The 70,361-nt window shown below is 36.7% G+C and overlaps 7 protein-coding genes across 15 annotated transcripts in view; 1 reads left to right on the forward strand and 6 right to left on the reverse strand.

The window, feature by feature from the left end:
- Positions 1-437: 437 nt before the first annotated feature.
- On the reverse strand, positions 438-6,423 carry GATA8 (GATA transcription factor 26). 2 transcript variants are annotated; one of them, XM_017332622.3, is made up of 8 exons: positions 4,754-6,423; positions 4,066-4,437; positions 3,264-3,696; positions 2,807-2,879; positions 2,343-2,446; positions 1,789-1,975; positions 1,595-1,703; positions 438-1,036 (listed from the first exon to the last, which is right to left on the reverse strand). In XM_017332622.3, exons 2-8 carry the CDS (start codon positions 4,214-4,216, stop codon positions 726-728), a joined length of 1,368 nt encoding a protein of 455 aa, XP_017188111.1. In that variant the 5' UTR covers positions 4,217-4,437; positions 4,754-6,423; the 3' UTR covers positions 438-725.
- Positions 6,424-24,051: 17,628 nt separating this feature from the next.
- On the reverse strand, positions 24,052-27,606 carry LOC103420183 (WEB family protein At1g12150-like). Of its 4 annotated transcripts, none has more exons than XM_029104513.2 (4): positions 26,603-27,276; positions 26,309-26,511; positions 24,659-24,769; positions 24,052-24,473 (listed from the first exon to the last, which is right to left on the reverse strand). In XM_029104513.2, exons 2-4 carry the CDS (start codon positions 26,423-26,425, stop codon positions 24,243-24,245), a joined length of 459 nt encoding a protein of 152 aa, XP_028960346.1. In that variant the 5' UTR covers positions 26,426-26,511; positions 26,603-27,276; the 3' UTR covers positions 24,052-24,242. The 4 variants fall into 4 exon arrangements, with proteins under 4 accessions (XP_028960346.1, XP_028960348.1, XP_070680080.1 ...); XM_029104515.2 differs by having other exon boundaries at positions 26,309-26,485; positions 26,603-26,741; XM_070823979.1 differs by having other exon boundaries at positions 26,309-26,485; positions 26,594-26,715.
- Positions 27,607-28,537: 931 nt separating this feature from the next.
- Positions 28,538-31,091, reverse strand: LOC103420182 (bax inhibitor 1-like). Its single transcript, XM_008358248.4, has 6 exons — positions 30,806-31,091; positions 29,864-30,007; positions 29,665-29,756; positions 29,211-29,397; positions 28,940-29,095; positions 28,538-28,767 (listed from the first exon to the last, which is right to left on the reverse strand). The coding sequence occupies exons 1-6, from the start codon at positions 30,920-30,922 to the stop codon at positions 28,717-28,719; spliced, it is 747 nt and encodes a 248-aa protein (XP_008356470.1). The 5' UTR covers positions 30,923-31,091; the 3' UTR covers positions 28,538-28,716.
- Positions 31,092-32,937: 1,846 nt separating this feature from the next.
- Positions 32,938-39,095, reverse strand: LOC103420206 (uncharacterized). Of its 4 annotated transcripts, none has more exons than XM_070823419.1 (15): positions 38,624-39,095; positions 38,493-38,542; positions 37,186-37,954; positions 37,016-37,082; positions 36,861-36,923; positions 36,217-36,280; positions 36,034-36,127; positions 35,876-35,959; positions 35,702-35,791; positions 35,547-35,574; positions 34,704-35,231; positions 34,554-34,615; positions 33,743-33,852; positions 33,555-33,642; positions 32,938-33,469 (listed from the first exon to the last, which is right to left on the reverse strand). In XM_070823419.1, exons 2-15 carry the CDS (start codon positions 38,537-38,539, stop codon positions 33,233-33,235), a joined length of 2,331 nt encoding a protein of 776 aa, XP_070679520.1. In that variant the 5' UTR covers positions 38,540-38,542; positions 38,624-39,095; the 3' UTR covers positions 32,938-33,232. The 4 variants fall into 4 exon arrangements, with proteins under 4 accessions (XP_070679520.1, XP_008356492.4, XP_028960351.2 ...); XM_008358270.4 differs by having other exon boundaries at positions 37,186-38,070; positions 38,624-39,085; XM_029104518.2 differs by having other exon boundaries at positions 35,526-35,574; positions 37,186-38,070; positions 38,624-39,085.
- Positions 39,096-40,378: 1,283 nt separating this feature from the next.
- LOC103420181 (vesicle-associated protein 2-1-like) lies at positions 40,379-44,282 on the reverse strand. 2 transcript variants are annotated; one of them, XM_008358247.4, is made up of 8 exons: positions 44,043-44,282; positions 43,703-43,841; positions 42,723-42,793; positions 42,537-42,618; positions 42,132-42,247; positions 41,913-42,041; positions 41,265-41,333; positions 40,379-40,687 (listed from the first exon to the last, which is right to left on the reverse strand). In XM_008358247.4, the coding sequence occupies exons 2-8, from the start codon at positions 43,761-43,763 to the stop codon at positions 40,553-40,555; spliced, it is 663 nt and encodes a 220-aa protein (XP_008356469.1). In that variant the 5' UTR covers positions 43,764-43,841; positions 44,043-44,282; the 3' UTR covers positions 40,379-40,552. The 2 variants fall into 2 exon arrangements, with proteins under 2 accessions (XP_008356469.1, XP_008356468.1); XM_008358246.4 differs by having other exon boundaries at positions 41,265-41,339.
- A 14,518-nt stretch (positions 44,283-58,800) lies between these two features.
- Positions 58,801-61,105, reverse strand: LOC103409479 (large ribosomal subunit protein bL19cy-like). Its single transcript, XM_008348298.4, has 5 exons — positions 60,901-61,105; positions 60,445-60,819; positions 59,965-60,051; positions 59,745-59,878; positions 58,801-59,038 (listed from the first exon to the last, which is right to left on the reverse strand). Exons 1-5 carry the CDS (start codon positions 60,922-60,924, stop codon positions 58,930-58,932), a joined length of 729 nt encoding a protein of 242 aa, XP_008346520.1. The 5' UTR covers positions 60,925-61,105; the 3' UTR covers positions 58,801-58,929.
- Positions 61,106-64,284: 3,179 nt separating this feature from the next.
- The window catches only part of LOC103406230 (putative glycerol-3-phosphate transporter 4), a 12,386-nt gene continuing 6,309 nt past the window's right edge, over positions 64,285-70,361 (forward strand). Inside the window, exon 1 of the mRNA XM_029104521.2 lies at positions 64,285-65,766. Coding sequence (XP_028960354.2) covers positions 64,740-65,766 — 1,027 coding nt within the window. The 5' untranslated portion in view covers positions 64,285-64,739. The remainder of the gene's footprint in view (positions 65,767-70,361) is intronic.

A 70,361-nucleotide genomic window follows, 5' to 3' on the forward strand; every position in this document is an offset into this window, starting at 1 on the left:
TCTTTTGGAAAGAATTGACATATGTTTTGGAATATGCACTATTTGTTTGATATTGCTAAGTTTGGTCACACATCGAAATTTCTAAGTTTGGAATATTCTTGGCTATTCCCGATTGTATATTTTCAATGTCAATCTCATGACGTGAACATTTCTTCCCTTAAACCTTTAAGAAAAGTAGCAAACTAACAAACCTTAGTGGAGTGAATTGTTGGATAACGAAAAAAGCCTTATCGTAAACATGTAAGTCAACAAAATTGTACAATTCGAAAAAGGCATAAAAGCAGGCTAAATGTCCACTCCTTTCACATGCACCACGCAAAGTTATTTGTTTTCTCTCACCCTTTTTCTTTTTTTGTTCAATCAGTAACGCTAATAAGCAACAACAACCAAAGCCACCAAAATAGCATCTGACTTATTACTAAAAAACAAAAAAAAAATAAAAAAACAACCTAGAGAATTCATACAAAAACTAAGGAACTTAGCAGTTGTGCAATATAAGTTATATTACAACCTGTTTGTCAACCTATACAAAAAAACCCACCCAAATTTCATCCCTTAAGAGTTTCAGGTTCAAAGAGTTGAAGGGGGAAAAGAGAGCAACCATCGAACCTCATTCACGTCTTTACCATTCAAAATACATGAACCCTGTCATGGCTTTTGCCCGAAGGTGTATGGTACCTACATAGTTGTATTCATCGACATAGCATATGACATTTCCAAACTTGTCAGGGATGGAGTACATGTGGGTATATCGAGCTACTACTAGTGCTTGCCTGTGGGGCACCAAAACTCATGGCTGGGTGAAGGAGCTCTGCTTGGGCAAAAGAGCCATTGGACGGAACATCAAGGAGGAGATCCTGGTCAGAACTCTCATCAACAAAATTCATAGAATCCATTAGGAAAGAACCCCCATCAGTAGGCAACGCAAATAGGCTTTTTGGACTAAAGCAAGAACCTCCATCATAGTCCATGGGATCCTTGTTTTCATAGCTACCCTTCATAATTATCCTTTTGGGGCTTTTCATAATCTTTACATCTGAAATATGCAAGATAGTTAAGAATAGTTCTAATTTTTCATTATATTGAAGAATTGTTTCGCTAAATGATGAAAATTCCATGTACAGATAGTGGTGAAGTTGCTCTTCAAGCACATGGCTGTGTGAGTATGAGAGGTTTCGTACCATTTTAGTTCATTCAATGTATAGGAGTGAGCATAAGTGCGTTATTGAACCCTAATACACTACGATTGTTGTCTTATAAAACATGCCTTTGTTGGAATTAGTTCCAAGAGTTCAACAGCACTATATGGACCTATGATACTTCGTGCACATGAAAAATACAAAACCCATGATAACCATAGAAGTTTAATAAAAGTGAAACTCAGGATTGCGTATTCCAGCAGTCCTCCCAAGAAGTGAGTGCATAGAAACAAGGGAAATTTAAAAAAATGGTAGACAATCTTTTGCAAATGTTATGTTACTAGATGTTCACTTTTGTTTGATCTTATGTAATGTTTATGCATCGAAAAGAGATATACAGGCAAGAATTCCACCATTCAACTAAATATAAGAAAAGAGGAGAACTTTCAGCTAACCTGGGAAACTATGAGTCTCGTTGTCCCACAGTCTCTTGACATGTCGAAGATTACTAGATGCCATGTTAAGCCCAGAAACAACAGACTTTCCAGAGCTAGTTTTACATTTCTGTGGAAAACAATAGATAGCAACTATTGTAAATTCACTTTGAAATTCCTTTGTAATGATATTCAAATTTTAGAAAAGCTCAAACCTTGAGAAGATGATAGCGTTCAACCCATTTAGATTTTGGAGAATTGGACAATGCAAGCCTTTTTAAAGTCTTACAGTCTTCGGTTTTTACGCCCGGGAAGGAGATATCAAAGACGCCTTCTGCTAGCAATTGCTGAAAGGAAGTCAAGTTCTCTCTGAATTGAGGGCTATCAAACATGCTTTTGAGGCTGCACATACAAAAAACAAACAAACCACCATGAATGTCGTTTATTATGTCAATATGTCTAACTTCGTAAATTCTCAAATGTAAATTTCAACTCAGTAGCTAATCTGTCCCTAAAACATACCATAATGACATTCCACAAGAAATTAAATTAAATTTAAGCATGTGGTGATGATTTAATCATGTAACATGGGATGGTTCATATTTTTGGGATCTGAAAGCCCATATGAAGCTTGCAATGTCGCACGCATTGATAAATTTCTTTTGGAATTATATATGGTTCACTGCTATACTTGTAAACTATTCGTAGATTTCGATCTTCAGTGGTTAACACAAAATATGCTACTAAATCATACAACAAGGTTTCTAACCTATAAGGAAATTTAACAACATCAACTGCAGGTAGATGCTTCAGTAATTGCTGTTGTTCCTCATTTGTCAATTGCCTCGTAAACTCTTCAAAATTTAAAATATCCTGCACCAAACAAGGACTGAAACTATGTAAGCGCTCAAAATTGAACAAAGGACAAACTATTCAAACAGATGAATTATGAGCTTGAAAATATAATAGAAACTCCAGTCGCTGTTGCCAAGAGGAAAATAGTTGTAAGTTTTACAACCTAAACATGTTTGATAAATCACAATATTGGTTAGGGTGAAAATTTACACATACATGGAACAAGTCACATCACTAAGCTTTCATTAACTTGTTGAAATATGATATAGGGTACATAAATTTAACGGAGAAGATTGTCATGAGGCTCATTACTCTTTAGTAACAAAAAACAAGGAATTTGAGGGAACTGCTTTCTTTTGAACATACAATTCAACTTACGTTTAAATCTACATGACGCAGTGGTGAATTATGGTTTCCCAGGATTTGGAAGTTGTCAAGTTGAGACTTATCCCTGCAAATCCAAACGATAACAGTATTGGTTACGGTGTGAGAAATCAATTTTACATCACCTTTCTTTTTCCAAAGTATCTGCTACTTTTAACTGCATGCAGATACTTCATATACAAATTTGTCACAGAAAAGCCGTATTTCCATCCTGCTACCACTAGATGCTTAAAAATGATCCATGACTCGCAGAAAGATCGGTTACTTTGTGTTTCTAAGGTAGTTGCTTAACCAAAAGTCCTAAATTTCTTTCTGAGCTTGATAATTACAAACACCTATCAATATGTACAAAGCATCGTAGTTGAGCAATATCACTCATGTTTGTCCTTTTTGACATATAATTGACAAGAGCACATATCAAAGTCTGTTAAATAGTACAGGAGAGTATTACCTTTTCAGTGGCTCATGTTGCATTCCTTCTCCTACAACGTTGTTCATCCTTCCAGATACAGTACTGGCCATATTGACACCCTTGTTATTATTATGTACAAAAAGGGTTGCAGAACGGGAATAAACCTCATTTGCAAGGCACTGTTTATTATCAACCGAGATCGAGCTAGCTTCAGATTCCTCTTCTCGTGCTATTGAGTTGGGATGCCTAATCAGAACACTTCCATGGCCTATCTCAACAGAAACCATTGGCGTTTCACTCTCAAAAAGCAGATCCTCTTCAGAAGACCCGGAGAAGCAGGAAGACTGTTGTTCATGTAAAATAGTATACAGATCCTTTGTGAGCCTTTCCACAGGAGATGGCTTAAGACGGCCTATACAGGTCCTTTTCCTAGAAGGTACCATTGAGTCCCATACCATCGACTGAGCAGGACCTGGAAAAGATCACTCAAACGATTAAGAACAGTAAGAATTATTAGGTTACGTTATGAGAGATAATTTCACGAAGGATTGGAGGCCAATCCTAGAAATAATTAGATGTGCACAAAGTATTGGCGGCCAACTGCCTGAATAAGAGATTCTGAAATCACTTGACCAGTGAATATTTTCTTTTAGTGGGCATGTGAGTGCTCTACCACTAAAACTAACTACATTGGGCATGAGTTTCATCCTTCTGTCACAGTTCTCGGTAATTGTCACCTTAAATCTATTAAGATCGAAGTAGACTAATTTTTCATAGATAGAAAAATCAGAGGAAAGTTCAAACATCTTTAATTGAATATTAACTGTCACAAGTATCCAACCTGTCAAATCACTAGCATCTCCACTGCCAAATTGTGCGCAGCTCTCAGAGTTAGACACGGCAGACCCAGAACTGGATCTATTACTTTTATCCTCTTCAATTATCTTTCGGAAACCATGGGAATAATCAGAATTAACTCCTCCAATCACCATACTCTCAGGATTCTGCTTTCTTTTAACCAGTTTTATTTCTTTGCTTTTGTTTACAGATATGCTCTTCACCCTAGAAACTCTGTGATCTTCAAAATCATCAGGTTCTGCTCGAGCGTGTAGAGGAGTGTAATTTACTAGTGTTCCCTTAGTCCTCCATCGAGATCCACATGCATTGCAAAGTACTGGCTTGTCGGGTGGTCCATTGCGCCAAAGAGGAGTGCCTGTTTCAATGCCCAGTTGTCAGCATTCAACACGCAGAAAATTACTAAATACAGATGAAAACAGGATGTAAAGCAGCTAAATATATTTGAATGAGCCTAATTATTTCTCTTAAAATGGAAAAACTACTCGTTGCCACTTGCCATTACTCTCGAAGCATATCTATTCCAAGTTAATTGTCGTATCTATGTAACGGAAAATATAAAAAAACAAGTACACACAAATTGCTTTAAATAATTCACAAACGACAGATAGGGACTACGGACAAATGAAGGCTACCCTGTTTTAGTTATATTGGCAGAATTTCAAAAGGCTAACCAAGGCACAACAAGTGTGTAACGTTCAACAATCAACACCACCCTTTTCCTGAGCTCAGTACGAGTAGTAGCCCTGAAATTCACTTCTACAAAAAATGATAAAGCTACTGCCCTTGTTTACACTACTGATTATACATGACAAGACTGAACACGAACCTTACAAGTTAAACCATAGAAGACACTAAACAAAGATTTTAGTCATAGAGAAAAGATAATGGCATTTCAGGAAAAAAAAAAAAACATGGATGAGGATTCATTTTATTAGGCGGAATAGAGTTGTTATTGAATTTTGAGGAGATAAGAATCTTGGAAGTCACAGCGACTACACTTGCAACAAATGCACTACAAACTGAGTTCAGAAACTGTTACAAAAACTTTCGGGAATGACAAGGAATGGTGTAACTTCAACTAGAAACTAGCTCTATTACAATACATATAATTTCAAGTGCAACTTATCAGTTTCAAGGTTTAAACATCAGAACAAGTAGCATTCAAATAGATTGACTCCACAAAACAGTGCATAGTTGAACATTTTCGAACAATTACACAGGAAACTTGACCGAAAGCTAGAGAAACAATCCAATTACTACATAGTTGGAAACATGGTTAACAAGGAGTGTGGGAAACAACACTGTCACTAACTTATGGAATGGATAAACAAACTGAAACATGGGCATTGCTAAACGTACATTCGTTGACATCTGAATCATTTTACAGACACAAATATTTGCTCTGACTGAGTATTTTTGGGATCATAAGGACCTCAAGAGCAATGAGCAAGTATACAAAATCAGACATTACTCTATAGTTCCTCATTACACAACAGATTACAAACCCAATATGCATTGCAGGACATGTCGAAATTCGAGTGAGAGTCAAAACCCAATCAAAATAAGTAAGGGGTTGAAAAATGTCATTGAACACAATCAAACTCAACCCAGTACAGCAAATTCAAATAAACAAGGATGCTGGAAGTAGTGAATTCATAGGCAAACAGGACAGGTTTTCACTTTTCGTCACGCTTTCGCAAAGTTAATCTCTTCTATTCTGCGATTCCAATTAATTTCTGTGCATAACAACCAGTTACAAAATATATATACTCCGAACAACAATTGAAATGAAACCCAATTTTTTTTTCAGTGCTCAAAATTAAAAGAGCAAAAAGAAAAAATGGAGAAACAAGAACTCACTTGTGACTCCACAGTGATAGCAAGGTCCTTGCTTGCCCATGTCTCTCTCTTTTCCTCAACTCAAAAAAAACTAAATTCAACCAAAATTTACAGAAAGAAAAAAAAAAAAAAGAGAAAATTTATTGGGCTAAAAAGTGAAAAATAATCAAAATTTGTACATAAATAAGATGATTATTCTCTCCAACTTTTTTTTGGTGGCATACAATACCAGTGAGCTTTTCTGCAGCAAACCCAGAGAGAGATTGCAGAAGAAAGCAAAAGCCAAAAGACCCAGAAGAGTTTTATGTCTTTTAGTCCCAAAAATTCACAGAAAATATGGAAAACAAGGAAAATTCAGGGATTTTTTAGATGGGGTTTTAGCTGGGAATCTGTACAATCCAATGGAAGAGAAAAGATCATTACAGGAATCTCATAAATGGGTGTGAAAAGGGAAGATGAAATGTGAGAGAGAGAGAGAGGAGAGAGAGAGGTTGAGTTGTGTGTCTGTGTTTTGTATTGTATATGAAGTAAATGTTGAGCTTTCTTTTCTTTGCTTTAAAATTTTTTTTTGTTTTTGACATTGAGAGATTTCTTCAACCTTTTTATTACTAATGTTAATGTTAAAAAAGGTAGGAGGAATTAAATCTTTTTGTTTTAATTATTTTTAACCAGTAATTGTTGTGATACGAGGGGTAAAAGTAAAGACATATTATTATTGCATATTTCATGTTGACTACAGCCATAAAAATCTTTGCTTCCACACAAAATTTGAGAAAACAATTTGACTAGAGAAATAAAATTAATACGAAAAAATAAGAAAAAAGATAGGCCGTAGCCAATAAGAAAAGAAAACGAAAAAACCAAAGAAACAAGGAGGGTCCATTTGACATTTTATTTTCTTCCTCATTCCGTTTTATTTTGTTTTTCGTTTGAGAAATGAATTACGTGAAGAGAGAACAGAAAACAAAATTATAAAACAAAAGGTAAATATTGTAAATGCAAAAACCATTCCGCTTCGGTTTTTATTTTGTACTCACTTTTTTGGTATTTTATGTGCATGTGAATTGTGATGATAATATTAGTATGTTTCTTTATTACACAAGACAGTAAATTCCAAAATAACCTGTCACACTACCATTGGTAATCACAACAGTAACCTCTCACCTTAAATTTAGGGGAAAATGTTAAGTGAGGGCCCCGTCAGATGTTAGCCACGTGGCTTGACTTTTGTAATCCGACGGTGATCCAGAGGGCTGTCAACTGTTACTGTTTCTGGTGGTCACGTAATGTGATCTACAGAACCCAAAATGCAAAGCAATACTGCATGAAATGGAAATTTCCGGTTTATTTCAGAAAAGTTCCCCTGTTTTTATTTTTATTTTCTTGTTTAATACTTTTATTTAATTTTTCTCAAAAATACTTTTATTTAATTAATTTCAATTTTTTGTGAAAAATAAAGAGGATAGTTCCATGATGCATAGTGGGTATCTCATGAATTTGACTCATTTGGTGGAACGGAGCTTGGCTGAAGAAAAATCAGCGGCAGCTCCTGCTGCTAGCGAATCAAGGATGGACACGTGTCCAAGTAATTAATTTTTTAATCATAACATGAACACGTGTCCATCCTTGATTCGCTAGTAGTAGGAGTGCTGCTGATTTTTTCAGCAGCCAAGCTTTCTCCCATTTGGTGTCATGTGGCCTCTTTTATTTAATTAATTTTTTGTTAACTATGGGCCCCATTAGATCTAATTTGTACAATATGAACGGGTACACCACCACGATGGCGTTTCAATACAATCATTCGATTGAGTTATCTTACCCAATGACATCTTGTTATACAAATGTAATGTCATCGTGACGATGAACCCGATCTATTTAACTCTTTCTAGAAAAGTACGGGAAACTTTGCCGTCTCTTTTGGGTCAATAGTTGGGAGCAACATTGGCCATCTGATTGCCTGGTCCGTCCTTCAAAAGATTTTGACCTGTACCCAACTTATACACACAACCCACGCCCTGTTGAAATCATGTTCTAATTCGACGGCTTAGGACCATATCTTCTAATATGCACATAAGATTAGAGAAATTCAACTTTCCAAATCTTAATGACCAATTCCATTAAGTTTTTTCTTAAATGAATAAAATATCCCCCTTCATTTGTATTGATAACTTATTGACAAAGAAAGAAATCATTTTCATATATTAAGTAGTAAGAAAAGGAAGGTTACAGTGAAGTAGTTTATCAATGAGTGAATATAATTCAAGAAAAACGATAATATTTGCCTGTATGGACATGTTAAACATGAATTACTGGTCAACATTGAGTCCGGAATGTGAAAGCTAACACAACTCAATGGCTTGATATGCATCAAGTGCTCACAAACTAGCACAACTCTTAAACCAATGGTTCGCGAACGATTGTATCCAGGAAAATCTTATTGGAAAAAGTTATTGTTAGTTTAGATGTGTACTTTTTATTATTTATAAAATAATAGTGAAAGAGTGTTCATAATCACTCTTATAAGCTTGCTTGGAAGCATATGTGTGCTTTCAGTTTGGTATACATCGAACCTTTTAATCAGATTGAATCCATGCATCAAGGCCCTTCATTTTATCAATCGGACTCAATCAGAAAAACTCTCCATCCAATAATCCTCACCCTCTGATTCTCAAACTTCCCTAACACAATACATCTTACCTACTCCATGTTTTATACAATCCTTTCTCAGTGTGCAATAAACAATGTAGATTTGGTCATGCTACATTGTCACTTTAAAGAGAATTTCTACCATTAAACACCCAAGTTGAGAATGACTTATGTGACATGAGTACATAGTCATTGTAGTGTTTCATGTCAATAATAAAACGCAATGTATAAGTTTTTCTTCACATAAAGTTATATCATTGGCACGAGACACTACAATGGCAATATATTGATGGAATGTAAGTTGCTCTCTCCCATAACACATGATTGTGTTGTGTGGCACTACTCACAGAAACAACAAAACCCCTTGTATTTTGTTTCACCCACCATAAGTTGGACTTATCCAAGTCAGTTTGATGCCATATGAAAGTATATGAACATAAAAACTCCTTCATATTGATGAGAGATTTTTTCATGTCACAGTTTATAACATGTCATTGTCTATTAGACAAATAATGCACTTTATTTTAACACATGGCACATAATTGTTCAACAATGACACTTAAGTGACTAAGGGGGTGTAGTTTATTAAGATTTATATCGACTTTTGTTGAGTTTTATAAATTCACATATTTAAGTAGACTTTTACTGACTATTATAAACGTTTTAAAACTTCTTAGACTTTAATGATTTACTTTTGTGGAAAAGAATGAGTTAAATGATGGACTTTACCAGAATTTTAGAGAGTTTAGTGCTAGAACTTTTTAGAATTCTAATTGTCATAGACTTTTAATGACCAATTTATTGATAAGCTTTATTTTTTTCTAAGTTTTTATTATTGAAATAGTGATGATGACCATGACAAAGTAGTCTGATGAGGTAGTCGTAGTAAAGTTGGTGTCTTTAGTGGCGTCAATCATAATACGGGTGTTGATTGTGGTGGCGGGGTGGTGTTGGCGGTGGTCATAGTAGGATTGGCGATGATGCTCATAGTAGTGACGGTGGTGGTTGTAGGGGTGGAGGAGTGGTCATGGTAAGGTGGTGTTGGCGAGATGGTTGTGGAAGTGGTAATAATAATAGTTATTGCATAATGGTGGGCAGTGACGTTTATCGTTGGAGAATTGAGAAATAATGAAATCGATCAAAATCATAGGAGTAGAGGTTGAATTTGTTATGATGGCAAAACATTTAACATAAAAGCACTAAAAGTCCATCAAAATCCTTGAAATTTTAAAATCCTTTAAAATCAATAAAATATTGATCACACCTAGATTTTTATAGACACACAAAAAGTCATAATTAATTGGGTAAACTGTCGGTTTACCCCCTGAACTTTCACCTCACTTTCGATTTCCCCCCTGAACTTTTCTATTGGAAAATTAAGGACTCAAACTAATTTTTTTTAGCCAATTTGCCCCCTACCGTTAGTTTTTCATATATTCCATCCATATTTCCGTTAAGTGAGACCATGTGCATAACATGTGAGGATAGTTAAGTCATTTCAATTTAAAAATGATTAAAAACTGAAAATAAATAATAATAATAATTTTCCCTCTATTTTTTCCCGCTAATTCCTATCCTCAATTTTAATTTTCCCTCTCATTCCTATGCATGAGAAATAACATATGGTGTTATTGTCTTCATAAGTAGCTAAGTTAATTTTTTTTTTGAAGCATGTACTACCATTTTTATTATCTCTAACAAATTAATAATTTGACAAATGCTGATGGTGTTATTGTCTCCAAAGCAGTGTATTAATATAAGAAACATGTCCATAAAAAAGACTAGGGTTTCTTATATTAATGCACTGCTTTGGAGACAATAGCACCATTAGCATTTGTCAAATTATTAATTTGTTAGAGAAAATAAAAATGGTAGACAATAACACCATATGTCATTTCTCATGCATAGGAATGAGAGGGAAAAATAAAATCGAGGATAGGAATTAGCGGGAAAAAATAGAGGGAAAGTTTTGCTTTTTTTATTATTTTCAGTTTTTTAATCATTTTTAAGAGTGAAATAACTTAACTACCCTCACATGTTGTGCACATGGTCTCACTTAACGGAAATATGGATGGAATATATGAAAAACTAACGGTAGGGGGCAAATTGGCTAAAAAAATTAGTTTGAGTCCTTAATTTTCCAATGGAAAAGTTCAGGGGGGAAATCGGAAGTGAGGTGAAAGTTTAGGGGGTAAACCGACAGTTTACTCTAATTAATTACCACAAGAATTTTATAGACTTTTTAAAAGTCATAAAAAGTCTTTATTCAATACATGGTGACTTTTATTGGCTCATCAAAACTCTATTTTGAATACACCTGGATTTCAGAGTCAAGCAAATTCCCTCAAACTCCAAATACATTACACCCCGTAAAAATTGATTGGATGAGAAAATGTGCTATATTACACTAATGAGGATTTTGCACAAGTACCACCTGAACTTGCAAGCATGTGCACCAATACCACCTAAACTTTCAATTTTTAATTTTTACCACCTAGATTATCTCTTAACTGTTGGAATCTACCACTTACATTAAAACATGTCAGGTGCCCCTCACATGGAGATGTATATTTGTCAATTTACTTCCTAGAGATTGCTAGAATCAATTTGTACAAGGGCAAAAGACATTTTTTTGTAACAGCGTTAGAGTCAGGTCATGAACAGAAAGAGAGAAGTTGGATTCGAGTTTGATTTTGTCAAGAGTTGTTGAAGGATTGAAGCGAAAATTGATTGCTAGCATCTACATTGGCATTAAGTGAAGAGGGTGGAGGATAATGAGTTCAGATTTGGGTAGAAAATTGTGTATTTTATGTTGTTTTTAAGCTTTATGGAATGACAAGTATCATACGTAGAAATTATGCAAAAATCTAGTCTTTCATTTACAGTGAGTTTACCTAATATTTTTTGCAGGTTAGCAAGTGAGTGTGTGGTTCATATTAATTGTTTAAATATTAATTTTTCAAATGCTTGTGGAGGGAATTACCAAATTGGGGTTGTACTAACCCCCAATTTTGGCGTCACATTGACTCAGGCAGTTTATCTTAGAGCCAATTTGATTCTAGACAGTCCCATGAAGTTAATTGATAAAAATATCCCTACAGGTTACATATGTTTTAATAGAAAAATGTAACCAAATCATTTGGTTGCGGTTCAATTTTAAACGGTTTTGGTTTTGGTTTCAAACCATTTACAAACAAAATGCTTTATGCTATTAATACAACCCAATTGAAAAAAAATGCATGATCACTATACTAAAATTCAACTTGAAATAAAGTTCAACATCAAAATGCCTTATGACATTATTTTAGTACAATCAAATTGAAAAAGTTAAGTTTACCATACTAAAACTAAAGTTCACAGATTTAAGTAGATTGTTAATGACTATTACAAACGTTTAGAACTTCATAGACTTCTACTTTTGAAAAAGAATGAGTTGAATGATAAACTTTACCATAATTTTAGAGAGTTTAATGCTATAACTTTTTAGAATTCAATGGATTGTCATAGACTTTTTAATGACCAATTTATTAATAATAAGCATTATTATTTTTAAGTTTTTACTATTGAGATGGAGATGATGACCATGACAGAATAGTTTTATGAGGTGGGGTGGCAACGATAGTGGTGGAAGTGTTAGTGGTGATTATCAGCAAGATGGTGGTAGTAAAGTTGATGCCTTTAGTGGCGGTGATCATAATATGGGTGCTGATTGTGGTGGTGAGGTTGTTGGGATGGTGGAGGAGTAGGGATGTGGGTTTGGGGGATGGGGTGATGATGACGATTGTAGAGGTGGCAGTCATGGTGATGGTGGTGTCAGTGTTGGTTATAATAGGGTTGGCGATAATACTCATGGCAGTGATGGTGGTGGTGACGATGGTGATAGTGATGGTTGTAGGGGTGGAGGAGTGGTCATGGTAAGGCGGTGTTGGCATAATAGTGGTTGTAGGGGCGGAGGTGTGGTCACGATAAGGCAATGTTGGCGAGATGGTGGTGGAAGTGGTAATAATAATAATAATAGTCATTGCATTATGGTGGGCAATGAAGTTTATCATTAGAGAATTGAGAAACAATGAAATCCATCAAAATCTTGGGGGGGGGGAGGTTGAATTTGATATGATGACAACAAATTTACCATAAAAGCACTAAAAGTCCATCAAAATCCATGAATTTTTAAATCCTTACAATGAATAAAATTTTCAATACACCTGAATTTTTTAGACACACAAAAAGTCATAATTAAGTACCACAAGAATTTTATAGACTTTTTTAAAAGTCATAAAAAGTCTTTATTCAATACATGATGACTTTTATTAACTCCTTAAAACTTTATATTGAATACATCTAGATTTCAGAATCAAGCAAAGCCCCCCTCAAACTCCAGATACAAGACACCCCTAAAAATTGATTGAATGAGAAAATGTGCTATATTACATTAATGAGGATTTTGTACAAGTACCATCTGAACTTGCAAACATGTGTGCCAATACCACCTAAACTTTCAATTTTTATTTTTTACCACCTAAATTCTCTTAATTGTTGGAATTTACCACCTACGTTATTTTCTATTCAGATTTCCGTTAAAACATGTTAGGCTCCCCTCACGCAAAGGTATATTTTTGTCCATTTACTTCCTAGAGCTCGCCAGGATCAATTTGTATGAAGGCAAAATGCATTTTTTTTGTAGCAATGTTAGAGTCAGATCATGAATAGAAAAGGAGAAGTTGATTCAAGTTTGATTTTGTTAATAGTTGTTGAAGAATTGAAGTGCAAATTGATTGTTGGCATCTACATTGGCATTAAGTGAAGAGGGGTGGAGGATAATGAGTGCATTATCACTACACTAAAATTCAACTTGAAATAAAGTTCAACACCAAAATGCCTTGTGACATTACTTTAGTACAACCCAGTTATGACATTACTTTAGTACAACCCAGTTGAAAAAGTTAAGTTTACCATACTAAAACTAAAGTTCAAACAAACTTCAAAATCAAAATGCCTAAAAAAAAAAATTGTTCATGCAAAATAGTGCTTTAACTTTTCAAGCACTATTTTGCGTCATTCAACCTTTCTCTTTCCCTTTCTTTTTGTACACTTGCTCTTTGAAGATTGAGGAGGCCTTTGAGCTTTGAACGAGCTTGATAAGGTGATACTTGGGAAGATTTTGGACCATGTGAAATTGAAACCGATGGATAAGAAGCCATTGAACCTTGTGGACTAGAAGCTTGAGATGGCCTTGGAGCTTGTAATTGTGATTGTTGATTAAGAGTAAGACAGACCTGATATTCATGTCGTGTTTTCCATGTTCCTGTCGTTTTCATGACATACTCGATATCTTAACGGGTCGTATTGTGTAACATCCATTAAAGTAAATGGGTAATATGACCCAACTCAAAATCGACCTGTTAATATTATCAGGTAATATGATCCGACCTGTTACCCGTTAAAGAAAATATATTTTAAATCAATAAATAATGAAAAAACATAATTTGACCCCAAAAAAATGGAAAACATAATATTTATATGCATACCACACTATCACATAAATATTACTTCAAAATTAAAAAAAAAAATTATCTTTCAAGTATTACATACTCCAAAATAAGAGCCTAATGAAAAAAATATTAGTATATTACTACAACATACCAAATGTTAAAAAATATGCAAAATGAATGAAGTTGTGTTTCAAGGTTGAGGAACCTTGCACGTTTATATATGCTTTCACATTTTTTAGATTTGTACATTAATGATTATGAATTTTATTTATTTTGAACTCTCTTAAAATATTATTCATGAGGGTTTGTGTGGTTTTAAAAATTTAAACGACGTTGTACCTATACTTAAAGCTTAGAGGATGCGATCACGAGCATTTGCATATTTTTTCACATTGTTCGTACTTATAAATTAATTATTATAATTTGTAATGTGTTTGGTATTTTTAAATTACTTGATATTCTTATTTTTAGCGTGTTTGATAATTTTTAATATCACTCTTGGCCTATAGTATACTATAAAAATAAATAAATAAATAAAATTTAAATGTTTTAAATTTATATAGAATAATATTGTCACAGCTCGTCCCGAATTATTTTTTTTATTGATGGCGTGAAATGTCTATTTTGCCCTTGGATGTTGAGATGTGTTTGTGTGTGACATGCTTTTAGAGGTGGACCAATATATTAGGTTCCTAAGTTTTTGGACTCAATTAGAAGTTAGACAATTTGGTATCAGAACCAATCCCTGGCCGGATGTGTGCCGAAGAGGACGTCGGGCCCCTAAGTGGGGTGGATTGTAAGATCCCACATCACCCCAGGGGTGAGGATCTTGTAAGCCTTATATGTATATTCCCATCTCTACCTAGCACGAGGCTTTTTGGGAGCTCACTAGCTTCGGGTTCCAACGGAACTCCGAAGTTAAGCGATTTCGAGCGAGAGCATTCCCAGGATAGGTGATCAATTAGGAAGTTGCTCGTGAGTTCCCAGAAACAAAATCGTGACGACGTGGTCGGGGCTCAAAGTGGACAATATCGTGTTACGGCGGAGTAGAGCCCGGGATGTGGTGGGGCCTGGGCCGGGATGTGACAAATACAATAATACATATTTAATATAATATATATATATATATAGACACACACATACACTATGACTGTTGTATTTTTTTAGTAGTTTAAAGAATTGAAATCATCAAAATAACTTTTTTTTCTTAACGTGTTGAAATGGGTTACCTGCATGTCACTTTCGTGTAAACCTATTAAGGATCCGTTATTAACGAGTTCTTATTGTGTGACCTGATAACAACCTAATTAGTTATCGCGTTGACCCGTAACCCGTTATTTTCATGTTATTTATGTGTTGTGTTAATGAATCGTGTAAGAAATTGCCGGGTCTAAGTAAGAGAGGAGATACTTGATTTAAAATTGGTCAACTCTACACAGTACAAATACATACACAATATAAATTACATTGGTTGTTATAAACTTTAGAAAGCCTACAAAAGTAACAAAACACATTGAAAAAATAAAATAAAGCCAGCCTACAATACAAATTACCTAATATTTGTATTACATTAAATATTTATTTAACTTTATGGTGTGGTTTTAAATGTTCAAAACCGAAAGCAAACTGTTTTTCCATATTGCGATTCGGTTTCAAACCGAAACCGTTTTAAAACCACAAAAAATCGAACGGTTCAATTTGGTTCATACTTCGGTTTTAGTTTTCGGTTTCAAATGTCCACCCTGATATATTCCAAAAATTGAAAGAGTCCAGGTGATAAAAAAAAATAAAAATAGAAAATTCAGGTGATAATATCACACATTCTTATAAGTCCATGGATACTTAAGCAAAATCCCCTACATTAATTTATAATATAAGGTATATAAAATTATAAATAAATAAAAAATATAATATTTAGTCATTGATGGATCCCAAGTTAGAAGTCACAACTCACTCCTTCATCGACCAATTCTACCTTCTTTTATTTTCCTTTCCTTTGTTTAGTAGTTTCCTTTCCTTTAAATAGGTGGCATATGATGTGAGCACTCACACAGCCAGAACTTGTAAAAGATGAGACATAGTGGGCCCCAGAGAAGAATCCAGGTCTACAGTATGCGGGTCGGAAGAGGTCCACTAGTGCGACTTGGGTACATGCCAAGTGTAAAGAGGAGAGGAGAGGTGCATGATTGGACCCATGTGCTGAGGCACAGGTGAGTACTTATGTGAATAAATAACGGAAAAAAAAAAAGCCGACTCTTTAATATTGGGAGCTTCGGGACCTACTCTAATCTCCCTCCGGTATAAACAATGGGCACTAATGATATTCTCTGAAAATTGTATTTATATATATATTATATTTTAATATTGGGGAGCGTTTGTTTCACAAAATAAGTTTCGCTCAAACTAGAATTGGTCTAGACGATGTGGTCTTAAACTTCATTGAGATTCATATTTTTCTCAATACACTGACATATTTACATTAAGAGGTGAAGATAAAAATTGATATCAAATTCACTATAAACGAAATTCAAATTTAAACCGTTTAGCTTGTAAATAAAAAAAATCTCATTAAATCATATTTATTAGTTTGGCTAAATTGAAATTAAGGTAAAATAACACAATCCCTATACCTATCTAGTAAAACAAACAAGCCCTTGAAGTGTCCTAGAACCCAAATCGTCTGTTGGAATTCCCCTTCCCATATAATAAATAAAGGGTAGTGCTATCCACAGTGGCGAAGCCAGGATTTCTCGGGGGGAGGGGCGAACTTAAAAGAATGCAAGGTTAAATTTGGAGATAGTGTCTACGAATTGCTTCACGATAATTAGGTGGATAATCAATCATTCGACGTCTATGTGCAGGGTCTGCAGGAAGATTAGCCAATATTTCATCCAAATCCAACTCAGTGGCTTCACTTTGTTGTGACCTACTTGGAATATTTGAAGGAGGATTTAAGCATTGTTTCTTATAGTATCGTTCCATTACGTAACTGTAAAATGGAAAGAAATAAAAATTCTTAGACTCTTAATCCTAAAGTAGACTATACTATTACTATAGTATGTATAATAACTAATCCAACCAACCAACAATTCAATTAATCAAAAGTACTAATAACCAATAACCATATTCGTATCAATTGGGTTAAATTTGTATCAATAATTTGTATCATAGAATCATAGAAGCATATCAAAAATGTGTATCAATAATTCGTATCAATTGGGTTAAATTTCTAATTCCCAATTCGTATCAATAATTTCATCCTAAAAAATAATTTCATAATTTCTTATCAATAATCATAAAAGCATATGATTCACATCAATAATCAATAACCAATAACCATATTAATGCATTAGCATATAATTTCATACCAATTCAAGGAAATTTGTATTGAATAATTAATTAGGTTAGGGATTATACATTTAAGAATTAAAAATTTTACCTTTAGATGGTGATTGGTGGAAGGCCCTGTGCTGTGTTGATTGGTGGCTTGTTAGCTTGTAAAGGGACGTTGGCACTGGGATGTTGGGGAGCAGAAATTAAAGCTCCTGTCCTGTGTTGATTGGTGAAGAACCGCAGAAGGAACAAAAGCAAAGGGAACAGAACGGGTTGGGACTGACTAGGGTTTTGGGCGACACGCGGAAGCGGTCCCCATTTGTATTTTTTTTTTAAATTCAAACATACAAAACGGCGCCGTTTTGTATAACAATTTTTAAATTTTTTTAACCAGGCCCAAAACGACGTCGTTTTGGCCTGGTTTAAAAAAAAATAAAATAAACTGCAATCTGCAGATTGCAGATTGCCCAGAAAAACAGAGGACTTGAACCAGCAATTTCCGGCGAGGCGCGCGCGAGGGGAGTGGCGAAGAGCTGGGTCCAGTGGTGTTTCCCGGCGAGGGGAGTGGCGGCCGCCACTCCTCGCCCTCACGTGGCTTCGCCACTGGCTATCCATACATCTAATTTTACTTTTCATATACCTCTTTCAATACCGGATATATGATCAAATGAATTGAAGAAGATTAATGACAAAAAATTAACAAGGGTGTGTGAGAGGTAATAATTTGAATGTGTGAATAGCTCTATTCTAAATAAAAAAATATTCGTGCACTTCACGATAATATGAGTGTGTGAAAGTGTTGAGTAGGGAGATTACTTATGTAATGGTCAATATATAATGGTAATTACTTATTTCTTTTAATATATAATGATATATATATATATATATATATATATCATGTAATGGTATATAATATATCATTCGTTGTTTACGTAAATAACTAATCAATTTACCATATATAATTCATTTGTTAAATACAGTAAGAAGTATTTTTTGTGTGTTTCGATTTAAGAAAGAAAATATGTCATATATAAACGGACTTGGATTGTCTACCTCCCCATCTCATACCCTTCTCATGCCCTCCTATATTATGTGGTTACGGTTAAATCACGTCAACATTTTATATTAATTTTTTTTATAGAAATAATAAGACAAAAAGTAATGAGAATATAAAATGTTGACATGGCTTAACCGTGACCACAAAAATATGAGGGCATGGGGAGGGTAAGAAATGGGGAGGGCAGACAATCCAGGTCCTATAGAAATATGCCAAAACATGATATGGAATATTGATGTATTAAACTACTATGTTACTTATAATTCAATTTATTAAGAGCATTCACTCCTTGAACTAGAAGTCTTGACCTCTCCTTCACTATTCAATATCGCTTGTTTTAAAAAAAAAAATCTACGGTACCCTTTGATAAATAAAAAAGTTCATCGATACCAATGTTATAGTTAATGATATTTATACGTGATTGCCTTACACTACTGATGTTGCTAATTACACTATGGATGTAGGTTATTACTAGGGGACGTTGTGAAATTACACAATGCAATTCACTTATGACCTACCTAGCTTAACTTATAACAATGTTACAACATGAGGTTAACATTCAACTTGTGAATTATAAGAAATGTAAGGCTACACTATGTTCAAGTTACATTCCAAGGTTACATAATAATAGTAATGTCATAATTTATATAGTAACAAGGTCGACATTTTCCTTGTGAGTGTCATATTACATTATAAAGATAAGATATTATACTTGGACGTAATTGCATTACACTACTAACGCTCACATTAAATGGTACCAACACCTTTACAAAAAGGTTTTTTTTTCATGTCCTAAACTGTAATCGTTATACGTAGAGTTTATAATAATAAAATTATTCTTCACCAGAGTATCTCTTGACGTGTTCTTATTGAAACCAAATTATTTCATGGCACATGTAAAGCTTTCCAAGATAAAACTTGTGTGCAAAGTAGTCTTGTTGCAGATCCTTATCTAACTCGTTCAGATTGACGGATTTAACAATGTACCTAATGTGTTTTTCTAATATTATATTTTGTTATATTTCTGAGTGCGTTAAATAGATTCAATTCAATATTTGAAGAATAAATTACATGATACAAAGCTCTTATCGTTATTTTTCGTATCAATAATTCTGCGTTAACGTTATGTGACGTGTATATTGAATTGGAATATAAGTTTTACGTGGGGTGGAAAAATATTAGGCAAAGGCCTGTGCGCACTAGGAAGGTGAGCAACCTGCTTTTTCCCCAGATTAGATTTTAAAGCCATTGAAGCATCCTTTTTACCGTTTCAATCAAGTGGTGTCGCGACTCCAACTCTCGATAGCTTTTAGGGTTTCCAAAGTCCACACTGCCTCATCTCATCTCATCTCATGCATCACTACTTTGTGCCACATTCCACTGCAAACCCGGAAAGCAATGACACGTGGAAGGAGATCATTGGTTTAACAGGACCATATTGAGCCCATTGATAGCGCTTGGTTGCATCATGGTTCATGCCAGTCCACACCTACCCATCTGAACGAACGTTACACATGGGCGGGGCTCGGGCGACCACAAACTGCATACTTTATTCAAACTAGCTTTTGTTTACTCAAAGTAATTTAAAAAGAACTGGTGGTAATCAGATATTTTATGTTATAGATTGGGAGAAATAGTCTTTGACGCACGATAAGATAATTTACACTAAAATTATATATTTTTACATATTGTGAAAATGAATGAATATATAAAGGGATGTGGATGTAAAGGATTGAGTATGAGATAAACAACTCTCCGTAGTAATCTTATACCTTCACTTTTTAAGTAAGAGATACCATTCTGCATTTTTTATTTTCATTCCTTGATTAATTGTTAGCAAACATGTGAATGAAACTCATACTCATTTCTTTCGAATTCTTGATTGTTAGTAACACAAGAATGAAAATTATATACTCTTACAAATCCATCACTCCTACGTAAACATGCCCTAAATACATCTAAATTACGCCACTTAATACTGCAATTTTAGTCATATTCATTTTCACCTGTAAGTGAGAAGTCTTAAGTTCGAATCTCGTGGTACCAGTTCATATCTCATACCTTAAAATAAATATATCGTTGTTTAGAAAAACATCTAAATTACAGGGAGAGGTAGAGTTTGAATCCATAACACAGTGGATCTAAAAAAAAATGTCATCTTCACTAAGATAATCCACTACTTTCAGATGTGGTTATAATTAATATTAGTAAAAAAACTAAACACCCAAGCTTAAGAAGTAGGAAGAAATCAAGGTTTTGTTTATCTATACATAATTGGAAAGGTTTCAATGAAAAAAAAAATCAGCATATTATGGAAAAGAAAAAGAGTTTATCCCTTTGTTTAATATTGTTTAATTTGTTTAACCAATAACTGTCAAAGACTCAAAAGTAGCTAAGTGCCTTTCTCTATCAATCGTAATGTATGGATACCTAACGTAAATGCCTACATGCCTTCATGACTTCATCCTCCATTCTTGATCTATATTGTTTACATACATATATATATATATATATATATATATGGATGGTCAAAGACTCCAAGTTTAGGTATTGTCCTTTTTAAAACAAAAGTTTGACTAGGGTTTTAATCTAAGTTTGAACCCACAATTTTATTAAAAAAAAATTACGGTTCTTGTTTCAATTTTTAGTTTGTGTTGGAAATTGGAAAATAAATGTCTATTTTGAATTTGCAGTAAAATTTCTATGAACGAATAAAAGACTGAGAAAAATTATTTTGGAGAGATTATGATTATATCGATAATAAATAATTTACTATTTATCAATATATGAATATTTATTAATTTAAGAAGAACTTTATGTTTTGTTTATAGTTTACTAGCATTTGTTTACACACTTTATGTGTATAAACACATTCTTTTAGAAAATGAGAAGGAGAGGGAGAGAGAGAGAACGTGAGGGAGTGAAAGGTTTTTGTTTTTGGTTTTTTTATATATATAAATATTAGAGGTATTTTAACATTATCTGTAGGTGAGGCTTCAATAAAAAACAGTAAAATTTGGACTTGTGAAGTTACATTATTACCCATCATTTTTTTTGTATGATAGAATAATAATCTGTCTTTTCATCCTCTTTTGGTTGACAAAGAAAGTTTAATTAATTAGTAGAGATTATTTTATTTTTTTGACAGAAATAAATGTTTTTTTTAAACAAAAAAGATGTATGATTTTTTTTTTTTTAATTTTGAGACATTTTAAGAACTAGAAGATACATGTTTCAAGATATTCCATGTACATAGAACATAATCTCCATATAAGTAATCTCTTAAACTCCCTTAAAATGAGTGAGAAAATCAAGATTGACTGATGTGACAAGGAGAGCATTGTGGAGTATAAAAATGAGCATCCTCGTCAAGTAGAAAAGATTAGTGGCAATGTGCTCAACAAAAGTTTCAGATCTCCATCAGCCAATTAATAATATCAAACGCCCTTAAAAGGTCAACATATTATTTGTCAGATGAGGTGAAAAATGAATGTGGTGTATGCATTGCAAAAAAGTAAGGATGAGGTTTTTTTTATATGTCAAATGATAGATTTGTTAGATTAGAGACGACATGACTCAAACTCACATCGTGGTGCAAGAGCAACACTCATATCTGCTACTGTGGTAGAGGGCCACTTGCAATTAAGGATGAGCTGAATTGAGAAAATGTAAATTGTTAAGTAAAAAATTCCTGCGTACATGGATTATTGGAATTTATGTGTTAACTCTTTTATGTACGTATTATGAAATTTTACCTGTTAATTTTTTGTGAGCATTTCATTAATTATTAAATTATATATCTGTAAGGCCTTAAAGTATTTTATAGAAAAGTATTATCTTATGCATTTAGTGAGATTATTATTTTAGTACATTGGCCTGAGTAGGGACTAGAATATTTTATCATTTAACCAGAGTTATTATTTTATTGAAGATTTATTTATTGAGGTTTTACCGTAGATATAATTTGTTTTTCCTCCTGGAGAACAATAAGGTATTTGGAGTATTATGAATTTGACAACGTTAAAACCTCAAGTGGCAAAGTTTGAAAACTCAAAGAGAAATCATAAACAACAATAACAGCAACAAACCTTATCCCACTAAGTGGGATCAATTGTATGATGAATCCTCAAACGACATTGCACTCAGTTTTACACCAAGTCTTCTGTTAACTTCAAACACTCCATATCTTTTCTTATAGCCTCTTTCAAAGTCTTTCTAGATCTTCCTCTACCTTTTTTGCTCTAAGCCTCCATCTTATAGTTGTTGCATCTAACCGGAGCATTGGTAGGCATTCGGTTCACGTGTCCAAACCATCATAACCAATTTTCTCTCATTTTATCTTCAATTACAGCCACTCCTACTTTACCTTGGATATCCTCATTCTTAATCCTATCATTTCTCACATGCCCACATATCTAATGGAATGCTACACTCATTTTTTGAAATGTTGCTTTTTGGCCGCCCAACATTTCGTATCATAAAGCATTGCTGGCCTTATTGCCGTCCTATATAAAAAAAATTCTTAAGCATTAGTGGCATATGACGATTGCATAATACCCTATGCAATCTTTCACCTCATCGATCCAGCTTGTATTTTATGGTTATGATCTCCATCTAATTCTCTGTTATTTTGCAAGATAGATCTAAGATAATGAAAACGTTCACTCTTTGATACTTCATGGTCTCCAATCCTCACCCTATCTTACTTGAGCCCCCGTTCTCACTAAATTTGCACTCCATATACGAGTTTTTGACCTAGTCATGCGAAGACTTATAGTTTCCAACACTTGCAGTCAAAAGTTAAACTTCCATCTTGTTTAGTCTTGTCCATTAGTTAAATTTGATTCATTTAATTCAATAATTAGAAATAGAAAAGGAATTATGAAGAGGCTAAAAATAATGCGAAAATCACTCCGCCTATGTACCCATTCAATTGCATGTTAGACAAAGTGGAATGAGTAGAGTCCATCAAATTCAATTGAAAAGACTTGTGCTGCAAAGCAACGCTATTATTCTATCACACTTTTGAAACACGAATTGCACATATTAATAAAATAATTAAACTCATTGGAGTTGGCTTTTATGTTGAATCTCACACAGACGCCAGCAAACAATACCGAACTAGAAATTCCAGACATGATATAAATTCAAACTTCTTCAACTGTAAGGCTTTACAAATATGGGATGGTTAAAAATGTCCATCCAAAACTCATACGTGAAAATCAAGAACCAAAGTACAACCTCGGTAATGCGTTTTAACAAAAACTAGGAATAAATATCAGTAACATGCTTACCCCCTTACCCCTAACTGAAAAAATGGCCCCTAGTTTAACAAGATCATATTTTCATTCATTTAGTTCTACTCAAAAGTAGAAGTCAAACTTAAAAAAACCCTAAAAAGGCTTTAAATTTATGTAGTCTGGTGAGTATGGTCATACCATTTTCTTTCCTGTAAAAAGGGCAAAATGGCACTTTCACAGTTGATTGACTTGTGACCTAAGGAACAAGGGCTGAGTGGAAGCCATGACCGCACACCCTAGTCTCCCAAAGGGCAAGAGGTGTTTTCGAAATTCCGTACAGCCCTACAATTACTTCAGCCAAATTTTCAACCACCACCACATACTTCATTTGAAATTGGATTACAAGTTGGGAAGAAACGAAAGCAAGGTAAGAGAAGCGTGTTAAGTGTGACGGTGCACGGTTTTTGAAACAGTCAAAACTGATCAAAAGCTCTTGCAGGAATCATCCTAAAGCTACATTATATTCGTACTATGAAATCATCTCACCTAAACTTCAAGGGGGCGGCGGCAGATGCTGGGTCTTGGGTCTTGACTCTTGGTTCTTCCGGTCTGTTTCCAATTTCTTTTGCGCTTCTTTCTCCGCTTCTGTTTTCTCAAGCAAAGCCTGCTGATGCATGGCTTTCATCATCTCCTTCATTGTCCTCTCCTCTCCTTCAAGTTGCGTTTTCATAATCATCTCAGCCTCTTTGTCAATCGGCTTGAAGTACTCTTCAATTTGAGCCTCCTGGTACACCAGCAGACAAAAGGACAAAAACAAATTAAAACAACACGACATTCTATATTGTCGGGATAAGCATCTGTTTAAAATCAACAAGTATATTTGGGCCATATTCCCTAATGTTTCCGAAGGTTAACTTGTGAATTGTTTCCAAATGGCCTCACCGCCTCAGCAATGACAATAAAACTTACAGTTTCTTCCAGCTTCCTATTTAAAGTTTGCATCTCCTCAACCATACGGCGAACCTCCGATAATATAGTTTGTTCAGGAATCTTTCTTAAGGCTAACTTCCGCGCATTTGCCTGGAGAGAGACAGTCAATAAATAAAAGAAATGGGAACAGTAAATTAGTACTCAAAGTATTAAGGCAACAAATGCCACAGATAATGTGAAAATCCTATTTACTAGAGGTAGTGAACGCTAAATCTGAATAAGACCGAAGCGACTGGGGAAAGAAAAGAAGCTACAAACCAAAGTAAGATATCCATATATAAGCTATTACATGCTGCTTAATTCTTAAGAAAAAATTCCATCATAACTTGCATGTATTGCATATATGTTAGAGCTCATAAAGCAAATATTATGCTTCTGAGTGTAATCAAGTTGCTTGTAACTGACTGATGAGCCAAACACTTTCATTTTCTCAGAATGCTTCAATAAGAAATTGGTGTACAAAGATGTGTTTCAATTGCTCCTCCACAATTAAAATCCCACTTATTCTGCTGAACTTTTATCTTATCACCAAAAGTCAGACAGAAAATAAACTCAGGGTTTAGGAGTAAAATTTTCTTCTTTGTATCTGTATGTCCCTCCATCCTTTTGACGGTAACATTGTGGACACACAAGACAGCCAAAAAGTTTCCAGGGAATTTTCATAATCATTTGCCAAAGTACTTGAACAAGGTAAGCCTATATTACAGAAGTACATTTCCCGGATGAAAGAATGCGTAATGCCTATGCATTTGCATTTTCGGCATTAACCTCTACGTTCAAGGGGTCTTTTTATACCAGAAAGTTATTCTATCACATTAACCGTTTCCAGAATAAGAAGCCAAGGAAAAAGAGAAATAAATAAACTAAGGGGAAAGGAATACAAATGGTGGAACTATTTCAGAAAGTAATGAAGTCTCAAACGAAGAAGGTCATGGAAGAAAAATCAAAATACACATGCTTCCCTCACACAAGCAAAAAACACATCTTTGAATGCGTATGAAATGCATATCTAATACTTTTCTTCCAAAATGCTCAAAATTTTGGGTGCACCTTATGTTAGTCCTGATCTAACAAGAACCTAAGATAAAGACCTAAGTTATGGTTATGAATCTCAGCTATTTACAGACGCCTGACATGTAGGTACATCACCGGGACCGTAGGTCCTTATTGGATCAGGAAAAAAAACTGAAGTACTGTTTTCCCATTCTCCAATATGATTAAACCGACCGATGCATTTCCAACAAATTTTCAACTCTCCCTGCTCCATCCTATAACTCTCTCCACATTCCGTTCTTATTTAATTGAATTCATTTCAATGCTCATTTCAGCAACCAAACACCGCCTAAGCGATGAATTCTAGCACTCAAAGAAAAGGAACAATATGAACACAACTCACATGTCCACAAAGATTGTCATCATACTTCATCTCAGCCTAATAATCTCCACATAATATGCCCACCATTTCATACAATTATGGAACAAAAACAGCGTCGACCGGACTAATGCAAGATCAACAACAAAATGCTACAACAACAACAACAACAACAACAAAGCCTTTTCCCACTAAGTGGGGTCGGCTATATGAATCCTAGAAAACGATAAAATTGAAAATAAATAAATAAAACTGACCTCTTTCAAGCGCTTTTCAACCTCCAACCGAAACGATCGGATTCTCCGTTCTTCGTAGCCGGAAAGAACCCTCGCATAGAACAGAGCTTTCTTTCCGAATTCAATCAGCTTATTCATAATTTTTCAATTTCTCATCCACCTCTTAACGCTTCGATTTCAGCTCAAACGCAATCAAATCTTAAATTTAGGGCATTCAAAGCATCCTAATGGACCGACATCAGAAATATATACTTTTTGGAATCAGAGAAAATACAAACAGACGAAAATTTGGAAACTCGATTCGACCTTTCTGACCTTTACGGGCGGCGGAGCGGGAGCAATGGCTGCCTACTTTGCTGGAGGAGACGGAAATGAGAGGAAGCAGAGTAGGGCTTTTGCTTGGGCGTCCGTGGGAGATGTCCATTTCTATGTCCGAATTTTTGTATTTTATTGCTAGTTTTGAGTTCATTATTTTCATATTAATCATATACTTCTGTATTAAAATGGTTAAAACATACTTACATACTTCAAAAGTAATTGAATTTATAGATAAACATATGCCAAATATTAAGAATGAACAATAAATTTGATGTATAAAAAAGTTCAAACAAATTTAAAATCTTGTAAATATACGAGGGTCTATTTGATTTTGTTTTTTGAATTTTTTTTGAAATTTCTCAAAACATTTCTTGAAAATAATTTTTTTTTTTAAAACTCAAAAACTTGATTGATTTGCGATTTAAAATTTTTAAATCTTACTACTTAAACTAAACAAAGAGATCTAAAAAGAGGGGTCGCACGAGAGATAGAAAGAGGAGAGAGGAGGAAAGAAAGTAAGAGATGATTGAAGGAAAGAGAAAGAAGAGAGAGGATCCGACAAGATAGAGAGGAAGATGAGTGAGAGAAAAAACCGAAAGAATGAAGAGAACGGATTGGAGAAAAGACGAGAAAGGTAAAAATAAAAATAAAAATAAAAAAAAGGAGAGAGAAAGAAGAAAAGAGAGATAGATTTGGAGTGAGGGGGAGGGAAAGAAAAAAAATGAAAAACTCTAAAAACTCAATTTTAATGTTTTTAGATAATATACTATATTTTTGAGTTAGTCTTAGGTTCAATTTTTTAAAATAGTTCTATCAAACAAGTTTTTAAGGCCTAAAATTTGAAAATTGTTTTTAAGTTGAAAAAATTGGATTCAAGTGAATACTAACACAGGCCCTGAATGTTCTAGTTATATTCTGAAAATGAAACTAAAATTTAACCATCTGTTTAATGTTACCTACGTAACTAACCAATTACATTTTGTCACCTTACAAAAAAAAAAGGAAAACTAATGAAAGAAGTTTGAAAATTTTAAGTTTTTAACGATAAGGATAAAATAAAGGGTAAAGTGAATAGTATTAAGTTTGACTTTTTATTGTAAAATTATGATTTTTCGTTAAAATGAATAATACCGGAAGCTTTTTGTTAAAATTCTTAGAAAAAAACGTATATGCATTGCACATGGTAGATTTTTAAGGGTATCTTTACTACACTTTAAAGCGGAACAACAAAATCCCTACATTAGATTAGTCCCGGGCCCTGGCAGATCATATTTCAAAACAATTACCCGACAAAACACCAATACGTACAGTGTCCAGGATGAGTCCCGGCCGATCATGTTTCTAACAAGTGGACCCATTAACGAGTCCATCTTAGCCTACAATACCTATTAATGACCTTCTAAAATTATGTCTTTTAATTATATACTTTCAAACTTGTCATTCACGAAATTCAAATCTAACTTGCAAATGGAAAACAACCTAAACCGTAATACTAAAGAAATTGTTATTAACACTCTAAAATACTCCCAAACTTTCTCTTTTTGGCAAAAAATAAAAACTTTTATGAGTATAAAATAAAATTTTTGAAGTGCCAATAATAATTCTAACACTAATCGACTCCATTAAAGTTAGGTACTGTTACATGCTATTCCATAACTAGTGTCAACAAATTTGCGAAATCTCCCAAAGACTACAGGGCATCTTAAAATTTCATAATATAAATCACTACTGCTCACCATCTTCATCGTAAAATTTGAGTCTTGCGAAATCCGGATTTTCGCTACGCCCACGCTCTAACTGCTGGATGTGGCGAAAATCGTTCCATAAGGACTCGGAAGTATCAAAATCGCAACTTGGAAACCTGCTATACCACCAAACAGGTAGTGCAGATGGAGGAGCTAGCCAGTTTATTAACACAACACAACAATAAACTTCGTCACGAATTAAAACGATGTCATTCAAAACAGTAAGTAGAAGTTTAACGGCAGCAAACACTAGACAATCACTATCAACTACACATTTTGTTTTTGAGGTCACATGGAAAACTCTATATAGACAAGTGACGATCTCATTTTGCATTGCTTTGCATCACCAGGGTTACAGGAGGAGCATCAATCCTTTCTTTTCTTCTTCTTCTCATTCTTCTCGGCCGAGTTCTTCAACTGTGGTAAAGAAACGATAGCCGTTTTAGTTAACAGGTCTATTTAGCCTAACAGATAACATCTCACAATATAAAATAGAAGAGGAGATGGTCTAAGCACCAACAGTCATAAATACGATAGAAAACAAGACCGAGAGGAGGACTTTGCTCTTAAAGCATTAACGACAACTTACCATGATAACCAGTATACGGATGAACACAGCAACAAAGTCAGTGAAAAGGGTCAGGGCATGCTTCACATAGTCCAGGTCACCATGGTGCGCCTTCTCAATCATTTCCTGGGTGTCAACTACCATGTAGCCCACAAAAATCAAAAGCCCGAAATACAGCTGCAACACAATTTCAGAGAACGATTAGATAACTGCATATATCACCCTGTTTTGGCTTTTATACGCAAAATGTAGCATTGCCCATCATTCACATGACTAATTGATAATTCCTTACCTCAAATTTGAAAAGAGCTGCAGAACCCCCAAAGACAGAAGAAGCAAACTGTAACCAGATTAGCATAGAAAGGCCAGAAGAAAGCAAACCCCCCAGGTAAAGGTATTCCCGGCGCCTTGCCAACATGGCTGCTGCTGAGAAACAGCCAAAGGCCAGAGCAGTTCCTCCAAATGCACTGATCAAGACACTGGCTCAAAAGAAAACAACAAAAAATCAGGACGCTATTTGAATTGAATTTCCCTAGGGAGAAAAAAATATCAAACTTAACAGCTAATACATAATTTTGTTTAGAAACGACTACATACGGTCACTTCTTTCTTAAGAGAAAGAAGTATTACAGCACAGAAATAATAGAAATAAGAATAACAGTGGTCCCAGAAGTCTCGTTTCATTTCATGCTACTGAGCTCGAACATTCAATCAAATAAAGAAAACAACTGCTAACACATATGTACCTCGGGTTAATCTCAATGGCCAGTTCAATTAAAGGCCCAAGAGTAGCCCCCTCAAAGAGACCAGCGGCCATCAGTAGAGAAACCCTCTTCTTCTGCTCAAAGAAAAAAAACACAATACATGAAAACAATTAAAAAAAATTGCAATAACACAAATACATAACTGCGGGAAGATAAGGAGAGTTTATTTAACAAATCCTACCTCTTGATAGGTTGGTGTGCAGAGTAACCACACCATGCATCCAATGCAAGAAAGAAGGGTGATCATGCCTCCGATATTCCACAGGATATGCAGGTAGGCTCCTGCAGCTGATGCAATCAGGGTGCAGCATAAAGTGAGGTAGACCTGCAAGATTTAGGCTACCAATCAGTAAATCAAAGTTGGTATGGTTTGCACACAACCGCAAAATCCGGCAAACCAAATTCCCCAGCCAAAACCATCCAATCAAAGAAAGTCAAAACCAGTAAAATGGGAAAATTCACACATTCCATTGTCATTCGAGTAATCAGCGATATCAAAACATCCAAGAAAGGCAACTTCACAGTGAAAGAAGAACACGGGAGAGCCCTGCTCTTTCTGATTTCTCGTTTCCACCACAAATAACGAATGACAAATACCATACAATGTTTACACACAATAACAAATAACACCCGCATAAGCTACAAATCTCTATTTCTGATTCTAGGTAACCAAACAAGTGAAAATTCACTCCCAATTGTATATATAAACGAATTAAACCTAAACGAAACCCTAGATATCAAAATCAATACATCCAGCACGATTTTTGCAGCACATAATTGTAATCATCAAGAGAAATTGAAGGGGAATCAAAACCCTAGCAGTTCTCGCCCCACGCCTAAATTGTTCAGTCTAGTACACAAATAGAGAATCAAACTGAGGAAACAGTGCAAAATAGAAAGAAACTTTCTCTTTTTTCTCAATATTTTCTCGACAACCAAACAGAATAACGGAACTGAAATTCACTTCCGAGAAAGAGGAATTCGTACCACGCCTAAATTGCTCAGTCTAATACACAAGCAGAGAATAAAACCTAGAAAACAGAAGAACACAACGAAATTTTATCGGCAACCAAACAGAGTCCAAAGAAACTGAAATTCCCCTCGGAGAAAGAGAAATTCGTACCAGTTTGAGATGATTCTGAACGACGGGAGAGATCTGACGGAAATTCTTGAGAGACTCGGAAGCCCAGCGGTTTCGCGAAGACGTTTGGGAATCGAAGAAAGACGTGAAGGCATCCATAGTTGCTTGGTAGCCAAGAAAGGAAGAGCGAGCGAGCGAGAAAATTTGCAGAGAAAAAGTGGGAAATTGAAAGCGGGTGCGGGACGGGGATGTGGAATTTATAGGGCCCTCCGTCCGGGGACTTGGTTTCCTGGAAACTTCTAGTTCTTTATGAATTCTAATTAGTTGTTGCAGCGTTCATTTACCGTTCTACCCTTGTGGTGTGCAATGAGATGAGATCCATAAATTTTTGCCTCGGAGTCGTTGGATCCGGAAAAATGGCGACTCTTGTAATTTGTAATAATGTTATTTCTTAAATATTTTAAATAAAAAAAATTACAAAATATTCGTGTGTTTATTTTTGGTTTGGCAGATGGAAGATGAGAGTTGCGAAATGAAGTTAATTGCAAAACATTATTGTTAATCTATTGTGAGGCTAAACTCACTCTCTCTCTCTCCCGTTAGTGTAGATAATATCATTTAATAATAATAAAAAAATTCTCCTACTATGGTCATGTGGGTTGAGGGAGGGGCTAAATTGGGTATGAACTTGGAGTGCTAGTTAGGGAAGTGGGTGGGGTGAATTTGAACTTTGTAAAAATCATTTTTGTAAAAAACTTATAAACTAAGATATCGTTTAGTCATCGAATTGTATAAGAACAAAATCGATGGATTCACTAAAAGAATTAAAAACCGTATATCTATTTGCAAAAGTTAATTGATTATAAGGCCTTATTTTTAATTAATTTTTTTACAGAGATAATCTTTACATAATAGTTTATAATATGAACTGTGCTAATTATAAGCATAAAATTCAGTAAATCGTGCACAAACTATTTTGAGGAACTCCTCAATCTTAAGGAGTCAAGCTTCTTTGTAAGAATTATGTGAAACAATTACATTGAAATGTTTAATATCTTTGGATTACAAGGTTCCTATACTCTCTCATCGGGACTTGAGAAAAACAAAAAAAAAACATGATGATATTTGACCCACAAATTTTAAACTATCGGGAAGGAAAAATAATAAAAGAAGAGGAATGTCATTTTAGCAATTATATGCGTTATCGAAGGGCATATGGGGAAATAGAAAAGATAGTTCCAGTGGATACTGGAGTCTTCCGCGTGGTTTGGTGTTTTGACCCAACTCCATGACGACCATGAAATCTAATTCAATTTGTTGTCAAACTTGGCATCGCTTGCTCACTAAGCAAAATATCAAACAAGGAATAGCCACGAAAGCAAAGCATCCGTGAGAGGGACAGGTGTCCTCCCCGCCAATTGAATCTTGCCACATCAGCAACATGACGTGGCGCGTTCCCGTTTGTCCGATTTTGTCACCAATTTAGTTCTTGACCAACCAAACAAATTCAACTAAATTTTGCGTCACAAATATTTTTTTTTAATGAAATTTTGTTAAGGAAAACGATACGTAATTAGTAATTAGTAATTAGAAGAACACTACTCCCCATTAAGTGGTGGACGGTTTAAACCGAACATTGAGTCAAATACAAATGTCTTAATTACCAAGACAATCTGAAAAGATTAAAAATAAAGAAAACTAACGAAAAGTTTAAAAAAAACTTAGTTTTAATGAAAAAATGACAAATAAAGGTATAGTGAATAGGACAAAGGAAATATAAAAATGTAGTTTTTTATTAAAAGTGAATAATACCGAAAATGTTTTGTTGAAACTTCCTTAAAAAAAAAAATATATATGAGAAGAAGAGCAGAAAAAGAAAAATGTGATATGGTGAGAGAAAGGATGACAAAGAAAGAAGAAATTAAGGAAACTAAACGTAAAAAAAATTAAAATTATATATATATATATATATATATATATATATTAATATTCTTGTTGAGGATGTGAACTTATCAATTAGACTTGATTGTATAAAATTTATCATTTGAAAATAATATATGTATGTATATCTAATTCTCAAATTGTGTGCACAAAAAATAGGATTTAAAAGTTAAAAACGAAATAATTATCAAACAAGCAATATAGGGAGAAATCCTGCAAGGGGAACAAGCACATGTGCAAATGATTTTCAATTTCTATTGCAGTACATGATCCAACTAGTTACATATTTTACGCCACTTAGTTCTATGGTATAATAGTATTCATCTTCACTAGTTAGTGAGGGGTCTCAAGTTTGAAACTAATTGACAACGAGTTCAAACTAAACTTACTCCCCCATCGTATAGTGTAACAAGGCTGTAACTATACAACATTTTTCATGGATGCCAATTACCAAGACTCTAATGCCAGCCGATTAGTCCTAATGATGTTTTGTGCATCTTAAACTGGTGCCATTTCTTGCGTTCCAAGTTACAGCACCAGCCTCTGATGCCTCAGCTTTCTCAGCTCTTCATGGCATGGAGCAAAAAACTCATGTCGAAGTGCTTCCTCTGCGCTTATCCTAACCCTCGGGTTCACTGTCAAGCACTTATCCACCAGATCAAAAAGCGGTCTAGGGATTTCGTTGAAGAAATCCGGCCTCTTTGTGCTCCTTCTACACCAATCCTGCAATTTGAGAGATGGCAAAGACTCTGCACTATAGAGGTCCTGTGACAAAATATTACTTTGCAGTTTCAACGACTCTGCAGACTGAAATATTATTTACTACATGGAAGTTATGAATGATTAATACCACTGGAAATGATAATTCGCGGTCGTGTAGCTTGGCAACTTCCCATAAATCTTCACTGCCTCTCAACTTTGCTACGTCCTTTATGTTCCTGATCATAACACCCATGGCAATGGTTAGCAAAATGTTTTACGAAATGAAGAGAATTGAGATTACGCATAAAGTGTTTGGATCGAAGCAAGGGTATTTACTGTTCGGGATCGCCACCAAAGGGCGTTCTGCCAATCATGAAGTAGAGTAGAGTGACACCGGCAGACCAGATATCAAGCTTGGGGCCTTGATGTGGGGATCTCAGGAGAACCTGCATAAACCACACAGATTATGACAAATAAAATCAAGAAATGAAAGAGGTGGTCTCAATCATTTACTAGAAATTATCAAAACGACACTATTTTGTCATAATTCCATCCCAATTTATTTGATTAATCAAACATCTTTTAGGAAAATAGAGAAATAAAACTATCCAAATAAATGGGTTCAATTCCACGTGCAACTCAACTACTCCATATGCTACTATAGAATGTATCTTCCGACAAAATCAACTACCTGAAAATCTAAATCTAAAAACTGGGAGGGAACTTAATAGTCTATTTCCCATGCTATGTTGCAACAACCTTCAGAAAGTTTCAAGTTACATGTAAATTTAAAAAGAAGATGATGCTTTGAAAGAACATATCGCATCTATCCTTAATCTTCCAACTCTCACCGTTCACGGTTGACCTACTCACAAGTATGCCTTTTCCTTTTTGTATACAAATGACATAATGGTGTGGAGAGTCAAGCACACGACATCGGGTGAAGGGGTAAATGTTTTTAACAACTTGAGTTACAAAGCGTCACAAGGAATATGTTGGTTATTGCTTGGCTAAGTTCCTTATTACGAGTAATCAATGAAGTTCCGACAATGCATCAAATTACAACAATATTACAGTGTAATGGCAGGATTAAACTGAGGCTACGTAGATAAACCGAGGTAAACATAGTAAGTATATGAATCCTAACCTCCGGAGCTCGGTATCCTTTAGTTCCAGCACAAGGACCTTCTTTTTTCTGCTTTCCACCCCCTAAGACAAAAAATATGACTAACAGAAATAAAGAAATTTGCTAGTCCAACCAGATTGTCCAAGACTCCAATCGATGAAAGAAACAAACCTCTGCTTCTGATCAAGGCTGCACCACCAACACCATTGCCAGTTGAGTGCAGAGGCATCGGAGTGATACAGAAAAGCTTGTCATCCTCATTTCTAGGAGGGGCAGGAATCCTCTTTCTCATAGGAGCCGAAACACCTGATGATATATGGTTTCGATTCTGCATTGCTTCCTGTACTATGTTGATGAGCTCTTTCCTTCCTTGGGATGGCAAAGGTTCCATCAGACTTTCTACTGAAGTCGTCCTGATATTACTCACATCCTTTACTGACGTTATACCTGAGCCATCTGCACCCTGACTTTTGATTACGCTCCAGCTACCCGAAGAATTGTAGGGCTTCATTTGGCTGAAAGCCTTTTTTTTCAAGTCCTTAAGATCAAAAGTGGATTTGAGACCTTTTTTGGTCTCCCCATTGGCTATTATTGAAGACTTAGAAATTGACAACTTCTGAAGTGGGGTTCTAGGTACAGATATCGCATTTGTAATTTTCTCATCATAGCAATTTACATCATCTCCAGATTTTAATTTGCCTGTGAAAATGCGAAAATTAGCTTCAATAATTTTACATTCTTTCTACCAGAAACTCAACAAAAAAAACATTTAGCATGCATATGCAAAATGCTATTGTTTTATTCCTAATTCTCCACATACATTGATCTGCAAAAATAAGAGTCTGGAGATTGAATTAAACTGAAAGCAAAACGGTATCTAGGTGCTCGTAACCATCATTTAGTATTTGTTTAACACTTGATTATCTATATAATCAGTAACACAACAACATTGAGGCTCAATAACTAAAACCATGCCAACAAAAAATCTATTACATGGAAGAGACGAAAGCTTACGAGTTGTTCCAGGCTTCAAATGCAAATCCTGTCAGATAAGGAAAAATAAAATTGAGTAAAAACACTAATAGATCAGCAAATTTCAAGATGGTTGCAACAGAAAAATAAAAAACAAACTAAAAGTAAAGTTAAAAGTGGGGACAAGTATGACCAACCGTTGCAAGATTGAAATCTATGAGGTAACCCTTGTTGGCCCTTCGAGAGAAAAGGAAGTTTCCAGGTTTAACATCTCTATGTACTACTCCCTGTGAATGCAATAATAAAATATTTTAGAAACTTTTACAAAAGCTCTTGAATCCTCCTAGAATATGCATAACAACAGTAGTTACCTGTCTATGAAGGGTTGCCAATGCCTTAAACAAGCAATAGCCGTACCAATGTAGATGAGAAAGACCTATCTCTTGCTTTAAAACCTAAAAGTAAAATCAATGTCAAACAAAAGCTTCAAAAGAAGTGGAGAAGAAATAAGGAAATGTCCAATAATCACCTCAGGCCTATCATGCTCAACGTGCTGCAGTACAAAGCAACTGGAACTTTCATTCTTGATATGGCCTTCATATTTTATCACAAAGTTTTTGCCCCTACATTACAAAATTCACTGGGAGGTAAAATCTCACCACTGTGTGCCGCCAAAGATCTAAATTTTGTACTTGAAGTTTAAAACACTTACCCAAACCTTTCCAGCATCCTTAACTCATTGTTAACATGATGCTTATGAGCATTAGCATGCGGGCCTGCAGAGCAATTAAAGAAATATGAGATTAGGAAACTTCTTTTTGGCTTCAACTCAAAGGGGGTATGAGTAACACCCTCCCATTGGACCTGAAACCCCTTCCAGTAGGCCACTTTAAGTCTAACTATAAGGGGGTTTGGGGGGCATCTATAAAGCCTTTCAAGCCTTAAACGGGTTGGAGTACACGATATGCAGAATGCAAACCACTTCCGATTGCAACTCCACTTTTTCTTTTCAACTGGGCTCACACCCAACTTAATTTAATTCCATTCTTTCACCTAAATTACATCATAAATCATCCAGAATATATCAAAAAAGTACACATTATTAATTAGCCAAGTTGCAATGGATTTACATTTATAGAAGGCACGTAGGCAGCATATGATGACAGTGCACAGTTGAGCGTTTAAGTTTATTAGATAACTGAAAGTTGGGGGTGTCACTGGATGGCTATAACATTTGGGTACATGCTTTCCCTTCCATTCCTTTCCTTTCGCTTGATGTTTATTTAAAATCTCCAAGTGAAAAGCTAGCAGTTTCAAGGAAAAAGAAAGTTGACTTAATTATTAAAAATTACTTACACTTAATGGCGACCTTTTTCTCGTCATTTTTTAACCGTGCCCTGTAAACAGTGCCATAACCGCCTACCAGTTTGGGAAACAAAATAAGAAAATCATTATCGACAAAGAGGTTGAAAGGGGTGTGAAAAATCCAACGTAGTCAGATCTTTATATACCTGAACCTTCTTCTTCTTCTACAACATAAGATTCAAAAATTGGAAATTCCCTTTTCTCCGGTTGATCCTACAAAGTATCAGATACTTACTAAGTACAAGATCATAAATGAAAAGCATACGTGCACTCGTTGAAACAGAGAGAAGAATTATATTTCAGAAGCGTAGCATACCTTAGGAGAAACAGATTTATGGCGTCCATTTCTTTCATTAACATGCATGCCATCACAATTCCGTTTTAATTTCTGCACTATGCTGATTGGCTTTTGATTTGTTTCACACTGCTGGTTCTCTTTGGGAGTGGCAACAGCCTGGTGATGCTCTAAGTTGTGTGATTGCGGTCTCCGAGCCATTTTATCCTTGTCAATTCCCTTCGTCTTGGAGGAGGGCTTCAACAATTTCTTTTGCGAAACAGAAAATTCAGTAGCTGAACATATGATCTTGGTCTCATGTCTACTTGTTTGCTTTTTATTCAGAGGCATCATATCTTCACAGTCTGCCTTTCTGAATCTTTTGAACTTACGTCTAGGAAACATATCATAACTAGCAGTATTTGGCTGGGAGAAATTTTCTCTCTCTCCATTAGGGCTGCGAGGAGCCAATAACAACTCTTCCTCCTCACCTCCAAAAATTCTTTCAACTTCAATGATTCCTACATTTGTAGCTTTACAACTACCATTAACATTCTCATCCACGACTGGTGATATATTGTTCTCTTTCATTTCTTTCAGAAAAAAATACCCACTGCGGTCCATCTCATGTACGTTAGCTCCTTCATAAAGGACTAAATCATCGGATGCCATGATTGAAAGAACCGGTTCTAAACCAGCTACACAATCCATTACCGGCCTGTTAACCTTCGTTTCAACAATTATATTGGTGCCCTCCTCTTGCTCCTCAACATGATCAACATTGTTCAGTCCTGAACTTGATTGTTCGGTTCTGTAATCGATAAATAACGAAGAACTTAACATCGATTTGTTCACCGTTAGTGTCATCCAACTTTGTAGCGTATTTATGTATTTGCAGAAGTAGTAGTCAGCCATATGAGAATGTGACTGCAAAAATTGATCTGAATTACAAGTTTCCCAGAAAAGCAATATGTTTTGTTTCGCTTTATTTATACAAAGAATCGCCTTTCAAACGAAATAGAAAAACCTCAAATTCAAACAAGATATAAAAGATGATAAATGTCAAAACATATATATACATATATAAACACACACATATACATGAGCACATATTTCTCTATCATCAACAACAACAAAGCCTTATGAACACTAGAACCCCACTGCACTCGGTTTTGTGCCAAGTCTTCCGTTAAAAAAACGAAAGCAAAAATTAAACATATTTTTGTGTTCTCTTAGATTACAAATTCCCTGATTAAAGTGATTCTCTTTCTTTTGTTAGTTTAACATTTCCAGATTAAAATTTAAATTAAAAAAACACAAAAGAGCAGAAATTACGAATTTAATCGTACCTTCGAACGAGTATTTCCAACTGCCTTCTGCGATCTACACTCTTCATTCACTGCAGTTCATCACCACCATTACCAACCAAATACACTAAATCGCAAACAAAAAGCTAGAAACTACAAAATGTAACAGTTACCATTTCCAAAATCCAGAATTAATCTCTTTTCTGCCGGAGGCCCAAATCCGAAATCCCAAACGGCCCGTTTCCGCTTCCCCAAGCAGACTCTCACTGCATCCCCGGCACTGCGATGTGAAAAGAACTCTAGGAAAGTTGCTAATGAAGCCAGAGACGGCGTGACATAGAGCTGGCCCGATAAGTAGAGGGGAGAGCGCGGGATGGAGCAAAGGGATCTGACCAGGTGAGGCGATGCGGGGAACAATTTGCATCGGGAGGCGAGCTCGGAGAGGTGAGTCGGGCGGCCGAGTTGCAAGAGGAGTGAGAAAAGGTACCAGGCCTTCTCGGACTCGGAGATGGTTGGCGTGATGGGAGCTGAGTCGGTGGGGCGAGTCGCCATTTCCATGGTTGATTGATGGATCGGACAGAGAGGGATTGGAATTTGAGGGGAAAAGATGGGCGCCAATTTTCGCACGTGTAGTATTTGAGATTTAGCACCTGAAGAGTTCCCGCCCATTTTCCCCTCTATTTCTTTAAGAAGCAAAAAAAATAAAAATAAATAAATAGTGTAACTTGGGCCTCTTAAGTCCAAACCTGATTGAATGGCCTAGATCCAGATTCAGATGGTATATGATTTCCGATACTGTTTACTTTTACCATCGGGAAGTTTTAACAAAATATTTTCGGTATTATTCATTTTTAACGGAAAAACTATATTTTTACCTTTAACTGGTACTATTCACTATACCTTTAAAAATGACTTTTCGTTAAAAGAAGTTTTTATGGAGTTTTCGTTAGTTTTCCTTTTGTTTAATCATGCTGCTTCTTTTCATTTGATTTATTCAATTTAGTGGGCAACAATAAAGGGTGATGTGTGAGGAGAAAATGATGTGTGTTTAGCATTTCCGTTGAGCTAATGTCAATAGAGTGCAATGACGCAGAATCGTGGTGAAAGTTAGTATATGAATATCACACAATTGGGAAGATTTACATAAGATCTTGAGCAAGAAAAACTATTCCATTTGAAGCCGGTAAGGTTACAGAAATATCACCTCCCAAAATTCAAATTACCTTTAGACGGATAACTATCAGAAATTTGAGAAACACAGCATGAAAGTAACTTGCAAAAGGGTGTTTTTAAGATGGAGTAAATTGTAGCAATGATTCATTTACTTTAATTAAATTGGAGCAATGGTACTTTAACTAAAAATTTATTACCATTGATCCCTCAACTAATCAAAATGTGTAGATATGGTTCTTTTCATCAAATTCGTCAGAATTTTGTCATAATAAGTTATGTTGAAATGATCATTCTACAATTGGGGTTCCTCAACTCATCAAAACGTGTAGCTATTTTCGTCAACTTTATCAGAATTTTGTCAAAATGAGTTATGCTGAAAAGACTATTGCTACAATTAGGTTAAAGTTGAAGAACCATTTCTCTAGTTGGATTAAAGTTGAGGGATCAATGGTAATAAACTTTTAATTGAGAAACCATAGCTGCACGTTTTGACAAATTAAGAGACCAATAGTAATGGATTTTTAGTTAAGTGACCAATGCTCCAATTGAATTAGAGTTAAAGAATTATTGTTACAATTTACTCTTTCAAACTGCAAACAAATTTACCAGACGGTAAGCAGTGAGAAACTTCCAGGGCACACGTCATTGCATGTAGTAAAGGGACATGCAACATGTGATAATGCGCAAGTTTTTCTCGGGAGACCTTCCGAACAATGTCAGAAACGAGCATACGGATTACGGAGCATAGAACAGGATGGTGAAACAGAAACATATTCAATAAATCAACTAATCATGATGCAAATTTGCAACAATCATCAATATACAAAAAAGGAAGTAAAGCAAACTTTCCACCAAACGGAACATAAATAAATTATACAATGAATTTGTCAAGAAAATGTTTCCTGATGTCCTGAATAAAAGCGTCGAAGTCATTCTGTAGTTGGTGAGGACAATGAAAGTTTCAAAAGGAAGCCAACCATGAGTCCAATAAGTCCCACAAAAATTGCAAAGGTGAAGGAAAAGCCTGGGTCACCCTTCCGAAATCTTCGCCTCTTCAGTGTATCCTGGACAAAAGCGAATGTCAGTGGTGAGAGCGGGGTTTGAATCGTTTGACATATTTATCTAAACCATCTTCTGAAGGACATTTCCATATAGTTTATATGATTATATTTCCACTGCCTATTTCAGCTCCTATCAACCTCACCTGTATTACAGATACCAGGTCACTAACTTCCGGTAGTGTTCTGAGCATTAAGCAAATTATAAATACTGCCAATTTTATTTGACCACAAATAGCTCCCCGTCTTCAATTTTCCGGAATCCCTGAGGTCACCTAATAAAATTATATTCTTCCTGCTTTTATAAGTTGTGACAAGTCTGTCTTAATGTTGTATTATATATGTGTGCGTGTGCAAGCACGCTGCACGTGACTCTAGCAGCAGGTAGCTAATCATGGACCATCAGATTTGATATTAAAATCTTTCGATGGTCATGACTCGGGATTAAAGCACCAAATTCTAATGGTTGATCTCTAGCTATAGGAAAAGATCAAACAATCGAGGATAAGCTACTTAGGTTAATAATCGAGTCTTTCTGTATATGTGTGTGTTAGAGAAAGCAGAAGAAGAATTATCTACTAACCAGTTCCTGTTGAAGTTGCTGTGTTTGTCTAACAGATGCATCTCTTTCTTCCTTCAGGCGCTGAAAAGCCTGATTTTACATGTAAAATAATTTTAAAGTGTTAGAATATGAAATGAATTCAAATATATTATGAATCGCTGCAATAAGCCTATCAAGACATTTTATACTGGACTGCTACAAGTTAACAGTAAGCACGGAAAGAAAGTCAACTAAACAAATGGGAGCACATAATTTTCATATAATTCCAAAAACAAGTCAGATGGTTCAAGCTTCACATGATTTCGTAATTTTTTTTTTATTATTAATTTTTAGACATACGATTTTTCTGCAGATATCTAATATGTGGAAAAAACTTCGAACAAATCCTAATAAATTGTGATTAAAACATGCTAAACCACTCACTTCATTCATCGACCACATTTAATCACTAGAAGTCAATACTTGATGTTTTTTTTCTTTCTATATACGCTTTGTATTGCAAGTGATGAAATGTAACATGCAACACAATCTTTGGATTAAGTTTGTGAAGCAGTGGATTAAAGAACTTCCCTAAGCCCAGAACAATAAGATGTACATCCATGATTCATTATTACACAAAAACACAAACACATTTGAGAAAACCCAAACGGAAAGCACCACAAGACTCACAGAATTAGTATCAAGACTATGCATGGAGCTCCTCATAGCTTCATCTTCTGAGTTTCCTTGAGCGCCCGAAGCGACATACACAACTCTAAGCTTGCACTCCTCTAAAACCCTTCCACTTTCCTTAGTGAACTAGAATAACATTAAAGAACAAGTAGTTATTTAAAATGACAAATCAAGCTAGTGAAACAGAGTAACTGATGCCCAACTTAAAATTCTTACAGTATCTTGTGGAAGGTCATCAACATCAGTATTTGGAGGCACTGTTGTACTTTGTAGAAGAAATTTATCTTTGCACTGCATATCTGGAGGATATTCTCGTTGGGCTTGGAGGGTGACTGCACACCCAGCAGTTAGTTGGATGCCAGTATTACAAAAGCTTTTAAAGATATCAAAGTGAGTATAATAAACACTTGTAGACGGTACATGAACAATATGTTACATTCTTATGACTGGCCATAATACAATCTTAGATTATGAACTTTCAATTTGAAATAATTGCCTGAGAGGTTCACCAATACTGGATATCACTTGTTGGGCAGTCTCAGAGGTTTCTGATTTTCAAGGTGAAGAAATAAGATTATAAAGCAAATGAAAACTGTAAAAACGGGATGAGAAGAGTATTACCTCTGATTACACATGAATCCCAAGCCTGTATAACACCAGTGTTGGGCCGTACAAAATACTTCTTAGGTGAAGTAGTTTTAACCTAGAAACAAGAGCAATGAAAACAATAAAAAAAAATGCACTAGCGATTTCTATATTGAATAAACATCGAGTTATATTAAATTCATTTATGAAAAAAATTGGCACCTTGAAAGCAACATGGTGTTCTGTGTTATTGACAACTTTTAGATCACAAAAGCTTTGCTTTTCCAGCTCAACTGATCAAGAAAGTCAAATTCATTAGTATTTTATCCAACAACATTAGCAAGAAAAGAAGAAACTTTCTATGCCAGAATTTGAAAAGAAATTGCCTGGACATGGCACTAACTATAATCAAAATTATGTACAAGTCCAATATGTATATACGAGGTTCACCCTATTAGCCGGAATTGTTTCAATTTGAACCCTTCCAATGACCAGAGGAGTGCTGGAACCGCTTATCATACGCATAGATAGGTAATTAGGTATATGTGTGTCTTATTTATGTGTATATATAGAGCAGAACATAAGTATGAAACTTTAGGCAAGCAAATTCATTGGATACAGTTAAGACAAAGGTTAACAGGTGAAGCTCAAAAACCTAAAAGGATACAAATCCAGAGGCCATGAGGTATCCAACAAGAGAAGCAAAATAACAATCAATAAAAAGTACTGGTGTCGGATATGAGGTCAGGCACACATCATTTGTATCAACTAAAGAAATCCCCCTCAAATTTTTTCCATTTGTCACGCATCCGATTATCTGAGTAATCAGTTCAACCATAAATTTACCGTCACTTCATTACGCAAATGTTTTAAGATCATAAACCTTGATGAGCCATAAATATAGTCGAACAATCTGTTGTTTAATCTTAATTAAGAAAAGAAAACCAACAACAATGATTTTTTCCCCCTTCAATTCACCCAGAAAAACAAACACAATCATCGTCAAGGAAATTCCAGTATTTCTGTGTTCATGCAATTCAATTATCCTCAAATTCTCCAAAAAATCATCTTTCCACGATCAATTCAGTATAATCATGATCAATTTCCCACAAATAATTCAACTATAAACCCTTCTGATTACCCAGAGCGGCATGCATGTACGTATATGGGCAGTGCGAGGGGAAGAGAGAGAGAGAGAGTACATAGGAATTTGAGCTCATCAGGAAGAACAGAAATCAACTGTTTACCACCACCGGCACTCATGATGGTCCACCGACAAAAATGCAAAACAATTTTGCTTCTTTCTTTTTCTTCCAAAATTTCACCAAACAATCTCAAACCCTGCCATTCAAATTACCAGAACAAACCCTAGCTCAGAACAACAGTTACAAAAAGATGAGAGAGAATTAAAGCCTCTGCGAGTACATGGTTGACATAGAGAGAGAAAGCAAGAGAGAGAGAGAAGGTGTTTGTGAAAGAAAATGTGCGTATGTGTTAGTGAGAGAGAGAGAGAGAGAGAGAGAGATTGAATTGGGAACTAACATATGGCAGAACGCAGGGAGAGGAAGAGGGTACGGATTGCTCGGTCCAACTGCAAATTCGACCTCAGCTTCGGAGATTCAGCCACCAAGATCGGGTTCGGTCCGAGCGAGCTTCAACACCAAAACCAAAGCTCACCTCCTAATTAGATTTTTGAGAGACAGACAGAGGAAGAGAGAGGGGGAGAGGGCCCGATGGAAGTGGCGGAGCTTAAGGCGAGGGGAGAGGAGTATTATCAAATATAGCCAAAAATTAACCTTAATTTCAAAAATGTCACCTTTTATAAAAACTTTCAAATATATCCAAACTTTTACTTAATTAGACATAAATACCCTTAAATTTAACAATTAAATAAATTAAAGGCTTTTTAGCTATTGTCGCCTCAAGCTCCGGTCCAACTTCACCTTTGCTTCTACACTCCACCGCCACAACCCTATCCCCTTCGACCCTCTCATCACCGACATTAAGCACTGCCGCAATTACCTCAAGTGGGAGCAACCGAATTTCAATTATGCCTTCAACGCCGTTTTTCTTACTAATATCATTTTTAGTTTTAAATATAAAAATAGCTTTTAAAGTTAATCCACATGTTGTTATATGATTGTATTTGTGAGACCCACGTGGCACCACATCATCACACTAATAAAACAATTGATTGATTTTTCACAAAAAAAAATAAAATGATCACAATGGACAAATTCAAAGAAAGTGTGACAGCCCGTCCCGAACGTATATATTATTTTATCCTCGAGAGCGTGGAAATTTCTATTATGCCATTTAATCGTTGAGTTGTGTGTGTGTAAATGGGCTAAGGTTTTGGACCAATTAGTTCTATTCCTAATTAATTGGACCCAATTATAACTAAAAGACTTAAGGTTTGATTAGCTGCAATATGGACCACACACACACACCAACCAATCATGTTGACTCCCTCTCTCTCCTACCTCTTGGATTTTCTTCCATTTCCGTACAACCGTACGGTCATTTGTTAAACCAGTTTTTCCTTGCACTGATCGAGGCTGTGAAGTTGGTTTTTGTGTTCCTTGTGAGTCCAAGAGCTCATCCATACCCTTGGTGGGACGTGAGGACATCGGGAACTCAAGAACCAAGAAGCTCCGAGGAGGTACATTGTTCACTCGAAGTGATCGCAAGTGTTTCTTAAAGTTTTGAGTTTTTTGGAGGTCTTAAATTGTCTTCACGAAGCTTTTAGAAGAATTTTGGATGGTTTTGAACGTCGGGAAGCTTGGGTTTGGCGAGTTGTAGGAGTGACTGGAATATCGAAGGATTTTCCGGCGACTTCCCGTTGGTTTTAGGACTCTTAAGTGGTAAGAACTTGTTCCTTTCATCCTAAACTTCATTTTGGTTTAAGTTTCATGGATTTTGGTGGAAAAATGAAGGAGATATGAAGCTTTAAAATTTTTCCAGAATCCGGTGATAGCAGCGGTGGCTGGCGCTGGACTTCAGCGAACCAAGGAAGAAGAAGGAGAATATTCCGTCAAAGTTGACGGAATATTCTAATGACATCAGGTAAACATAACGGCATATGCTTTTATTTAACGAAATATTCCCTAACGCCGTTAGGGAATCCGTCAATGTGCTAGGCACGTGCCTACGCGTGGGCCGTGCGTCTGGCTATGCCTTGGCTAGCTCGTGAGGGCGCGTGGGATGTTGGAAATTTTTTCTAAAAATATGGGGTTGTTCCTGAGGTTGAGTAGGTCACGGTGGTATATTCAAATACCCCAATTGAGCAATGTATGAGAAGTTATTACCTAATTTTGTTTATGTGCTTAAAAATATCGTTTAAATAGTTGTTTCGCATATAGGTGAGACCTATCATGAGGACGAGCGCAGTCAAGCAAGGCTTGGGGGTTACGACCCTTCCACATATCAGTGAGTGGGCTTTTGGTTTTTAGTATGTATTTATATAGTTGGTATTTTTCCCATAAAACTTAATTAGATGGTTTTATATTTTGAAATGCCATGTCAAAGGCTCCTTATGTTTAATTGTGCATTAGTATGGTTATATATATATTGTTGCTCGACGTTATGACACTCAGGTAAGCTTCAGGTGAGTATATTGATGGTAGTGATGGTGGTGAGTACATTCATGCTGAGATATACTTCAAGATTATTATACTGCACCCCGGTGTTAGTGCTCCGCCCGAGGACAAGGTCTAGCCTTCATGTGATCGTTCACCTCCCACACCACACTCTCACCTTAGATCCAAGGCAGGTGACAGCCTGTCGTACATACCACATTAGGTGGTTCCGACTCGTAGGTGACTTGCAATACTTCACACAACCTTCACGTGTTCTAGCACTTAAGCGTATTTACTTACACCTAGCATGTTGTATAGACCACATTAGGTGGTTCCGACTCGTGTGCAGAATTTGATTGATGAGTTGTAGACCCAGCCGTACAGGTCACTTTAGGTGACTCCGGCTGGCTTATTATTTCATATTGATTAATTGCACCTGACTTATTTCTTTCTGAGATTTGACATGGTATATTCAATGGATTTGTTATTTTGAATATGATTTAGAGATATAATCGTATATGCTATTTTGTGGGAATTATACAGGTTTTATGGCGATGGGTTACTACTTTTGATAAATGAAATGGTTTTGGAAAGTTTTGTTTTTTTGCCCACTCACACTTTCTGTTTTATGCCCCTCCAGGTTTTAGGTAGGAGTGCTCGTTGTTGGCTCACGAGGAACTCACATCAGTTCTGACAGATTATCACTAATGTAGGACCATATTTGATATTGTATAATTAGTACTCGTCCTACTGGACTATACTTAGGCTACTTATGCTCTGATCATTTAGTGCTCTAGTTGGTTTGGTTTTTATTTATTGGCATTTCCTTATATTAATATTGCTTCCACACTGTGCACATGGTTATGTCACTCTCACGTGACAGCTAGCATGCCTTGATCTAAGTCGGGGTGTGTCAGAAAGACTAAAATGATTCACAATAAACAAATTCAAGAACACTACTATTAATTATCATTAATTGTTAAGGATCAGATTAAGGAGTTATGTTAATGCCACGAATCATTTTGGTAAAAAAGCCCTAAATTTATTTGATTGTTAAATTTGAGGGTATTTGTGTCTATTTTGGTGGAATTTTAGATATATTTGAAAGATTTTATAAAAAGTGACATTTTTAAAATTAAGAGTTAATTTTTTTTCTATATTTGATAAATTCTCAGGGGAGAGAGGGGAATGGAGAAGGGCATGTGTCAACAGGAAGAGAGTGGTGACGCCCGCTTCTAATGTGAAAAAGGAAGGGGAAAGCTTTTGTGTGGGGTGCATTTTTGAGAGTTGAGATCTGCTGTGCCCAAATATACAATGCCTATCGTGTGACAAGCATGTTGTTTTGAGACTTTGACACCTGTCCTTCACACAACAGGAGTTTACAGTGTTAAGTTTACAGAAAAACCTGGCCTCCACCACCAGCCACTTCGGTCGCCGATTGCAACCGCAATAGATCTCTGTCCCCTTCTTTTCTCTTTCTCCTCGCATCCCGATTTCCGCTTCGTTCCCTTTAGACCATCTCCAATCGAAGGGTTCAGAGGACCAGAAGACCGAAAATAGCCTGAAAACCGTCTCCAATCTAGGGACAGGCCAAAGGGCTTGTGGGCCCCACTGGACAAAAAAGGGCCAAAGGGCTAACCGGCTGGCCCAACCCAGCCAGCTCCGAGCAGGGCCATATGATGACGTCATATTTATTTATTTATTTTTACATTTTTTTGGGCCAAAAATATTTAATTATTGGTTTAGATTTTTTGGGCTGAGAAAGGTGATTTGATCAAAGTTGGGGTGTTCATTTTATAAGCATATTTCCTTGCTCATTCATCTCCCACGCCCGATGTGGGACAATTATAATGGGTGTAGTTGTAGTTCTAGTTCATTTCATAAGCATGTTCATTTCACAATTTATTTTAAATATTTAATTATATTACATTTAATTTGTTGTAGTTGTAGTTTTTAAATTTATGTTGTTGTAATTTTTAAATTTAAATAATAAATTATGTTTGGCCCTATGACCATTTGACCCTCGGTTGGAGACGGTTTTTTGTGACAATGCTAAAACGAGCCATATGGCCTTTTAGCTCTTTGGCCCTTGGTTGGAAATGGTAAGAAATATGGCCCTGCACTATTCATTAAAGTATTAATTTCTTTAAGGGCCAGATGGCTAAAACGAGCCATCTGGCCTTCCTTTGGTTGGAGATGGCCTTATATTTAAATTTGAATTGGAGAGGTAAATGATGGAGGCGAAGACTAAACGGAGTAATAAATTCAAGTTTTTCATGGTATTTTTTTTTTATTGGGTAATGCTAAGGAAATTAAATTTGTACACAATAAGCGTGCTCATTTCGATTGGTGACAAATTATTTAGTTTACAAATTTTGTCAACAAATTTAATCTCGTTAGCATTATCCTTTTTTATTTTTTATTTTTTTCTGTAAACTTAACACTGTTAAAGCTTCTGTTATATGGAATAGGTGTCAAGTAACATGCTTGTCACGGGCTGAGCAATGGTTAATCGAGCACATCAGATCTTGGCTCATACCACTTACAATCGACCTTTTTTTCTTTTTTTTTTGGAGAACTGGAAATTATATAACCAGGGCAAAGATGCCAAAGATTACAATGAAAGCCCATAGCGAGGCAAGCAACCAAAAAACAAACTAGGAAGTGCAAGGGGAAAAAGAAACCCGACACTACAAAGAAAGTAACAAGCGTCTCCCCTTGCACAACCAAAACAAAGTTAATGCGGGCAAGGTAGTCCATTTTTGTTTAGTACATGAACAAGTAAAGATGAAGGTCTTTCGAGCCATGTAAAGTCACACAGCTCCACGCAACTTTGCGACGTCGAATGGTCAGCCACTATATTGGCTGACCTTGGAGTCCAAGACCAGCGACAGTCATGGAAGGATTCCCTGACTTTCCTGCACCTCGCTAAGGTTGGAAACGCCTCCTATCTACCATTTGTTATCTTTCCCCTTAAGTACGAAATGGAATTCAAGGAATCAAATTCTACAACCATATGGTTCAGGTCCAAGGATAAACCCAAATCACATCCATGCAGAATGGCCATCGCTTCAACAGCATCGACGCTGGGAGCATTAATACGGAATCTGCGAGTAGCAATGAAACTGCCATAAGAGTCCCTTACCACTACCCCAACAAATCCTTCATTTTTGGCGACCACCTAGCTCGCGTCAACATTAATTTTTACATATGGATAGCTCGGCTTCATCCAGCGCTTCTGCACATGATTGCTAAGTTTGCACTGTAGCACACTTCCGGTGGGAGCCTTCTAAGCCTCCATGAAAGCTCTGATGCTTGTAAATATAGCCGCCAACACCTGGGATATGATGATTTGTTTTTGTTGGAAGAGGAAACATAATCTAGCCTTCCAACTATGCTAACAAGAGAAAGCAACACAAGTTAGGATCCTTTCTTTATCAGCCATTGAGTTATTGATGGCCCTGAAAATTGCAAAAGAGCAATTCGTCCACGTTGTAATCTCATTTCAATTTACCTTGTAATTTAAGATTCCACCAAATCAAATAGTTTCCACCCACAGGCAAAGGAGAAAAAGGTGCTCAATCGATTCCTCCTTATGGTTATAGACGATGACGATCTGAGGTTGGTCCTTGAAATCACTCGTGAATGCACCCGGTGGTAGCCCGATTTAACTGAGTAGAGTCCCTTTTTATCTAGAGGCCACACTAACCTGTCCCAGAGCATGAGATCGCCAATATGAGTTTCCAGGATTGCCTTATACTCAACCATCGAAATAAATGGTTTTAAGAAGTCGATATCCCAGTTGCCACTATTATGATTAATTAATGAATCCACTTTGGTGTTTCGGTTGACCTGCATCGACTCGGTAGGGATTAGGTGTCCAACCGGAAGAGATGGCAGCCACATATCACTCTAAACTCGAATCTCCTTCCTATTCATGACTTACCAGTGGGTCTCCCTTAGCAAAAGGTCACGTCCTGTAAGTACACTTGACCACGCCCAAGACGTTCGGCCTCCCCGCTTGGCATCCAGAAAAGAACTATAGGGGAAGTACCAAGAACCTTCGCCTATAGGGAATCGGGCTCATGGATGAAATGCCAACATTGTTTCGCCAAGAGAGCATTATTAAAATCCATGAAGCATCTAAACCCAAGTCCCCCATTGCATTCGGTAGCCCGAGAGTATCATTAGAGACCCAGTGAATGTGTTTATCCTCCTTGTTAATGCCCCCACCAGAAGTTAGAGATCAAAGAGTCCATTTCTTTGCAAATGGTAGCAAGAAATTTGAAAAGGTTCATCGGATAGACCGGGATAGCCTGAACCACATCCTTAATCAAAACCTCTATACTTGCCTGTGATAATGTTGCATGTTTCTATCCCTGAATTTTCCCCAAAATCCTCTCCTTTACATAAGCCAGCCCTTTCCTTTTGGATCTTCCCCACATGGCTGGCACACCAAGATAAGTCTTTGGGTTGTCAACAATTGGCATCCAAAGAATGCGACCGAGCTTTTCCAATAAGGTCGCCAGGACATTGGCATCGAAGAAAACACTAGATTTCTAGAGGTTCACCTGCTGCCCAGAGGCCTCACAATACTCGCTTATTAACTTCACTAGGTTGTTGCAATTTACCACATCAACATTTAAAAAAAAAGGATATCATCCACGAAGAAGATGTGGGAAATAACAGTCCCATAAGGGTTAATTTGAACCCTCGCAATCAACTTGTCTTCACAAGCCCGCGTGATGAGCAGAGAGAGTACATCACTTATGAATAGGAAACGATATGGGGATCAAAGGTCGCATTGATGAAGGCCACGAAAGGGAGCAAACTTCTATCCAGATTGACCATTTAACAGAATGGCGAAGTCAACCGACGAAATACATTTGAAGACAAGACATCGCCAGCTTTGATCAAACCCTATCTTCTCCATGACAACCAATAGGAAGTCTCATTATACCCTGTTATAAGCCTTGTGCATGTCTAATTTGACCCCAAGCTCGAATTTTCTTTTTGTTCTTCACGTTTTGAGGAAATGGAAGAGTTCATAAGCAATGCCAATATTATCCTGAATCTGTCGTCCTGCAACAAAGGCATTATGCGAAGGGAAAATCAGCTCCGGCAACAGTGGTCTAAGGCGATTTTCCATGACCTTTAACAATATTTTATAAGAATAGTTATAGAGGCTGATTGGGTGGAATTGGGAAATATACTTTGGATTTGGGACTTTTGGGGTGAGGACAACATATGTGGAATTAATACGATTGGGATTGATATTGCCTTTCATAAGATCATCAACCAACCAATTGACCTCTTCCGCAAGATTTCCCTAGAATGACTGGTAAAAAATGCCTTGGAAGCCATCAAGGTTGGGGGCCTTTAATCCCCCCGTTTGATGTGCAACATCATTGACCTCCTCCGTAAAGAACGAGGCGATAAGGGAAGAGTTCATATCAGCATTCACCTTAGGCTGGATGTAGTCTAAAACCGTTCCCCACTCCTGATGGCCCGTCGACGTGAAGAGATGGACAAAGTGTTTGTCAATAGTTTCCTTCGCTCTCCTAGGATATTCAATCCACTCCTATTTTTGTCTTTAATTTTGAGCACCTTATTCCTCATTCGCCTCTGTAAGGTGGATTAATGGAAGAAGTTAGTGTGTTGCATCTCCCTCTTGAAGTCATTTCACTCTCGATCTTTGTTGCCAAAAGCTTTCCTCCTGCCTCCACAACGTATCCACCTCCAGTGACAGATCTTCAATCTGTTTTTTATTCTTTCCCCAGTTTTCTTACAATTTCCCAAGGTGTGTCAACTTTTCCTCAATTTGCCGCCTCCTGAGCTTGAATTTTTTCCCGCTCCAATCGATTAATTTTGAACGACAATCATTCACTCTTTTGTTCTATCTATCCATGCTATCTCCCAAGCAGTGCATTTCCCAGCAGTTCCTTACAATTTCTCTGCATTCAGTCTCTTTAGACCAATAAGCTTCAAACCTGAATAGTCTTTTACCCTTTCCAAAACTAGGCTCACCTTGGACTACAATCGGGCTATGGTCCAAACATAATATAGTACCATGAGTAACAATGGTATTAGGCCACAAATCTAGCCACTCCTTATTTACTAAGATACGATCCAATCGAGCCTCAACAACTTAACCTTGGTGATGTCCATTCCAAGTAAATTTAGGGCCGTTAAACTCCAGATCCATTAATTCCATACTGTTCATGAATTCCTCCAGGTATCTATACTTGTTATGTCAGACCTCCGCTCTTCCCGACTTCTCCCAATCCTACAGAAAATAGTTGAAATCACCTCCACAAATCCAAGGGGTGGTAGATGGAAAGTCATTGATCATACCTTGCCAAAAAGCTGCATTCTCTGCTTTGTATGAGGTTTCATAAACCCTCGTTAGTTGGAAAACATGTTGTGATTCCATAACCTTATAGTGGGCATCAATGAAGTATTTTGATGAATCCACCATGTCCAACTCAACTAATTCATCCCACCATAAACTCAAACCTCCAACCGTCCCATTCGGAGCAACATTGTAGCCAGCTGAGTAAGCCATCAGTCTTCTAACACCATCAGTTTTATGATCTTTCATCTTTGTTTCTGAGAGAAAAAAAATCATAGATGGCCTATATTTCCTTATTAGCCCATGAAGGGCCCAAACTACCGTGTTCGACCCAAGATCACGATAGTTCCAAAACAGGGTTATCATAGTGATCATGCGGCTGTTGAAAGCCAGCCTCCACAACCTTGGGAAGAACTTCCCTATTTCTTCGTGCTCATTGCCTTTTTCTCATCTTTCGTTATTGGATACTTTCGGATCCCTCTATGTGTTTGCTCTTTTTTTGCGAGGACTGAGTCAATGCTAAGTCCATCTCCTAGGGCTCTGCCCCCTTTTGGAGTTACTGTTTCCCAAATCCATACGAGGTTGGGGGTTGCATTCTTGCTGGACTTTCTGATTTCCACTATCCACCATTGGTATATGGGATGAAATCTTCAAATGACTCACCTCACTTATCACTTCCTTTCCCTTTGAGGCTTGCAAGAGTTGTAAATGGTCTCCTATCGAAAACACCCCCAATGGTTGGAAGTTAATCTCTTATGGGATCTCCTAAATCCAAATCGTTGGAATTCAGGCTTGCCTTCTATATAGGTTCATAATGTAAGTGTTTGGGCAGCCCACTGGCCATAATCCAATATCACATGTTGGTTTATCTGAGAGTTGCTTTCATTCAAAACCCATTAGGCCGGGTTGAACGGTGTACCTTCCATTTGTCTATCTATTATGTGCCATCTTTTTTTGCTTGTCCTCCTTCCACTTGTCTCTATTGTGGGAGAAGGCCCAATGGCCCATAATCCAATATCACATGTTGGTTTATCTGAGAGTTGCTTTCATTCAAAACCCATTGGGCCGGGTTGAACGGTGTACCTTCCATTTGTCTATCTATTATGTGCCATCTTTTTTTACTTGTCCTCCTTCCACTTGTCTCTATTGTGGGAGAAGGCACCATCAAGCTTTTAGTTTCTATCCCTTCTCCCCCAACCCTACTCTAGTCTTGCCTCTGGGCGATGGACTTTACTCTACTTCTTCGAACTCCTGCCCACCTATGATCACCCGAACTGACATATAAGAATAGTTGAGTTTCCATCATCTCCCGAATTGGCACCATTTTGGTCCAATCTTCATACCCTGCAGCACCCCTTTTCGTGGGTTCAAAAGAGCACTCATTGTTCGAGTGCCCAATTCTACCGCATTGGTAACAGAAATCTTAGAGTCTTTCATAGCGGAACTCAATCCAGGTATCATCGTTATTATCTCTTGGCAGCCAGCAACCAGTGATTAGAGGATTCAACGTGTTCACTACTACTTTAACTCTGAGGAAGCCCTATGCAGTAGACGAGTTTTCAAGCTTCAGGAATTCCCCAATTTCCCTTGCAAGTCGCTTGACATTTACTTTCGAGCATAGGTATAGCGTGACCTCATGTATCTGGACCCAAAAAGGAACAAGCTCCAACTGTATTTCCTCCAAAGCGAGTTCTGGTGGCCATCTTTGAACAGAGAAATTTTGCTTTATGACTGCCCAAGGCACTTGATTAAGGATTTTTGTTGCTGTACTTTCATCCTGCACAATAATGATAAACGTATTCTCCTGGACCCATTTAATTTCTATGTCCCCCATTTCCTTCCACGCAGTGCGAATAATATTTCTAACCCCCTATTTGTTGAGATTTTTGTTGACCAGAGCCTTCCCCACTAGTTTGACCCCATTTTCCATAGTTGCCAACTCCATGGATCTTTCAAGATGGACCATAAGTTCCTCAACCTCCGGATTCGCCATCAATCCTTGACTTTGTCGACTTGGGTGGATTGTATGCACGAGTACGTAGGACAGACAAACGGTTTGCTTGCTTTGATACTTGTTGTACGAATAACCCTCAATTTTCCTTCTTGCCTCACATAGTGGTGAATCTTTTTGTAAAAACAGTAGGACCATAGGAAGAAAAGATGATTGTAAGTACATGTTCGTTGGAGGTTTAGAACATTTATTCTCTAGTTTGTTAGGTACTCTATGAAGGAATTATTTTGTGAAAACATGTTCATTTGAGCAACATCATATAGCATGCAATTAACAATTAAAGGCGGAATCATGCTTACATGCACTCAAAAACAAAACATTAACCAAGAAATTCAAAGCCTAGTAGATTGGTGAACCAATAATCAACTCAAAACAAAGTGAGTTGAAATTAATACCTTTGTAGATTCCTCTTTGCATAAGCAAAGGCTAATCACCCAAAGAGATAGGGTCTTCATTCCTTGCTTCTTAGATCCATGGATTTGGATGGAAGAATAGGTTCTCCAAGTTCCCAAAATTGAGAACCTCTAAGTCTCTTCACCAAGGTTAGATTGTAGAAGAAATGAGTGACCTTGGAGTAGTAGGATTGCTAGATGTACCCTCCAAGGTGTTGGCCTCTTTAGAGAGAAAATGGAGAGACAATTCTCACCTATTTTCCCCAAAATAAACCCTTTTTCTCTTAATGAATATTTGGCTATAAAGTCATTTATATAGTCACTTCTTTAAGTGACCTAAACAACCAAAAAACCCTAATTCATTCACCATGGCCGGCCATATAGGGAATTTTGGGCTTTTGGGCTTTAATGAATCTTTATTCATTAAATTGTCATACAACTTAAGTTAATGGGCTTGACGTTCGAAGCCCATTGGGCCTTAAGGTCCAAAACTATCCCGAAGTCATTTAACGAACTTATTCGTTTGATTAATTAACATATTAATTAATCATTGCCATAAATAAATGATTAAACCATTTAATCATTCTTACTCATTTCCGTTTAATCTCCAATCTCTACCTTTTATGGTGTGCGATCCATTAGGTTCCTTTTAGCGAGGTAGTGGGCGATTAAAACCATTTTACATCGATTGTGAATTGAAACTATTTTCAATTCTCCCTTTAGTGATTACACACGTTTAGGGCTTCCACAAACCATGAGTGACACCTAACAGCATATCATGGTTACCCAAGCTAATCAGAAGAGGTGGAGAACCTATTCAGTTCGAGATTACAAATGCAATACGGTCCTTCTCTAATCTAATACTCTTGACCACATTGTTTGGTTTGATAGTTTATTTTCTCATGTCTACTATCCAATGTGTGTCTTGTGCTTATATGATTACCTTGAATGTGATTCGGAACGCATTCCCTAATCTCATTCATACTCTGGCCAGAGATTCAAATCATATCAGAGAGTATTCTCCCTCAAACGGTTTGAAGGTTAGAGATCCCTTGTTGCGCATTCACTTGTCTCCATAGCTAAGCGGCTTGACCCCAACGATGCCGTGGACACCCTCCTGATGGAGTGACTTTGACATAATCAAAGATCAAGGTCTTAACCACAAGACAACTATGATGCCTCAGGTCAAATGACTACTTTGCATTATCCCAACCATGAGTTCTCATGTGACATGGAATATGAGAACTCTTCGTTGATCGCGTTCAGTGAACTCATTCTCTATTGAGCACCTACCGCACTTATCTTGATGTCACACACACCAATGATTCGAGACTAATCACTCTCCCTGAGAGAAGACATAGTACGTACCGATCTTGACGGACTGTCAATGCCCAATTGGCAATCCTATGATCAGGAACGTTTAGGATGTGTCTACGAAAGAATGGTCTCAAGAATCTAACTTCATTAGATTACATTCTCCCAATCACATATTCCTTGGACTTTATCGTTTAAGCATATAACATTTATATGAGACGGCTCAAACAATAATCTTTGCCCTTTATATGTAAAACTAGATTAGTTTAACATGTGAAATGTCCGTAAAGTATCATCACATGATTGGCTTTAGGGCACATTTCCAACACTCTAGTATCTGGGCTTTCCTCAATAGCGATGAATACCTTGGGTAATTGGGGGTAAATGCTCTTTCGAAGTGGGTTGGGGTATTTACTTTGATTCCTTTTGTCATATCATTTAGATCTGACCTTCTCGAGATATGATGTGTTCTTGGTACTTCCTTATGGAGTTATAAGGTTCAGTGGACCCTTCCTTCCTATCTTTACAGTCCAGACGCACAACGCGTAGATCCAGATTCAAAGATTAAGGTTTTAAGGGTGAGGTTGATTGGGTACTGCTAGATGCAAACCTAATTGGACAACGAAGGGATCGGAAAAGGGAAATCGACAGGTGGGATTAAATATGAATTTCGGTGGGATGGGTTGGTTGGACAGGTTTTGGTAAGGGGATTAAGGGAGTGAAAACAAACTTTCACAAGGGAGAGAAAGTGGAATGGGTTGGTTGGGATTAATAAAGGTTTGAATGGTGAGGGGATTAAGGGAATGATAAGAAAACAAACTCTCATGGGGGAGAGAAAAGCTGATACAACCTTTGTGCCAACCTTATACTGGTCTTATTTGATCCCTTTTTTTGAACAAACGATAAAAGAGGAGGTGAACTTAGCCTCATAATGAGTTTGTAATAATGTAGTTGAAATTCATCTATGGTGAGAGTCGAACCTAAAAACTCTCACTTATAAATGGAGAAGAATACCACTAAACTGTAGTACTAAGTGATATTTTAATTGTCACGTACACCCTCTATTTAGATAAGAGAAGTAAATTTAAAATTTGGACGAAGTTTACAATTGGTAAAATGACATAGCATAATTAACTTATCTGGATTTATAATCATCTATACTATTATTAAGAGAACCCTCATTGTCAACTTTTTGTCCACTTTTTCCTATTTTGCCCTCACTTTTGATACACAATACTTACATAATGAGGGCAAAATATTAATTTTGTATCTTTTGAGAAAATGACAATTATATCCTTATTTTTCCTATTTTACCATCACTTTTCATACACAATATTTACATAAGGAGGACAAAACAGTAATTATGTAATATTAAGATAAAATATGCACTTATTAAGAGAAATTGTCATACCATCATTTTTTTCATACTCTTTTTAAAATTTTAAAAACTAATCACTCCTTAATAAAAAAACAAAAATTTAAATTAAATTGTTCACACACAAGGAATGTGTGCTCATCAGCTAGTATAAATTAAGAAATTCCTTAGGGATTAAAACTTGATTTTAGAGCTAACAATTCCCCCACCGTAATAGGATTTTATCAAGAACCAGGATCCTCTCCTGAGCAATTCCTTAGGGATCCCGCAATCATGTCCGTTCATCATATATCGTGCGGTCAGAAATTATTTAAAATTTAAATTTTAAAATTCAAATATGAATAGTACCTAACGAAAACTGACTGCACGAAATAAAATGAACGGACAAGATTGCAGATTCCCTAGGATCCCTAGGGAATTGCTCAGGAGAGGATCTTGGTTCTTTTATCAGTCCCTTGAATGTGACTAACTCATCATTTTGATGTCTCACCTTTCAAATCAATTGAAGTTGTTCCTGAAATTTACCTCTGCAAATCAATTTAATCATTGGCATTCAATTCCATTAATTTTTTCTTTTATGATAAACAAATTATGGAATGTCAATAAAACCTTAAGGCACAAGTGGCTCTTTATCATGGTAGTAAAAAGATGTTGAGCTTTGCATGACGGCGTGAGTTCGAACTCCATCGGTGGCTAGTCTAACATCTAATCTAACAAGCCACTTAGTACTACGGTCTGATGATTGCATATTCGGGCATAAACCAAAAAAGGGTGGAAGACTATTACGAACTCACCAATTACGAGATTCAAACCTTAAGACTCTCATCTACAAGTGGAGAAAAATATCATTAGATCGGGAGTACTAAGTTACCTCATTCAAAAAACTTTACAGGTTATGCTTTTACTATTAATAATTTAATGTCAAATTGCTAGTATCAATTTTAGCACTCAATTTTAAACTAATCATGGCATAGGTTGTAAGTAGTTTCCAAATGGAAAAAGATAAAACACTCCTTTCAGCTTCTCACAAATCTCTTTTAAATCATGTCCATTGATTCTATTTGATTTCTCCAATCCGATGGCTAGATAGGGTATGTGAAAATCACCTCCATTTCCAAACACGAGAGGTTTCCAAAGGCTAGGGAAGAACTCCAGGAGGGAAGGAAACATAACTTACATGCAAACGAACACCGATTTCCTCCCAATTAATCAACTGAAACAGCATGAGAACGAAAAGGCGAAAACAACCTAGTATTGCTATAGTAGATACAACAAAAATTGGGGAGAACTGATACACATATCACACTAAATGGACTCCTGGATACATATAGTTTTGTTACAATGTGACAGTTTTCATGAGACTACTCTGAAACCGAAAACAACCAAAGAAGAGCCGCGTACTATTTCTCATTTGAAAGTCGATAGCCTTGGAAGCTTATCTCTCAAATAGTACAACCTTGCCCTCCTGACTTTCCTGTGACTCAGAACCTTTAGCTCCTTAATGTTTGGTGAGTATCTGAAATAACAAGCAACAAAAATAAAAAACATATCATATAAAATATATTCTTCACGGAAGATATGATTATAACGCTCGAATTATTTCAAAACTCGAGGGAAGGCTTTAAGGGGGGAAATTACCAGTACGCAATCTAACACTCATTCGAGCCTAAGCATCATCATCAAGAAGTCAAAACTGAAATCTAGGCATATTCTACTAAAGCAAGGGGTTTTTCTTCTCTCGTATATATTATTAAGTACAAAAAGTCAACCAAAAAAAAAAAATGAAAAGAAAGCCATTTGGGGTGTTTGGGATGAGAGAATCCAATCATACAATTAGCATTTTTGACAAAAAAAAAAAAATATATATATACAATTAGCATAAACGTTTTTGCCTCCAAGCATTACAACCTCCTAGGTTATGCATGTTTCTGAAAAGCTTTGATCACCTATGCACCCAACTACAAAGATGGATCAAGTTGTTTAATTTCGAGGAAAGGAAATGTATGATTGTAATGCATTGGACTCTAGAAAATCTTTTAATAAATAAACATCGACAATAAGTATCCCAGATGGATTTCCACATGTTAGCTTCTTCAGAGTCATGTCATCAGAATCCAGGGAATCATGTATAGCCCAACAAGTTATTTGTGAAGGGGGTATTATAAACAATAGATTCAGCAGAAAAATCAAGCACAAAATGCAGAACACAAAAGAAGACTTACAGCGGGAACACAATCTCAACCCCTATGCCAGCAATAATCCTCCGAATGCGAATAGTTGTGTGAATACCAGCATTTTGTCTAGAAATGACAATGCCCTTATAGATAGACAACCTTCTCTTATTTTCAGGAACTTCCTGTAAGTCATACACATAAAAAGAATCACAACAGGTTCAATGCCGTATGGTATAAATCTGAAGAAATAAAGCAGAACCACTGTTACCAGTTTAATTTGCACAACATCTCCAGTCCTAATGTCCGGAACTGGCCTTTCCTGCTCGGCCGCCTCAACTGCCCTTTTATTTAATATCTAACCAAAGAGAAGAATTCCGGTCAACATTATTCTCACTTACCATACGGTTGAAAGGCGAAAAAACAAATGACTAATATATTAAGAAAGGTTTACAGTAACAAGGAAGTTAGTGTTTCAGCTTTCCTCAAAATACCGTGTTTAAATCTACATTCCAGGCAATCCCCTTTATTTAATTACGCATTTTCGGAATCTACATTTCTAAACTACTATCTTGCTGAGATCAGAACTCAACACAACCTTGATGTCATTTTCATTTCCACATTACTTCACCAAACATAATTTCGGTTTCGGTTTCGGTTTCAAAATTATGTTCAGTTCTTCATACTTATTATTTGCACTTTTCACATCAACCAAGCAAAGCAGCAAAATAGAGAAAAGGGAATAAATTACCCCCATTATATCTCCGAGCTTAACCCGAGACTTTCTCGGCGGCTTTGGCTCTTCGGGTTCAGACTCCAGCACTGCTTCTGCTTCTGCTTCAGATTCTACCACGGCCACAGAGGCCTCTCCTCTCCCAGCCGCTTCAATCTCTTGGGCATCATCCGTGGCTCCGGTTTCACCTTCAGAGCTCGGCTCGGCCCTCACAACAAAGTTCCGTTTCGACATTGCAGAAACAATGGGACTGAAAACGGACCCAATTGAGCTCGATGAAACCCTAGAGAGCGAAACCCGAGAGCAATTGGAAGAGCGGCGAGCGAGAGCAGCTGAAAAACCGAGCTTTACTGGCGGGAATTCGTTAGGGTTTCTTGGAATTGTTAGCAGAGCCTGCAAAACCATAAAATCATCAATTTCTCTAGAAATTATTACTACAATTCACACGCACACACAGAGACAAAGAGAGAGTACCTGTGGAAGAATTTTGGAGCCCATGATTTAGGAATTAGGGTTTGTGGTAAATGAGGAAGGGGCGAGAGAGAAAGAGTTAGAGAGTAGAGGTCATGGGAGTGAGTAGGATGGACTGGTCTAACTATGGAGTCTACGACGCAGAGGAAAGGAGAAGAGGAGGACGAAGGTGGCCTTATCCGTTCTATCTATTCATCACGTGCGTTGCACGTACGACAATCATGTTTTTATTTATTTTTAATAAGAATTGTAATTTACGCTTCAATTTATTTATTTATTAAACAAATGATATTATCTACATTAAGATGAGTGATGAATTTAATTTCATAATGGACTAACAATAATATGGTTCAAATTCTTTAAAATCCGCATGAATTTTGTAGGAGTCTTAAATCCTCCTAAATCTTATCAAATCTATCACTTTTAAAATCCTTTAAAATTTTAGTTTGACTACACCCATTTTATTAAAATAAATTTAGTATCTTAAGTTTAATATTATTTTATAACCAATAATTAGAATCTAGGATCTCTTACTTAGAAGTGAAAAGAAATACATTACTAGACTGTAGTACTAAGCGGCATCAATTAATTATTTTAGTCTAAAATAAGCTACAAATTTGATTGCAAGTGAGCCTATAACTAAATAAAAGATGGGAACTTTAACGAAAAGCACCCGGTACTGTTCACTTTAACGAAAAACCACATTTTTACACTAAAAAGTCAATCCTGGTACTATTCACTTTACCTTTTATTTTGTCCTTATCATTAAAACTCAAAGTTTTCAAGCCCTTTTCATTAGTTTTCCTATAAAAGATATGTGAGGTTACCGTATTGTCCTCAAGCTTGTTTCTTTTAGAATTTTGTAAGCCCCCTTAGAGCCCCGAGTTGACTTGAGAGTGCAGGGTTTTTAGAAGACCCGTCGAGGTTTGTGGTTAATCATTTTAGGTTTATGGTCTAGGAATGTCCTTGAGATAAGTTTAGGGCTTATGCTATAGGTTTCAAATTTTGGGAGGAGCTCAAAAACTGGAAGCTAGACCTTATACCCTAAGCGAAGTTTTTTTTCTTCTTAAAAAAGTCTACGTATGCATGTCAGTCACAATTCATTGAAAAGGTTAATGGCTATGACCTTATGATGGTAAGGTTGGGGCATTGTTGTCATTTCAACTAGCTAATTAATTTGACCTTTCAAATAGTGCTTAAACAAAAAATATGATCTTTTAGCTTAATGTTCCTTTGAATTTCTTATGGCATGGCATCTTATAATTTCCGCTTGCTTATCACAAAAGAACTTCTTCCTCCTCGAAGTATATTTGTTGAGGTCCTCTCTCGTTACCTCAAACTCAAGCCTTTCTTGCTCTAAATAGTCTCTTGGATCTTCCTTTTTCATTTCCTTCTCCATGAGTAGGCTCATTCAGACCATTTCTTCCTTGGTCTCTTCATGCCCTTCAATTATTTATTCCTTGGTCTCTTCGTGCCCTTCAATTATTTATTCCTTGGTCTCTTCGTGCGCTTCAATTAGTTTTTATGTGAAATTTGACTTAAATAATATTTATTTTTAAAAATTATTTTAACTATTATATTTAATTTTGGGTCGTCATAATTTTTTTACTATTAGATTTTATCATAATTTTTTTACTATTAGATTTGATCTCATTAAATCACAATTGTTGAATTATATATTTTCACTTAAAATAAATAAATAAAATTTGAAATATGACCGTTGGATGAACTGATGGTCATACTATATAGACGTTGAACAAATACGAACCGTTGGTGTGTAGTCGACATGCCTATCTACATGGACCCTACCATGCTTCTGTGTGTCATGTGGCACATGTGGTGAGTTGTTAGGGGCTTTAGGCTTTCGTCGTGCAATCCACACGCATAGTGATGGTTTGGTGGGTCCAAAAGGAATTAAGCCAGATTCAATTCTTGAGAGGAATCTAGCTGAAAGATTTTTTTTTCTTTTTTTCAAAGGCTTATTATAATTTATATCTAAATAATTGAAAGGGGCATTTAGATTTGGGTCCAAAAATCAACGTGGTTATTAGGTTAAGTCCAATATTATCCATTCTCCACCTTTATTTCTTTTATAATTATTTTAAAACTAAAGATAGAAAAACATAATATACCTACAAAAAGATACATTAATTTTTGATAGAGTTAATTATAAAAAATAATTTGTCATAAATAAAATTAGATTGATTATAAAAAAAAAAAAATAAAATCTATGAATGAGGTTTAGAGCAAAAAAAGAGGAACAAAAAAGGTATAATTAAAGAGATAATTAGGAAAAAAAATTAATTTTTATCATTAAAAAGATAATTATTGGTTATAAAATAATATTAAACTTAAGATACTAAATTTATTTTAATAAATTGGGTGTAGTCAAACTAAGATTTTAAAGGATTTTAAAAGTGATAGATTTGATAGGATTTAGGAGGATTTAAGACTCCTACAAAATTCATGTGGATTTTAAAGAATTTGAATGGATTTAGTTTGTAGATTTTGGTGGATTGCGGTGGATTTTCATATAATTTTTTATTGAAAAAAAAAGGAAAAATCTTTTCCCTTGCCCTACTGTACTCAATAGCCACTTTATCCCCTCCCTTATCAGGTCCCCTTTCACACAACCACAGTTCAATCTCTTTCTCAATTGATATATCAACATAACTTTAGTGAGTTTTTGAGCACTACACCACCAACAACCATCACCATCGATTGCCCTTTTGCCACAGACGTACGCTGTGGTACTTCAGTAGTGCTTGTAGTACCACATACATTAAAAAATCAGAATGGCAAGAAAGTATCATTAACCAAAATCCTAGATCGACCATGTCCTTCGATGATCATACATGCCTAATTAAGGTCTAAGGGTCATAATAAGATATTCCATCAAAGTATATGGTGGTTACCTGTATGTGGCTGGGGTTGGTAGAGATTTGAGGACTACCCACATGGAAAAGGATTTGAAATCCTAGGGGGTGAGGTTGGTTTCTTTTTAGTCTTGGTTATATATACTTCTTTCTCTCAAATCCCATAAAATCCACAACTTATTGAAATCCTAAAAAATCTTAATTTTTTTAATACACTTAGATTTGAATGAATTTTAAAATCTTTTAAAATCTTTTAATCGACCACACCTAGATTTGAATGGATTCTAAAATCCTTTAAAATCTTTTAATTGACTACACTAGGATTTTAAAATCTTATAAAATCATCTCAAATCTGAGTTTGACTACATCGCTAAACTATAAGTAGATAATATCATTTGTTAAAAAAAAAGGGAAGTTAGGTGTGCCCTAATTGATTTGAGCGGTTTAAGATTTATCCGAACTATTGGAGATAGTTCAGAGTTTATAAATTTGTTTGCAGTTTTGCACACATGCGTGGTTCATGTTTCACAAAACCCAACAGAAACCACCACGCGTTTCTCGCAGCCGAGCACATACAAACACTCCATCATCCACTGTGTCACCAATCGTCACGGTCTCAGACTCGGAAAGAAAGCGTGGCGCCCAAGCACAGCAAAACCAGTTCCATTCCATTGCTCACATCCCGCCACTTGTCCTCCCTCTGCCTCCCCGCCCTCTACGCTTTTCCTCTCATCCTCTCAGCGATTCAAGCCTGAATTTTTGGCCTCTTAAGGCCTCAGTTCTTCTTGTCAAATCAACAAGCTCATCCTACTGTCTCTCTCTCTAAAGCTTTTGCTCTGATATTTTGACGCATGAAACCTGCAATTTTGCGTTCCGGGTAGTTTTCGAATTTGAAAATGAATGCGATATGAAGGTCTTGTGAGGAATTTTGGGTAGTTTTGATTTTGTTTTTTTTGTGGGATTAAAATGTCTCAGAACTCTGATACAATGAGAGGAATCCCACCTGGGATTTTGCTGATTAGAAGCATTAGAGGCAAAGATTGGAGTCTTTCTACATATAGATATGTGATTTTGCTTGTTACTTTCATAGCTTATACATGTTACCATGCATCTAGAAAGCCCAGTAGTATAGTTAAAAGTGTTTTGTATCCTGACCCCAATAAAGGCAATGGCTTGGACCCCTTGTTTGGCAAAGTCTTTGTCAAGAGAGAGTTTGGGGGCAATGAGAATTATAGGATAGACAAGGGTTGGGCTCCCTTCAACGGAACCGATGGGACGTCGAAATTGGGGGAGATTGATCTTGCATTTCTTGCATGTTACTCTTTGGGAATGTATGTTGCTGGGCATTTGGGAGATACTTTGGACCTCCGGTTGTTCTTGACGACCGGGATGATTGGGAGTGGCATTTTTGTTGCCCTGTTTGGGATGGGATACTTTTGGAATATCCATGTGTTTGGTTACTATCTTGGGATGCAAATGATTGCCGGGTTGTTCCAGGCAACGGGTTGGCCTTCGGTTGTTGCTGTGATTGGTAATTGGTTTGGAAAGGGTAAGAGGGGTTTGATAATGGGCATATGGAATGCGCATACTTCGGTTGGGAATATAAGTGGGTCACTTCTTGCTGCTAGTGTTCTGGATTATGGGTGGGGTTGGTGCTTTATTGTTCCAGGTGTTTTTATAGCAGTTGGAGGCGTAATCGTTTTCTTCTTCTTGGCTGCTTATCCTGAAGATATTGGATTTTCTTTCCCGCCAAATTCAGCTCCTAATTTGGAGGCAACGGCCGATGACGAAGAAGCTAATATAAAAAAAGGATTTATTGTCGAGGGTGAAACAAAAACTGTTCGCCGAATTGGGTCTGTGAGTAGGACAAGTATTGGACTTATTCAAGCTTGTACAATACCAGGAGTTATACCTTTTGCGTTGTGCCTCTTCTTCTCAAAGCTTGTGGCCTACACATTTCTGTACTGGCTACCATTTTATCTCAGTCAGACAGGTAATATAACATTCATAGTTTTATATATAATCTGAATTGACTGATATGACGTAACAATTATAAGATTTGGGAATGCCATCTGCATTTTCAGATATCTTCTGCCTTTGTATTTTTATTATTTTAATCTGGAACAAGAAAACTCCGCCTATGTCTTACATGGCCGGTCCCAAGCCCGGATAAAGGAGGAGGGGGAGGACGTCAGGTAGTCGACAGCCGGCACTCCATGATCACGTCGAATCCTTATGAAAATGAATCCAGAACAAAATCGCGCTAAAGCTAGGGCGTCACCCGTAAGTGGCGCGCTGTGTGGCCTGAGCACAGTGATAAGTGAGCAAGGGTCGCTGTATCTTCATCGGCACCCGGATGCAGTGTTAAATGAGCAAGGGGGCCATAGAAACTTCTTTTCGAACGACTCCACTCAAAGTTGTTTGGGAGCATATGCTCCTATCAACTTTACCCGGGACACACAAAAGAAGTACTTTGATCCTATTAGACGGGGGAGGGTGAAGAAGCTAGGACAGAAGGGTAGAGTTCAAGAGAGCAAAATGCGTTTAGGAACGTGGAATATAGGAACCTTAATGGGAAAATCTATGGAAGTAGTGGAAGTTATGGTGAGGAGAAGGATAAATATTATGTGCCTACAAGAAACTAAGTGGGTTGGTAGTAAGGCAAAGGATCTAGAAAACTCAGGGTTTAAACTTTGGTATTCGGGCACAAATAGAACGAGAAACGGTGTTGGCATCATCGTGGACAAGACCTTGGTACAAGATGTTGTAGATGTCAAGAGGGTAGGAGATAGAATCATGGCAATCAAGATTGTAATAGGACAAGAACTTATCAATGTGATTAGTGCGTACGCACCTCAAGTAGGGTTGGATACGAGTTCGAAGGAGAAATTTTGGGAAGATCTTGGAGACTTGGTGCAAGGAATTGCTCAGACGGAGAAGTTATTTATAGGAGGAGATTTAAATGGACACGTGGGCAGGGAGACAGGCAACTATGGAGGTTTTCATGGTGGCCATGGTTTTGGGGAGAGAAACGAGGATGGGGAAGCTATCTTGGATTTTGCAATGGCATATGATCTCTTCTTAGCCAACACCTTCTTTAAGAAGAGAGAAGAACATGTGATCACCTACAAGAGTGGGTCGTCAAAAACACAAATAGATTTTCTTCTAATGAGGAAAGGGGATCGTATAACTTGTAAGGATTGCAAAGTTATACCAGGAGAGAGCGTGGCTAATCAACATCGCTTGTTGGTGATGGATGTACATATCAAAAGAGTAAGACAAAAGAACAAGACTTGGAAGTGCCCAAGGACTAGATGGTGGAATCTAAAAGAAGAAAAACAAGCCATTTTCAAAGAGAAGGTAATCACCCAATGTGTGTGGGATAGAGAGGGGGAAGCTAGCCAAATGTGGGATTCCATGGCTAGTTGTATCCGAAAAGTAGCAAAAGAGGTATTAGGAGAGTCCAAGGGCTTTGCCCCACACCAAAAGGAATCTTGGTGGTGGAATGAGGAGGTACAAACAAAGGTGAAGGCTAAGAAGGAATGTTGTAAAGCCTTATACAAGGAGAGGACTGATGAAAATGGTGAAAGGTATAGAAAAACGAAGCAAGAGGCGAAGAAAGCTGTCAGAGAAGCTAAGTTAGCGGCTTACGACGATATGTATAAACGACTAGATACCAAAGAAGGAGAGTTGGATATCTATAAACTATCTAGAGCAAGGGAAAAGAAGACAAGGGACCTAAACCAAGTGAGGTGCATCAAGGATGAGGATGGAAAGGTTCTTGCTACAGAGAACGCGGTTAAAGACAGATGGAGAGGTTATTTTCATAATCTTTTCAATGAAGGACATGAAATGAGTGCTTCTTTAGGGGAGTTGAGTAACTCAGAAGAGTGTAGAAACTACTCTTTTTATCGTCGAATCCGGAAGGAAGAAGTGGTTGTAGCTTTGAAGAAGATGAAGCATAAAAAAGCAATAGGCCCAGACGATATACCAATCGAAGTGTGGAAACTTTTGGGAGAGACAGGTATAACATGGCTCACTGACCTTTTCAATAGGATTTTGAAAACGAAGAAGATGCCAAATGAGTGGCGAATGAGCACTTTGGTGCCTATCTACAAGAATAAGGGCGACGTACAAAATTGCATGAACTATAGGGGTATTAAGCTAATGAGTCATACAATGAAGCTCTGGGAGAGAGTCATTGAGCATAGATTGAGGCAAGAGACACGGGTTTCGGACAACCAATTCGGGTTCATGCCAGGGCGCTCAACCATGGAGGCAATCTATCTCTTACGAAGATTGATGGAAAGATATAGAGATGGGAAAAAGGATTTACACATGGTCTTTATAGATTTGGAAAAAGCGTATGATAGGGTCCCAAGAGACATTCTTTGGAGGATTTTAGAGAAGAAAGGAGTACGAGTAGCATATATCCAAGCTATAAAGGATATGTATGAAGGAGCAAAGACTGCCGTAAGAACTCATGAAGGACAAACCGAAAGCTTTCCCATAACTGTAGGATTACATCAAGGCTCATCCTTAAGTCCTTACCTTTTTGCGTTGGTAATGGATGAGTTAACACGACATATTCAAGATGATATTCCTTGGTGTATGCTTTTCGCAGACGATATAGTGTTGATAGATGAAACTCAGGAAGGGGTAAATGCAAAGCTTAACCTTTGGAGAGAAGTGTTGGAATCTAAAGGTCTTCGCCTAAGCCGATCAAAGACAGAATATATGGAGTGCAAGTTCAGTGCAAATGGAGGCCAAAACGAGTTAGGGGTGAGGATCGGAGATCAAGAAATACCAAAGAGTGACCGTTTTCGTTACCTAGGATCTATCTTGCAAAAGAACGGAGAATTAGATGGAGATCTCAACCATAGAATACAAGCTGGATGGATGAAGTGGAAGAGTGCATCCGGCGTGTTGTGTGATCGCCGTATGCCACTGAAGCTCAAGGGAAAATTTTATAGGACGACAATAAGGCCGGCGATGCTGTATGGCACAGAATGTTGGGCGGTGAAACATCAACACGTACACAAAATGGGTGTAGCGGAGATGAGGATGCTTCGTTGGATGTGTGGGCACACGAGAAAGGATAAGATTAGGAATGAGGATATCCGGGGTAAAGTAGGAGTAGCCGAAATTGAAGGAAAGATGAGAGAAAATCGGTTACGGTGGTTTGGACATGTGCAAAGAAGGCCTACTGACGTTCCGATTAGAAGATGCGACTATGGGACAGAGGTTCAGGGCCGAAGGGGTAGAGGAAGACCTAGGAAAACTTTGGAAGAGACTCTAAGAAAAGACTTAGAGTACTTAGATCTAACGAAGGACATGACACAGGATCGAGCACAATGGCGTTCTAAGATTCATATAGCCGATCCCACTCAGTGACTTGGATTTTCCAAGTCTCCAACTGAGAAGTTTTCCTCACTCGGGAAATTAAGGGAACACTACCCCAACTTACATGCTCCACTCAGAAAGCTTCAACATACAAGCATTAACAAAAGAAAATTCAAAGAACTTAGCGAAGAAGGCTTTGGTGTATTTAACACAATACGTTGAAATGAAGGAAAACTTATTTATTGATATCCCCGATAAGCGACAAATATGTACATATACATGAGTCAAAATAAGCACACAAGAGGGAGCCTTCACAAAGGTTGCTTAGGAGAAGTCTCAGCAGTCGGTAGAGCCCCAGAAAGAGAAGGCACCGGAGGGGGATCATTTGGAGCCTCAGTACTGGACAGAACCCTAGAAGGAGGAGGCATCAGAGGTTGATCATTTGGAGCTTCATTACGCGGTACAGCCCCAGAAGACGAAGGCAATAAATGCCTTTGGAACAAACCCACAAATCTCTGATGATCAAGTAAAACCTGACCATCAGTTTCCTTCATCTGGTCAAGCTTCCTCTTCATGTTTGTAGCATAGTCATGTGCGAGCCGGTGCAACTGTTTATTCTCATGCTTGAGCCCTCTAATCTCCTGTTTGAGACTCATCACTTCAGCCGCCAATGATTCAACTTGGCGGGTTCGAGCAAATAGGCGTTGGGCCATATTAGACACAGAACCTGCACACTGAACACTGAGAGCCAGCGAATCCTTAACAGCTAACTCATCAGACCGTTTGGAAAGTAGTCTGTTATCTTTGGGAGTGAGAAGGTTCCTGGCCACCACCGCAGCGGTCATATCATTCTTCATCACGGAATCCCCAACGGTAAGAGGACCAGTAGGGGAGACAAAGGATGGGCGCCATATGTTGTCTGGAGAAGGCGGGGCTGCCTCTTCAACAAGGTTCAAGTCAAAACGACGGTCGGAGGGGCCAGACATTTTCAAAGGTGTTGAAGAGAGAAGAGGTCGGACAAATCAAGATCTTAGAAGTGCAAGAATGAAGCTTCTACTGGTGGAGATTCAAGTGTGCTTTGGAACTTAATGCCAGCCCCTATAAAAAATCTGCACTCGACGAAGCTTCAGAAATCGAAGAGGCGCCTGCTCAGAAATTGAAGAGGCGTTTGCTTTCTCAAAAGCTGGGCTGCTTAGAGATCACGAGGGTTGATCTCAGAAATCGAAGAGGCGTTTGCTTTCTCAA

Source organism: Malus domestica, chromosome 06 (assembly GCF_042453785.1).
Source record: "Malus domestica chromosome 06, GDT2T_hap1".
Taxonomy (NCBI): Eukaryota; Viridiplantae; Streptophyta; class Magnoliopsida; order Rosales; family Rosaceae; genus Malus; species Malus domestica.

Coding starts and splice junctions, on each gene's coding strand:
- GATA8 (XM_017332622.3), bottom strand. CDS start 4,216: ATGGTGATTGGAGGAGTTAATTCTGATTATTCCCATGGTTTCCGAAAG. Junction 2,447..2,806: donor TGCGTCATGTAGATTTAAAC/GTAAGTTGAATT, acceptor TGTTTGGTGCAG/GATATTTTAAATTTTGAAGA. Junction 1,976..2,342: donor GTTGTTAAATTTCCTTATAG/GTTAGAAACCTT, acceptor TTGTATGTGCAG/CCTCAAAAGCATGTTTGATA.
- LOC103420183 (XM_070823978.1), bottom strand. CDS start 26,425: ATGAATAAGCTGATTGAATTCGGAAAGAAAGCTCTGTTCTATGCGAGG. Junction 24,770..26,308: donor TTGAAAAGCGCTTGAAAGAG/GTCAGTTTTATT, acceptor GTCTCTCTCCAG/GCAAATGCGCGGAAGTTAGC. Junction 24,474..24,658: donor ATAGGAAGCTGGAAGAAACT/GTAAGTTTTATT, acceptor CTGGTGTACCAG/GAGGCTCAAATTGAAGAGTA.
- LOC103420182 (XM_008358248.4), bottom strand. CDS start 30,922: ATGGATGCCTTCACGTCTTTCTTCGATTCCCAAACGTCTTCGCGAAAC. Junction 29,757..29,863: donor GCACACCAACCTATCAAGAG/GTAGGATTTGTT, acceptor TTCTTTGAGCAG/AAGAAGAGGGTTTCTCTACT. Junction 28,768..28,939: donor TCCGTATACTGGTTATCATG/GTAAGTTGTCGT, acceptor TCTTTACCACAG/TTGAAGAACTCGGCCGAGAA.
- LOC103420206 (XM_029104518.2), bottom strand. CDS start 39,008: ATGGAAATGGCGACTCGCCCCACCGACTCAGCTCCCATCACGCCAACC. Junction 36,281..36,860: donor GAAAAAGGTCGCCATTAAGT/GTAAGTAATTTT, acceptor ATTGCTCTGCAG/GCCCGCATGCTAATGCTCAT. Junction 33,643..33,742: donor TTTGGTGGCGATCCCGAACA/GTAAATACCCTT, acceptor TGTTATGATCAG/GAACATAAAGGACGTAGCAA.
- LOC103420181 (XM_008358246.4), bottom strand. CDS start 43,763: ATGAGTGCCGGTGGTGGTAAACAGTTGATTTCTGTTCTTCCTGATGAG. Junction 42,619..42,722: donor AACACCATGTTGCTTTCAAG/GTGCCAATTTTT, acceptor TCTTGTTTCTAG/GTTAAAACTACTTCACCTAA. Junction 42,248..42,536: donor GGATTCATGTGTAATCAGAG/GTAATACTCTTC, acceptor CTGGGTGTGCAG/TCACCCTCCAAGCCCAACGA.
- LOC103409479 (XM_008348298.4), bottom strand. CDS start 60,924: ATGGGCTCCAAAATTCTTCCACAG. Junction 60,820..60,900: donor GCTCCAAAATTCTTCCACAG/GTACTCTCTCTT, acceptor ATGGTTTTGCAG/GCTCTGCTAACAATTCCAAG. Junction 59,879..59,964: donor ATGTTGTGCAAATTAAACTG/GTAACAGTGGTT, acceptor TATGACTTACAG/GAAGTTCCTGAAAATAAGAG.